This window comes from Phocoena phocoena, chromosome 1, assembly GCF_963924675.1.
Source record: "Phocoena phocoena chromosome 1, mPhoPho1.1, whole genome shotgun sequence".
Classification (NCBI taxonomy): domain Eukaryota; kingdom Metazoa; phylum Chordata; class Mammalia; order Artiodactyla; family Phocoenidae; genus Phocoena; species Phocoena phocoena.
This window is the reverse complement of record NC_089219.1, coordinates 21526893-21597093: the sequence shown is the minus strand read 5'-3', so window position 1 is coordinate 21597093 and position 70201 is coordinate 21526893. Positions and strand designations below refer to the sequence as shown.

General features: G+C 48.4%; 4 protein-coding genes across 6 annotated transcripts in view; 3 read left to right on the top strand and 1 right to left on the bottom strand.

The window, feature by feature from the left end:
* Positions 1-3908, bottom strand: part of FAM76A (family with sequence similarity 76 member A) — a 25230-nt gene extending 21322 nt beyond the window's left edge. For both annotated transcript variants that reach the window (XM_065877351.1, XM_065877360.1), the window contains exons 1-2: positions 3828-3908; positions 2472-2536 (exon numbers count right to left, since the gene is read on the bottom strand). In XM_065877351.1, coding sequence (XP_065733423.1) covers positions 2472-2536; positions 3828-3908 — 146 coding nt within the window. The remainder of the gene's footprint in view (positions 1-2471; positions 2537-3827) is intronic.
* Positions 3909-30229: 26321 nt separating this feature from the next.
* On the top strand, positions 30230-31826 carry IFI6 (interferon alpha inducible protein 6). Its single transcript, XM_065893272.1, has 4 exons — positions 30230-30331; positions 30672-30714; positions 30795-30944; positions 31720-31826. Exons 1-4 carry the CDS (start codon positions 30230-30232, stop codon positions 31824-31826), a joined length of 402 nt encoding a protein of 133 aa, XP_065749344.1.
* An 8218-nt stretch (positions 31827-40044) lies between these two features.
* LOC136134041 (large ribosomal subunit protein eL31-like) lies at positions 40045-40992 on the top strand. Its single transcript, XM_065891483.1, is given in 2 exon segments — positions 40045-40053; positions 40576-40992. A coding segment is annotated over 1 exon segment (378 nt). The 5' UTR covers positions 40045-40053; positions 40576-40614.
* Positions 40993-54635: 13643 nt separating this feature from the next.
* On the top strand, positions 54636-68879 carry FGR (FGR proto-oncogene, Src family tyrosine kinase). Of its 2 annotated transcripts, none has more exons than XM_065884904.1 (13): positions 54636-54674; positions 58576-58638; positions 59599-59825; positions 60298-60400; positions 61219-61317; positions 64367-64470; positions 64715-64864; positions 65575-65730; positions 65827-66006; positions 66585-66661; positions 66899-67052; positions 67828-67959; positions 68068-68615. In XM_065884904.1, exons 3-13 carry the CDS (start codon positions 59609-59611, stop codon positions 68274-68276), a joined length of 1581 nt encoding a protein of 526 aa, XP_065740976.1. In that variant the 5' UTR covers positions 54636-54674; positions 58576-58638; positions 59599-59608; the 3' UTR covers positions 68277-68615. The 2 variants fall into 2 exon arrangements, with proteins under 2 accessions (XP_065740976.1, XP_065740985.1); XM_065884913.1 differs by lacking the exon at positions 54636-54674 and adding an exon at positions 57843-57953 and having other exon boundaries at positions 59596-59825; positions 68068-68879.
* The last annotated feature ends 1322 nt before the right edge of the window (positions 68880-70201 follow it).

Sequence of the window (70201 nt, the reverse complement as noted above, 5' to 3'; positions counted from 1 at the left end):
AAGTATTTGTGTTTGGGATATAAGCTCAGAGACTCTATCCATGTTGACCTTACTCTGTCTATGTTCTCCTCTATAAGTAAAAGTATATGAAAATCCCTGATGTGGGGAAATAGATGCTAACACCAAATATTTTTTCAATATTTCCAATTTCTCTAAGAGCTAAGCACTGACAAAAATAAACACGCCCTTTCCCTTGTGAAGATCCAAGTCATAATATTACCTACATGCCTAAACTGATAAACTGCCCTGGGGAAAAAATATTATCTTCAAATAAAGTCTAACCCTTCACAAAGGGAGGTACAAACAAATGCTTCATGTTTAACAACAGTTTAAACAATATTTGGAGGCTAAAAACAAAATCACATAAAAATCCAGTATATTGCTACTTTGTGATTTTTTTCCCATACAATTCCTATCAAAGTGACTACAAACTTGAAAGACAAAAGAAAAACCTCAAAGTAAAAATCATTAAATTAAAATGAGATATTCAAACAAAATATTTCCCAGGGCAATTTTCTGCCATTTTAAAAAGGCAGTTCAGGGACTTCCCTGGTGGTCCAGTGGGGTCTAGTGGTTAGGTCTCAGCACTTCCACTGCCGTGGCCCGGGTTCAATTCCTAGTGGGGAACTAAGATCCAGCAAGCCACAGGGTGGCCAAAAAGAAAAAAAAAAGGCAGTTCAGGAAGTGAAGTACATTGAAAGAGACCTCTAGAAAGAGGATTAGCATCAGTGTTTCTGTGATGTTGAACATTTGGGTTTATTTTAGATTTATTACTCAAGGGGTGGGACATATGTATCGATATATACAAATGCTCTTGACATTTTAGAAAAAAAATGCAAAAAACCTATTTCTATAATCCATCTTGAATTAATTTTTATGTATGGTGTGAATTAAGGGTTAAACTTCAAATCTCACCCTACACACAGAAATAAATTTGAAAGGGATCATAGGCCTAAATGTAAAAGCTAAAATATAAACCTTCCAGAGTATATTCTGTGTGTCTCCATTTACATGAAGTTCTAGAACAGGTAAAACTAATCTATGGTGGAAAGGAAAATCAGAACAGTAGTTGCTTGGAAAAAGCAAGGAGGGTGAGGACTGACTGGGTTGGGGTTAGAATCTCTGGGGTGATAGTAATGTTTTATATTTTGATGGGGTTTAGGGTTACACAGATATATACTGTTTGTAAAACTCATCGAATGATGCACTTAAGATTTGAGCATTTCAATGTGTGCAAATTTTACCTCTAAAAAAATTTAAAAACCATAAACAAATATGAACTCTAAGTTAATGATATGCATGCCGAAGTGTTTAGGGTCAAGTACACTGATGTCCCCAACTTTAAACTGCATCACAAATAAGATGGATTAATACACTGATGGATAGAGAGATGGATAGATGCAAAGGTAGTAAGTGTAAATTGTAGAATCCAAGTAGTGGGTAGATGAGTGTTTACTATCTAGTTTTTTTAGCTTTTTTTTCTTTGAAAATATACATAACGAAATGTCAGGGAAAATATTCCTAGAATTGAAATGAAGCTGACCAAAATTAGGCTTCTGGGTCCATGTGTGAACTGGCAAACAGACCCCATCCTGCTTAAGGCAATATTACCTACAGCCACGGTTCCCCAAAACTTTAACTTACTATACCAATAAACCACTTTGCTGGCTATTAAAAAGACCCCCAAAGATGTGTGTTCATGCACACCTAAATATTTTTCACACTTTTCAAAATGAGATTCACACAAGGCAAGTGTAAAGGCAAGTGAGTTTTTTCAAATGTAACTAGGGCTAACAAACTCTTTATCAGATTGTCACATTTTCAAAAGTATCTTCTTTTGGCTTATAAATTCTTCAAACTCTGCATATAAATATACTAGCGCACAAGGCTCATGTTTTACTGTTGTGGGATTGGTTTCTTAGTGTCAAAAATGTCAAAACCATAATATAGGGCTTCCCTGGGACACGGGTTTGATCCCTGGTCCGGGAAGATCCAACATGCCGCGGAGCAACTAAGCCCATGGGCCACAACTACTGAGCCTGCGCTCTAGAGCCTGCGAGCCCCAACTACTGAAGCCAGCGAGCCCCAACTACTGAAGCCCGCGTGCCCAGAGACCGTGCTCCACAACAAGAGAAGCCACCACAATATGAAGCCCGCACACAGCAACGAAGACCCGATGCAGCCAAAAATAAATAAATAAATTTATTTATTTATTTTAAAAACCCCACAATATAAAATTATCAAGGATGTGAAAAATAAGTAACTAATAATTTAAGCAATTAATGAATAACTAGGGAACAATATGTGTATTTTACTTCCATTGTGTTATAACAGGAAATGGCAGAATCTGTGTATAATGCATTTGTTTACAGATCTATATATTACAATGCAACTGATTACAAATCTGTATATTGAAATGCAATCGATTACAGATTTTAAACGGAAAAGCTCATGGTCAACGAAAACTGTACCTCTCCTGCTGGTACTCAGTCCTACAGTAGGTACACTTCACAACAGGGTGTGCAATCCGACATTCCTGAAATGAAATGAGGATATAATTTTAAAAGGCAGTCAGAAATGGAAAGTCTTCAGTAGGAGGCAGAAGACCTGGGTACTATTCCAAGCATAGCCACTGTGCTTGAGTGAGTCACTTAAACTTTCTGGGACTAATTTTTTTTGTCTGTAAAACTGGCACCACCACCCTGCATTGATGTGGGAGTTAAGTAAGAATTTATATGGAACTAGTCATAAATTGTAAAACAAAGGTATGAATAAGCCTCAGACCTAGGGAATAAGAAGCCCTGGATTCTAGTCCAGTTCTGCCTCCGCCACTGTGACTTTTGAGCAGGTTCACTTGTGAAACCAAAGTACTGAATTAAAATCATTATTGCTTACATATATAAAACTCCCTTAAAATCAATAAATATATACATATACAAACATATAATCAAATATGTATTTTTTTAAGGCCAAAAAGGCATTCAGACATTTGACTTTTTGAGTTCTCTCATACCTAGTAAACAAAAGAGACAAAGTCATGGCCACTGAAAGCATTGATGACACACAATTACGAGTTAGCCATACCAGAGATACAAACTCTGGATTATCTGGAGATATCTCAACATCACTCTCCAGCCGGCTTGGTGACTTTTAACTGTCGCTTCACAGCACCTCTATTCATTTAAATAGGCAAAGCAAGATGAAGCAACTTAAAAGAAAAAAAGAGAACTTGGACCTTCAGGGGTAAAAACTGATCAGCAGCTGGTTACGGCGAGGACAGAAGGTCACTAACTAGAAGCTGAAATATCATCCTTTTGCTTCGTGCGTTTGACTGTGGGGCTTTATTATAAAGCCTGGCTACCTCCGACTCTAGGACTGGCTGAAAAGTGCCCGTGAAGCGCCCAGTTCGACACGCTCGTCCCAGACAGCACCCAACTCTGGAGTTCTGTCCCAGGCGGGGCAGGAGGTCCCTAAGCTTGAAACCCGGCAGACCCCGCCGCGGGAGGAAGCCAGCCCAAAAGGGATCTCCGCCGCGGCTGGTCTAGGGCGAGCGGGGGACCAGCTGTCCCCTCCCCCGACCTCACGGGGTCCGAGAACAATCCCTCGCTGTTGCTAAGCACCCGGACACGCCGGCCGCTGGGGCCTGGACACGGCCCGGGTCTCCCCCACGTGCCCCGCCAGCCCCCGGCGGAGCGGGTGCGGTTCCGCAGCTAGGCGGGCCTGCCACGCCCTGCCCGGGGGACCCCGCCGGGCGTCCCCACAGAACCGGGAGCTCCGGGCCGCGCCTCCAGCGTCCCAGTTCCCGGCTGCCGCCCCAGCCCGCGCACCTTGCACAGCTGCTGCCCCTGAGACAGCGCCTCGAAGGGGAAGCGCTGGTGGCACTTGGTGCAGGCGTAGAGCGCCGCCATGTCCGGCCCGGGCCGTGCTCACAACCCTACCGGCCCGGCCCGCTGCTTTATCTGACAGTCTGAAGCACAACCTGGCGGCGGCAGGCTGCGGGCTGCGGCAGGCGGGCGGGTTCTCGTGCGGGCGGACCAGGGCTGGCGCGGCGGCGCTGGACGCCCGTTCACTGGTTCATTTTGACGTCTATCAAGGAGGAAGGGGCGGAACACGGAGCTTCTTACGACTCTGATTCGGTCTGGACTGCAGTACGCCACTTATGACGCGCGCGGCCTCGATTATGTAAAGCGCAGTCACGAGGGGGCGCCGCTGGGAGGGAAGATCTCCCGCGGGGGACTCTGAAGTGCCTAGGCTCCTCCCACTTCGCTCTCTGTTCCCGCCCTCGCTCCTCCTCTCTCAGCAGCTGGAGCCACCGTGCTTCTCGCGATATCTCCACGGAGTTGTGATGTTTTGGTTTCCATGGAGTTGCCCTCTCGCAGCTGGTTGAGCCGAGCGCGGTGCATTGTTGAACTAGAACTCGGCCGCCACCCCGAGCCTGAAGAAGATGGGGGCTTCTGAGAAAACGCCTCCAACGTCGGGGTAGGAGGGGCCCGCACAGCCCTCTCTCTCGAGGGAGGAGAGGAAACGTGAGAGGCAACTTAGAGGGATGCCTTCTGTCTGAGATCCCTAAAAAAGAGGGACCTCCAGGGTCCCTGACTTCCAGAGAGAAAGAAGCCCCAGAGAGAGCACCTCTATTTTGTGGAAGAGGGGTGCTAGAGTGATGACAGCTTCTCCCGGAAGGAGAAGACGGGTACTAAGGCGAGGTCCACCCCTGAGAGTACTCGTGCCCAGGAGGCCCACTCTGAGTGGGATGCAATTGGCCTGAGGACTGCTTCCTACTGTGCCTAATCCAGTTGCACCCTCAGCTTCTCTGTCGAACAACTCCCTGGCATTTCCTGGTTAGGTCCGGCCACAGGAAGGCAAGCCACACCCTCCCAGCTACTCTGCTTCTTTTCAGGTCCCAGCGTGGTGCATCTAGGGGCTGTCCAAGGAATTACAAACTTCTTGTTGAGGCTTTGGCAAAGCTTTCCGGCAGTGCTGACCTTTCCAGGTCTCTGCCCTATAGCCGCTCTTACTTTTTTTTTTTTTTTTTTTTTTTGCGGTACGTGGACCTCTCACCGTTGTGACCTCTCTTGTTGCGGAGCACAGGCTCCGGACGCGCAGGCTCAGCGGCCCGCGCGGCTCGCGGGCACAGCCGCTCCGCGGCATGTGGGATACTCCCAGACCGGGGCACGAACCCGTGTCCCCTGCATCAGCAGGCGGACTCTCAACCACTGCGCCACCAGGGAAGACCCTGCTCTTACTTTTGACTCTGCTCGCCTGAGCGATGCTAATTGCAGTTTTACCTAAACGTGCGTTTTTTAACAACCGAGGGCGCATTTATGGCTTATAAATCCGTGCACCACCCCCCCAATTTACTCTCTTTGATACCCAAATCCAGCCCCCTACTTGTGACTTTGCCCAAAGACCTGTATTAATCAAAGATTTAGACTCTGGGGTCAGAAAACAAAGGTTCAAAAATCACTTCTCCACTTCTGCTAGCTAGGTAACCTTGAACTTCTGAACTTCTCACTATAGCTGAATTTCTCAGAGCCTCTTTCCTCAATTGTACAATTGGGTCATTGTGGGGATCAAAAACAGTACATGGAGGGTAATGGGAAACTGCTTCCTGGATAAGGGGTTTTACTTTGGAATGATGGAAAGGTTTTGGAACTAGATAGATGGTTGCACAGCATTGTGAATGTACTAACTGCCACTGAATTGTTCACTTTAAAATGATGAATTTTATATTATATGCATTTCACCCCAAATTATTTTTTTAAAAAAAAGGATGCAGGGAATTCCCTGGCAGTCCAGTGGTTTGGATTCTGCACTGCCACTGCAGGGGGGCCTGGGTTCGATCCCTGGTTGGGGAGCTAAGATCCTACAAGCCGCCACGTGGCTCAGCCAAAATAAATAAATAAACAATTTAATTTTAAAAAGATGCAGGTTTGGGAGCCAGACTGCCTGGCTTTGAATCCCAATTCTATCACTTAGAAGTTATATGATTTGGGGCATATTAAAAACAAACAAACAAGAAACAGTTCATGGAACTTGGTACACTAAATAAATGCTATTAGGAGAAACTGAATTTCTTCTAGGGAGATGCTGGTGCCATCGATCATGGAAACACAGCCTCCTCTCTGCTCACATGCATACTCCACACTGGGGTATGGGCCCCTCTATGTTTCTGCTGCCTCCAGTCCTGGTCTCTATTATTTACCAGTTTTGCAATTACCTATCCACTTCTTTTTCATCCATCACATTATGGCATTATGGAACAGAAAGACCATATCTGGGTCCTCTGTATCCTATTCACCCAGTGCAGGGCTAATTAACCCATTCATTCAACAAATATTTACATATTTACTATGTGCCAGGGTCTGGCTTAGGCACTGGGGATACGCTGGTGTGTAAAACAGATGTGATCCCTGCCCTTGTGAAGCCAACAGTCTAGTGGCAAAGACAGTTAAATAGCAAAGACTATGAACGAATAAACATGCTGCAGGGATAAACAACAAAGTTGGGATAGGGAGAAGGTAGGGGGAGTCACTTGGGTAGAGAGAAGGCCAGGGGATGCCAAGGCCTGAAGGTTGAGAAGGACTTAGACATATGACTTAGACAAGAATGTTCTGAGCAGAGGGAAAGGTGATGACCTTGAGGTGGAATATTTCTTGGCATCTTCAAGAAATGGAGGAGAGGCCAGTATAGCTGGGGCTTAGTTGGACAGAGGGCGAGTGGAGAGGTTGGCAGGAGTCAGCAGGGGCCAGATGTGCAAAGCCTGTAGACCCTGATGCGCATATGATTTTTTTTTCAAAGTACAGCGTATGAAGAATAATGGGAAAGAAGCCATAGGCAGTTTTTAAGCAGTCAAGTGACAGATATAAATTTTTTTAACAATTTACTTGGCTGCTACGAGGAGAATAGACTGTAGGGGGCCAGCATAAATGCACAGAGGTCAGTGAGGAGGCTATTGCAGTCATCCAGGTGAGAGGTGATGATGACAAGTTTGCAGTGGAGAGAAGTGGAAAGAGTCAGGATATATTTTGAAGATAGAGTCAACAGGACTTAGGGGTGGAGTGGATTTAGGGGGTGGTGAGGGAAAGAAAGAAATTATGGTCTATGTGCCCAGCTGTGTGCAGATGATTTCCAGCAAAAGGGAAGACTAGAAGGACGGGTTTCAGAGACAAAACCAAGAGTTTTATTTCTTTGCTTTTTTTTTTTGGCCACGCCACGTGGCTTCTTGGATCTTAGTTCTCTGATCAGGGATCAAACCTGGGACCCTGGCAGTGGAAGCATGAAGTCCTAACCACTGGACAACCAGGGAATTCCCAAGAGTTTTATTTTTGACATAGTAAGTTCTAAATGCCTATGGGACCTCCAGAGGGAGACATTATGTAGGTGGCGGCTCTAGTCTGTATATCTCTTAAAGGAGAGGTCTGGGATGAAGAGAGTTTTGGGGGAAATGATCAGCATATATGCCCTGAGACTGGACGATATTACCTTGGAAGCCTAGAGAGAGAAGATAGCAGTGCCCCTTCCTGAGTCAAGAGAAAGTCCATCCAACAGAGATCTTGTCATGAGGAGATGCCTGCAAAGGAGCCATGAGCAAGAGAGTTCAGAGAGGAGAGTAGTTTCACAGAAGCCACGAGAAGAGCAGGAGACATCAGTCAACAGTGGCATCAGCTACTGGGAGACTAAAGTGATGACAGTGACTGATGTTTCCTGAACTGATCTGAACACACACCTGTTTGCTGAATCTCTAGCCTGTCAAACCTTATCCCTCCTTCCCTTTATCAAGTTTCCTTCCATGTGCCTTTGGCAACAGCAGTTGGGTGTGTCCCTGCGGGAACAGTAGGAAAAAAGGGTATTTCTAGCAGGATTGTTCATGGTAGCAAAAGAAAAGGGGGACAAAAAGGGAATAACCATGGACAGAATAATGGATGACTGAATTGTGCTGTGCTTAGAGTATCGTGGAAGTACACAGAGGGGACACTTAGCTTCAACGGGGTCAGCTCTTCCAGAGTGTCACTGCTTGCCTCCTGTTCACAATCTCCAGAAAAATCTTCATGCTAAGGAGGATGGTATAGGTCCAGGGTGGAAGGGGGGAGTTGATAAAAATCGAAACTGCCTTCTATTGGCAAGTGTAAATTCTTGATCTGCAAACTCAGAAATAAAACTTTAAAAAACTGAATTCAGACAGTCCTGCAGCCTGTGAAACAAAAACCACAGTCACAGAAAGATAGACAAGATCAAAAGGCAGAGGGCTATGTACCAGATGAAGGAACAAGATAAAAACCCCAGAAAAACAACTAAATGAAGTGGAGATAGGCAACCTTACAGAAAAATAATTCAGAATAATGATAGTGAAGATGATCCAGGACCTCGGAAAAAGAATGGGGGCAAAGATCGAGAAAATGCCAGAAGTGTTTAACAAAGACCTAGAAGAATTAAAGAACAAACAAACAGAGATGAACAATACAATAACTGAAATGAAAACTACACTAGAAGGAATCAATAGCAGAATAACTGAGGAGGAGAACGGATAAGTGACCTGGAAGTCAGAATGGTGGAATTCACTGCTGTGGAACAGAATAAAGAAAAAAGAATGAAAAGAAATGAAGACAGCCTAAGAGACCTCTGGGACAGCATTAAACGCAACATCATTCACATTATAGGGGTCCCAGAAGGAGAAGAGAGAGAGAAAGGACCAGAGAAAATATTTGAAGACATTATACTGAAAAACTTCCCTAACATGGAAAAGGGAGTAGCCACCCAAATCCAGGAAGCACAGCGAGTCTCATACAGGATAAACCCAAGGAGAAACACGCCAAGACACATAGTAATCAAACTGGCAAAAATTAAAGACTAAGAAAAATTATTGAAAGCAGAAAAGGAAAAATGAAAAATAACGTATAAGGAAACTCCCATAAGGTTAACAGCTGATTTCTCAGCAGAAACTCGACAAGCCAGAAGGGAGTGGCATGATATACTTAAAGTGATGAAAGGGAAGAACTTACACCCAAGATTACTCTACCCGGCAAGGATCTCATTCAGATTTGATGGAGAAATCAAAAGCTTTACAGACAAGCAAAAGCTAAGAGAATTCAGCACCACCAAACCAGCTCTATAACAAATGCTAAAGGAACTTCTCTAAGTGGGAAACACAAGAGAAGAAAAGAATCTACAAAAACAAACCCAAAACAATTAAGAAAATGGTTATAGGAACATACATATCGATAATTACCTTAAACGTGAATGGATTAAATGCTCCAACCAAAAGACACAGGCTTGCTGAATGGATACAAAAACAAGACCCATATATATTCGGTCTACAAGAGACCCACTTCAGACCTAGGGACACATACAGACTGAAAGTGAGGGGATGGAAAAAGATATTCCATGCAAATGGAAATCAAAAGAAAGCTGGAGTAGCAATACTCATATTAGATAAAATAGACTTTAAAATAAAGAATGTTACAAGAGACAAGGAAGGACACTACATAATCATCAAGGGATCAATCAAAGAAGAAGATATAACAATTATAAATCTATATGCACCCAACATAAGAGCACCTCAATACATAAGGCAACTGCTAACAGCTAAAAAGGAGGAAATCGACAGTAACACAATAATAGTGGGGGATTTAACACCTCACTTACACCAATGGACAGATCATCCAAAATGAAAATAAATAAGGAAACACAAATTTTAAATAACACAATACACCAGGTAGGTTTAATTGATATTTATAGGACATTCCATCCAAAAACAGCAGATTACACTTTCTTCTCAAGTGCGCATGGAACATTCTCCAGGATAGATCACATCTTGGGTCACAAATCAAGCCTCAGTAAATTTAAGAATATTGAAATCATATCAAGCATCTTTTCTGACCACAACGCTATGAAATCAGAAATGAATTACAGGGAAATAAACGTAAAAAACACAAACACATGGAGGCTAAACAATACGTTACAAAACAACCAAGAGATCACTGAAGAAATCAAACAGGAAATCAAAAAATACCTAGAGACAAATGACAATGAAAACACGATGATCCAAAACCTATGGGATGCAGCAAAAGCAGTTCTAAGAGGGAAGTTTATAGCTCTACAAACCTACCTCAAGAAACAAGAAAAATCTCAAGTAAACAATCTAACCCTACACCTAAAGGAACTAGAGAAAGAAGAACAAACGAAACCCAAAGTTAGCAGAAGGAAAGAAATCATCAAGATCAGAGCAGAAATAAATGAAATAGAAACAAAGAAAACAATCACAAAGATCAATAAAACTAAAAGCTGGTTCTTTGAGAAGATAAACACAATTGATAAACCATTAGCCAGACTCATCAAGAAAAAGAAGGAGAGGACTCAAATAAATAAAATTAGAAATGAAAAAGGAGAAGTTACAACGGACACCGCAGAAATATAAAGCATCCTAAGAGACTACTACAAGCAACTCTATGCCAATAAAATGGACAACCTGGAAGAAATGGACAAATTCTTAGAAAGGTATAACCTTCCAAGACTGAACCAGGAAGAAATAGAAAATATGAACAGATCAATCACAAGTAATGAAATTGAAACTGTGATTAAAAATCTTCCAACAAACAAAAGTCCAGGACCAGGTGGCTTCACAGGTGAATTCTATCAAACATTTAGAGAAGAGCTGACACCCATCCTTCTCAAACTCTACCAAAAAATTGCAGAGGAAGGAACACTCCCAAACTCATTCTATGAGGCTACCATCAACCTGATACCAAAACCAGACAAAGATACTACAAAAAAAGAAAATTACAGACCAATATCACTCATGAATAGAGATGCAAAAATCCTCAACAAAATACTAGCAAACAGAATCCAACAACACATTAAAAGGATCATACACCATGATCAAGTGGGATTTATCCCAGGGATGGAAGGATTCTTCAATATATGCAAATCAATCAATGTGATACACCATATTAACAAATTGAAGAATAAAAAACATATGATCATCTCAATAGATGCAGAAAAAGCTTTTGACAAAATTCAACACCCATTTATAATTAAAAACTCTCCAGAAAGTGGGCGTAGGGGGAACCTACCTCAACATAATAAAAGGCCATATATGACAAACCCACAGCAAACATCATTCTCAATGGTGAAAAACTGAAAGAATTTCCTCTAAGATCAGGAACAAGACAAGGATGTCCACTCTCACCACTACTATTCAACATAGTTTTGGAAGTCCTAGCCATGGCAATCTGAGAAGAAAAAGGAATACAAATTACAAAAGAAGAAGTAAAACTGTCACTGTTTGCAGATGACATGATACTATATAGAGAGAATCCTAAAGATGCCACCAGAAAACTACTAGAGCTAATCAATGAATTTGGTAAAGTTGCAGGATACAAAATTAATGCACAGAAATCTCTTGCATTCCTATACACTAATGATGAAAAATCGGAAAGAGAACTTACGGAAACACTCCCATTTACCATTGCAACAAAAAGAATAATATACCTAAGAATAAACCTGTCTAGGGAGACAAAAGACCTGTATGCAGAAAACTATAAGACACTGATGAAAGAAATTAAAGATGATACCAACAGATGAAGAGATATTCCATGTTCTTGGATTGGAAGAATCAATATTGTGAAAATGATTATACTACCCAAAGCAATCTACAGATTCACTGCAATCCCTATCAACTTACCAATGGCATTTTTTATGGGACTAGAACAAATCATCTTAAAATTTGTATGGAGACACAAAAGACCCTGAATAGCCAAAGCAGTCTTGAGGGAAAAAAATGGAGCTGGAGGAATCAGACTCCCTAACTTCAGACTATACTACAAAGCTACCGTAATCAAGACAATATGGCACTGGCACAAAAACAGAAACATAGATCAATGGAACAAGAAAGCCCAGAGATAAACCCACACACCTATGGTCAACTAATCTATGACAAAGGAGACAAAGATATACAATGGAGAAAAGACACTCTCTTCAATAAGTGGTGCTGGGAAAACTGGACAGCTACATGTAAAAGAATGAAATTAGAACACTCCCTAACACTGTACACAAAAATAAACTTAAAATGGATTCAAGACCTAAATGTAAGACCGGACACTATAAAACTCTTAGAGGAAAACATAGGAAGAACACTCTTTGATATAAATCACAGCAAGATCTTTTTTGATCCACCTCCTAGAGTAATGGAAATAAAAACAAAAATAAACAAATGCGACCTAATGAAACTTCAGAGCTTTTGCACAGCAAAGGAAACTACAAACAAGACGAAAAGACAACCCTCAGAATGGGAGAAAATATTTGCAAACGAATCAATGGACAAAGAATTAATTTCCAAAACATATAAACAGCTCATACAGCTCAATATTAAAGAAATAAACAACCCAATCCAAAAATGGGCAGAAGACCTAAATAGTCATTTCTCCAAAGATGACATATAGATGGCCAAGAAGCACATGAAAAGCTGCTCAACATCACTAATTATTAGAGAAATGCAAATCGAAACTACAATGAGGTATCACCTCACACCAGTTAGAATGGGCATCATCAGAAATCTACAAACCACAAATGCTGGAGAGGGTGTGGAGATAAGGGAACTCTCTTGCACTGTTGGTGGGAATGTAAATGGATACAGCCACTATGGAGAACAATACAGAGGTTCCTTAAAAAACTAAAAATAGAATTACCATATGATCCAGCAATCCCACTACTGGGCATATACCCAGAGAAAACCATAATTCAAAAAGACACATGCACCCCAATGTTCACTGAGCACTGTTTACAATAGCCAGGTCATGGAAGCAACCTAAATGCCCTTCGACAGACGAATGGATAAAGAAGATGTGGTATATATATACAATGGAATATTACTCAGCCCTAAAAGGAACAAAATTGAGTCATTTGTTGAGACATGGATGGATCTAGAGACTGTGATACAGAGTGAAGTAAGTCAGAAAGAGAAAAACAAATATCGTGTATTAACGCATGTATGTGGAACCTAGAAAAATGGTACAGATGAACCGATTTGCAGGGCAGAAGTTGAGACACAGATGTAGGGAACAAACATATGGACACCAAGGGGGGATAACCGCAGTGGGGTGGGGATGGTGGTGTGCTGAATTGGGTGATTGGGGTTGACATGTACACACTGATGTGTATAAAATTGATGACTAATAAGAACCTGCAGTATAAAAAAACAAACAAACAAAAAACATACTAAACTTTCCTTGGGTTATTTGTATGGAAATACGTTAATATAAATGTTTCAGACATTACATGAAATTTCTAAAAATCTTATATGGTCTGATATAATGTTATAAGTCATAATTCTAGTTATTACTTTAAAATGTATCTCTCAGAAATAACTAAATTTCCTTGTCAATTGCATTATTATGAACTTTCATCAAATCTTTAACGTGGTCATTTTAAAGTCTTTTGTCATTTACAGACAGTTCTGGGTGTACTCTGATGCTTTTGTAAAAATGTTCCTATAAAAGCGTTTCATCTTCAAGGAATTCATGGAAAAGACTCTGACAAGTACAGGTTTCTGGTAACTGACTATACTGCTGAACTGAATGAATAAGCATTTTCCGAACTCTAATGGAAAACTGATGAATTCATAAAAGTGCTAACAAAAGATCAAGATAAAAAAAATTAATTACATGGGTCTGAGCAAACTGATGAGGATGATTATAATTTTTGTGACTTTCTTTTTGAATAAAAGAAAAATCCCACAAGGGCTCAGAGGCAAAAAAATATTCAAATCAATTTTCACTGCAAAGTAAAGGACCTGTTACAGTGGAGGATTACTGGAGTGAATGTCAATATTATGACATAGTATGAGTGTGTTTCGTGTTTGGTAATTGCAATCATTGTTGCTTTTGTTGTGGTCATCCATTTACAATGCTTGGTGTCAGTTTATTTATCTCTTGTAAAAATAAAGTACAGTGTGTGTGTGAAAACAAATACCAACACACTTAAAAAAAAAACTTAATTCAATTTCTTTTTAAAAAAGTTAATTATTGGACTTCCCTGGTGGTGCAGTGGTTAAGAATTCACCTGCCAATGCAGGGGACACGGGTTCGAGCCCCAGCCCGGGAAGATCTCACACGCTGCAGAGCAACTAAGCCCATGCACCACATCTACTGAGCCTGCACTCTAGAGCCCGTGAGCCACAACTACTGAGCCTGCGTGCCACAACTACTGAAGCCCACACACCTAGAGCCCGTGCTCCACAACAAGAGAAGCCACCACAATGAGAAGCCCGCGCACCTCAACAAAGAGTAGCTCCCACTCAGCGCAACTAGGGAAAGCCCGCGTGCAGCATTGAAGACACAATGCAGCCAAAAATAAATTAATTAATTTTTTTAAGTTAATTATTTCCACAGCTTTATTGAGATATAATTGACATATAACTGAATTTAATTTCTATGTTATTTATCCAGTAAACATGAATTGCACATCTAGTATCTAGTGCTGGGCCTTGGAAGGACAGCAATGAATATGACAAAGTCCCTGCTCTCGTGAAGCTTCCATTCCAGAGAGGGGAGAGACAGGCGATAATACGAGTAAACAAACGTATAACATAATTTCAAGTGATGCTAAGTGCTCTGATAAAAAATAAAGTGGGGGCAATAATAAAATAAAATAAAGTGGGAGAAAGGGACAGAGAATGATGGGAAAGGCTCTATTTTAGATAGAATGGTCAAGAAGGCTTCCCTGAGGAGGTGGCACATGAGCAGACACCTAAGTGAAGTGAAGGTGTCAAGCATGTGAAAATCTGGGGGAAAGAATTCCAGCGGAAGGGGACAGTAAGTGCAAAGGGCCTGAGGCTAGGAGCGCTGGGCATGTCCGAGTAACAATAAGACCAGTGAAAGGGAGAATGGTAGGAGATAGGTTAGAGAGGCAGCCAGCAGCCATATCCTCCAGGGTTTATGGGCCATGATAAGGAGTTTGGATGTAGTTCGAGGGTTATGCTAAGTCATTGGAAGGTTTTGAACTGCAGAGTGTGCGATCTGATTTACATTTTAAAAGATCACTCTGGCTGATCTGAGATGAGAATGGCAGCAGGGAGACCAGTTAGATGACCAGAGGTGATGATGCCTGGGACTCAGGAGAAAAAGGTAGAGATGGTGAAAGGTGGCCAGATTTGGGATAAGTTTTTTTTCTTTCATTGTGGTAAAATATGTATAATTTGCCAGTTTAACCAGTTTTAGATCTATAATTCAGTGGCATTAAATATATTCACAGTGTTATGCAACTATCACTATTTATATCCACCCATCTATATATTTATATCCAGAACATCTTCATCATCCCAAACAGAAACTCTGTACCTGTTAAGCAATAACTCCCCAATTCCCCCTCCCTCCAGCCCCGGTAACCTTTATTCTAACCCCTGTCTGCATGAATTTGCCTATTCAAGATATCTCAAATAAGTGAAATCATACAAATTTGTCCCTTTGTGTCTGGCTTATTTTCAAGGTTCATCCATATTGAAGAATGTATCAGAACCTCATTCCTTTCAATGGCTGAATAATATTCCATTGTATGTATATATCACATTTTGTTTATCCTTTCATCTATTGTTGGACATTTGGGTTTTGTCCACCTTTTGGCTACTGTGAATAATGCTGCTATGAATATCGATGTTCAAGTATTTGTTCGAGTCCTTGCTTTCAATTATTTGCGATACATACCTAGGAGTGGAATTGCTGGATCATATGGCAATTCTATGTTTAACTTTTTGAGGAACCTCCAAATTGTTTCCCACAATAGCTACACCATTGTACATTCCCACTAGCAATGAATAAGGGTTCCAGCTTCTCCACATCCTTGCCAACACTTATTTCCTGTTATTTTTCTTAATAGTCGTTCTAGTGGGTCTGAAGAGGTCTTCTCATTGTGGTTTTGATTTGTATTTCCCTAATGATTAATGATGGGTATCTTTGCATGTGCTTATTGGTCATTTGTACATCTTCTTTGGAGAAATGTCTGTTCAAATCCTTTGCCCAATTTTAAATTGGATTGTTTGTTTTTTGTTGTTAACGTGTAGTAGTTCTTTTTTTTAAAATTTATTTATTTACTTATTTTTTGGCTGCGTTGGGTCTTCATTTCTGTGTGAGGGCTTTCTCTACTTGCGGCAAGCGGGGGCCACTCTTCATCGCGGTACGCGGGCCTCTCACTATCGCAGCCTCCCTTGTTGTGGAGCACAGGTTCCAGACGCGCAGGCTCAGTAGTTGTGGCTCACGGGCCCAGCTGCTCCGTGGCATGTGGGATCTTCCCAGACCAGGGCTCGAACCCGTGTCCCCTGCATTGGCAGGCAGATTCTCAACCACTGTGCCACCAGGGAAGCCCTGTAGTAGTTTTTTATATATTCTGTATATTAATCCCTTATTGGATGTATATATATATATTTTTTTTTTTTTTTTTTGATGGTGCACGGGCCTCTCACCGCTGTGACCTCTCCCGTTGCGGCTTTTTTTCTCACTCTCTGGATAGTGTCTTTTTAAAACATTTTTAAAAATCGAAGTATTGTTAATTTACAATATTGTGTTAGTTTCAAGTGTACAGCAAAGTGATCCAGTTATATATATATATATATATATATAATATATATGTATATTCTTTTTCAGATTCTTTTCCATTATAAGTTATTACAAGATATTGAGTATAGTCCCCTGTGCTATACAGTAAGTCATTGTTTATTTAATATACAGTAGTGTGTATATGTTAATCCAAAACTCCTGATTTATCCCTCCCCCCATTTCCCCTTTGGTAACCATAAGTTTGTTTGCTGTGTCTGTGAGTCTACTTCTGTTTTGTAAACAAGTCCATTTGTATCATTTTTTTAGATTCTACATATAAGTGATATCATATGATATTTGCCTTTGTCTGACTTACTTCACTTAATATGGTAATCTCTAGGTCCATCTATGTTGCTGCAAATGGCATTATTTCATTCTTTTTTATGGCTGAGTAATAAGATAATGTCTTTTGATGCATAAAAGTTTTTAATTTTTGTGCAATCCAATTTGTCTATTTTTTCCTTTTGTTGCCCGTGCTTTTGTTGTGACACTTAAGAAACTATTACCAAATCCAAGATCATGAAGATGGGATAAGTTTCGAGACTAGAACTTAAATGGCCAGCCAAGGAATTGGACATTGGTGTGAACAATAGAGAGGAATGAAGGATGTGTGTCCTATGATTTTGGCTTGAGCAACTGGGTAAAAAGTGATGGCATTTACTGAGATGGGAAGAGTCGTGGAGGTGCTAATTTGGAAGGGAAAATCAAAGCTTCCATTTTGGCCATGATAATTTTGAGATGATTATAAGATGAATAGGCAGTTAGAGATACAGACCTGTGGTGCAGAGTATCAGCGAGGGCTGCAAGTGTAACTTGGAAGTCATGAACATGTAGATGGCTTCAAAAGCCGTGAGATCATCTGGGAAGAGTGAAGAAAGAATTCCAAAGACAGGCCCGGAGCTCCAAACAATAGATTGGGAACTGAGGATGGGATGAAGGAAGGAGAGAGTGGTAATAAGCAAATGAGACTGAGAAGGTACAACCAGTTAGGAAGAAAGAAAACCAGGAGAGTTGTTTTATATTGGTTTTTTGGTGTGTGGTACGCGGGCCTCTTACTGTTGTGGCCCTCCCGTTGCGGGGCACAGGCTCCGGACGCGCAGGCTCAGCGGCCATGGCTCACAGGCCCAGCCGCTCCGCGGCATGTGGGAACTTCTCGGACCGGGGCATGAACCCGTGTCCCCTACATCGGCAGGCGGACTCTCAACCACTGCGCCACCAGGAAAGCCCCATAAACCAGGAGAGTTTTGAATCTCAGAAGCCAAGTGAAGAAATGGCTTCAAGAAAGAAGTGATCACCTGTGGTAAAGGGTGTTTGGTGAGCCTGACATGACCAGTTTCACTGGGTTGGCAGGAAGAAAAGCCTGCTTGGGATGGGTTAAAGACAGAATGGGGGGAGAAGAGGAGAAAGAGAGAGAATGAGAGGTGAAACAGTGGAGTCAGGGACTATAGAGAAGCATTTAGAAAAAGTGGAAAACAAAAACAGGATAATAATTGAAGGGGGGCCTGGGGGTCAAGGGAAGTTTGACCTCTTTCTCTCAAATAGGGGTTATGACAGTAAAGGGGAAATTAGTGATACAGGAGAAGGAGGAGAAATTTGCAGGAACAAAGTCTTTGAGTAGGTGAGTGGGGATGGGATCCAGTGTATAAGTTGAAAGTTGCCTATAGGCATAGCAGGAGGAATAATTTAGTTTTCCCCACACACTTCCCAGGGCCTGCATCTAAGTTCTAGGAGTCTTTTGAACCACAAACACAGGTGGAATGGAGCAGGGTAAGGAATACCTAGTCTTGGTCATCTGTCCTTACTGACATCTTCCTTCCTACCTGGTGTGAAGTCATCTGCCCACGTGGCTTGCTGCTGTGTCCTCCTCTTCATGCCTGCCAGCCACATGTGCCACACCTACTTTGCTCAAGGCCACTGGAGAAAATGTTCCACTGCTCCCGGTGCCACCCTCAAACATGAGGAGTCACATTCTCCAACTATCCCTTTTCTACTGCTCCTGGACTGGGTTGGGTGTGAGGACCTAAGGCTAGGCTGCTGTTGCAAAGAGAATGAACAATCCCTCAGTGGCTTGAACAAAATAGAAGTTTCTTTTTCTCTTGTATAATTGCAGTGGACTGAATATGTCCTCCCAAAATTCATATGTTGAAACCTAATCCTGAGTGTGATAGTATTTGGAGGTGGAGCCTTTGAGAGGTGATTAGGTCAAGAGGACTAAGCCCTCACAAATGGGATTAGTGCCCTTACAAAAGAGGCCCTAGAGAGCTCCCTTTCTCCCTCCACCATGTGAGGACACAGAAGACAGGAACCAGGAAACAGGTGTCTTCATCAGACACTGAATCTGCCAGCACCGTGCTCTTGGACTTCACAGCCTAGAGAACTGTAAGAAATAAATTTCTGTTGTTGATGACCCAGTCTGTGGTCTTCTGCTATAGCAGCCTGAGCTGACAATCACGGGCTAAGGACTAACATTCGAGTCATCTGGTGGCTGTGCTCTCTGTTGTCATCCAGGCACCCAGATTCCTTCCACTGTCTGCATGATTGAGGCTAGTTCATGTAGAGTTGAACTGGCAGAAAAAGTCCTGGAGTCCTCCCCCTTTCTGTTAACAACAGTTCCATTTTTCCAGTTGTTTGGGCCAAAAATCTTGGTGTCATCCTTTACTCCTCTCTTTCTCTCATATCTCACATCTGGACAGTCAGTAAAGGCTACGTATCCCTCACTAGTTGAACTCCTGTTATCCAAACTCAGAAACCAAAAAGACACAGATAACTATTTTGAAAAGTCCTTCAGTATCTGAGCCCTTACTACTACAACCAGCCTTCCACCTAGGCCCTGTGTTTTAGGGGACCCTGCATATCACAAACACACATCAAATAAAGAACACACAAGAGCCTCTGACTCCCAGGATCCGAAGCCCAGCACTGGCACAGCACAGCTCGTAATCATAAACATCCGCTCTAGGACTAGCACCATTCAGGCCCTGGGGAATGCTTCTAAAATCTCTTGCCCTATGTCCTCAAAACAAAAGTTGACTGTGTTGATTGCTGTAAAAGTTTACAGGTTGCGTTGCTGCCAACATCAGGGACAGACACGGCTACAGTGTCTGGGGAAGATTGAGAGATAGAAGAGCTTAGGTAAGAGAAACAACAAACTGGTTGACCTGCCAAATCCTTCCTCTCCGATAGCATGAATGTAGTTATAAATCCTTGCATGAAAAAGTGCCCAATGTCCATTTTCTTGCTTCTCTTCCAGTTTCAATTCCAAATGAGACGTACTCATAAATTACCTCAACATTCACAACAGCTGCACATGGCAGCAATGGGATGTTTTCCAATTAAACAATTATTACTCACCTGGGTATGTATAGCTCTAGATTATATGTGAAGCATAGTACAAATTCTTTCTATTAGCATTTAGATAGATATTGAATACTAAAATGGTAGAAAGTTTTATTTAAAAAAAATAAGATTTCATAAAATTTACCAAAACAAAATATATCAGCTTCAAATTTTGATTTAAAGTGTTATTTTAGGGGCTTCCCTGGTGGCGCAGTGGTTGAGAGTCCGCCTGCCAACGTAGGGGACACGGGTTCGTGCCCCGGTCTGGGAGGATCCCACATGCCGCGGAGCGGCTGGGCCAGTGAGTCATGGCCGCTGAGCCTGCACTTCCGGAGCCTGTGCTCCGCAACGGGAGAGGCCACAACAGTAAGAGGCCCACGTACCACAAAAAAAAAAAATAATAATAAGTTATGTTAATATGTATAGCTTGCTTTTTTATTTGTAATATATGATTTAAATCTTTTGGAGTAATTTTTTTTAATTTTAAAATATATAATAAAATTTTAATTTTTAGTTAATCTTTTGATGAAAATATATTCAAATTTTGTGTATTATGAAAACAATTACATTTTAATTTTAATTCTTTAAATCAGAGGTTGGTACACTTTTCTGTAAAGGGAGAAATACTAAATATTTTAGGCTTTGTTGGTCATTGCATTCTCTGTCATAACTACTCTGCCATTGTAGCATGAAAGCAGCCATAGACAATACATAAATGAATTAATATGGCTGTGTTCCAATAAAACTTTATTTACAAAAACAGGCAAAAGGAAAAAAAAAAAAAAAAAACAGGCAAAAGGCCTGATTTGGCCCACAGGTTATAGTTTTCCAGGGCTGTCAAGAGAACACAAATTATGTGAAATTTTTAATTATGAAAACATATTAGTAATTTTGCTGAAACAAAATCAAGAAAAATACATTGTAGGTGTGTCAGTATCATTCAGCCAAAGACCAGCAGAAACACACCTGTAGTTAAATGAATTGGATTTATAACTCCCAGCAGTGAGGGAGAATACACATCACTGGGAATCATAGGATGTCTCAGAGGGTGTTAGGAAGAGCCTATTATAGGATCTGGGCTAGGGTTGAGTGACTTGGGGGAAGGTCTAAGAAAGTGAGGGATTGCTCTAGATTGGATGTCAGAAAGCAAGGGCAGGGACTTTCCTGGTGGTCCAGTGGCTAGGATGCTGCACTCCCAGTGCAGGGGGCCCAGGTTCCATCCCTGGTCAGGGAACTAGATCCTGCATACCACAACTAAGGGTTCACAAGCCACAACTAAAGATTCCACATGCCACAACTAAGATCCCACATGCTGCAACTAAGAACTGGCGCAGGGCTTCCCTGGTGGCGCAGTGGTTGAGAGTCCGCCTGCCGATGAGGGGACAAGGGTTCATGCCCCGGTCCGGGAAGTTCCCACATGCCGCAGAGCGGCTAGGCCCATGAGCCATGGCCACTGAGCCTGTGCCTCCAGAGCCTGTGCTCCGCGACGGGAGAGGCCACAACAGTGAGAGGCCCGCGTACAGAAAAACAAAAACAAAAACAAAATAAGAACTGGCGCAGCCAAATAAATAAGTATTTAAAAAAAGAAAAAAAGATAGAAAGCAAGTACAGTGCTATGATTGGGGATGTAAGTTTGATCTATAGAAGGAAGAGACTAGCCCAAGGTTAAAACTAATTGGTAAGAAGTAGCAGTCACTCATTTTAGCTAAGGTGGGGTTGTTTGATATTTTGACTTGTTGTCCATGCTTAGACAAAATATAAAGTGGCCTTGTTTTGTCTCATTTTATCATGGTGTCAGAGTAATCTTGTCTGAGACTGGTATTCTGTGTGGTCATTTATGTTCAATATCATGACCTAGCTCTGAGTGCCAGGCCAGCCTCCTTTTTTTTTTCTTTCTTATATGGAATAAATACATAATTTATTAATTGTGTACATATTTTCTTGCTCCTGATCCAAGTATTTCCAGTCCACCAATAGAACACCCAGGTATGTACTAATATTCAGTCATTTTAACAGACTTTCAGTCATATAAAAAACATAGGTTTCTATACATATTTTCCATTTTGTTGTTATGAAACTATATTTGTTAAGGTATGAAGATAGAATATACCTTAAATAATAGGTTTTTGTCTTGATTTAGAGTTTTTAAATACTTAGACATCTGGTAGGTGAGCATCCATTTATACCATTGTCCCAGGCCCTGTAGAAGTGAGTGGTGGGCCTGTTTGCTTCTCCCTCATCAAACTCAAGGTGACATGACCACTCTCACATCAGAGCTCACCATCCAAGCTCAGAAACCACATAGATTCAGATAGTGAGGGATAGTCAGGATACTTCCAGAATTCAAGCACTTCTTACACCCCTGTTGCCAATACTCTGGTCCAAGCCATTTCAATTTCTCATCTGGTGTGGTGGGCTTTGTATTATGTCAACTCAACCAAGCTGCAACTATGTTTCCCAGAGTTCCTTTTCTTGTATAGTTTTGGATGAGAATTGGCCACAGAGGGAGATTTAGGCAGGATTTAGGAGGTGGAAGTGAAGCTGTAGACATGCTTACGCTTCGAAGGCTAGTACAGGGTCAAGTGCTGCTGTAGTTCCTACATGTTTTCACTGATCTGTTGGCTCCCCTTGTCGGTGTAAGGCAGCAGCTGGGCCGTAGCTCCTCCAGCACCCCCTCCCCACCCCAATCTCTGCCTTCAGCTTCTCCAGCTCCAGAGTAGATGTGTGTTGATGAAAGGCACCAGATTCTCTTGCCGGTCATCATCAAAATTGGAAGCTTAGAGGTAGGGAGAGAGAAATGCGGGGGTGTAGGTCTAGTTTGTCCTCATAGATTCCAGTTCATCTTCATGGGTGCCAGCTTGACCTTGTCCTCCACCACTTCTTGTCCATCTTTCAGAACACCCATCATTTAGGACTTCCCTGCTGACTCCTAACCCAACAGCAGAAGTACAAACAACAGCTGTACATAAACTGTGTAACCAACACCCATAATTGCATATAATCAAATATGTATAATAAATCCTTTATTCTTACCACTCTTAATGGTTCTGCTTCTCTGATGGAACCCTGATGGATACATCTGGATTATTGCAACAGACTCCTAACTGGTCCCCTTGCTTCTGTCCCTGCCTTCCTAGGAAGCCAGAGTGATCCTGTGAAAGCTTTTCAGACATGTCACTCCTCTGCTCAAATCTCTCCAATAGCTTCCCATCTCATCCTAAGTAAATGCCAAAGTCTTTCCTTTAATTGTACCAGATTCAGTTTAGATGTCTCTCAGCTGTCAACATCCTTCCCTCGTTGCCGAACGTTACTGGCTGCCTCAGCATCGTCAGGAGGCAAGAGCTAGTCTTTGGCATGAACTCAGTTAAGCCTGCTACAGTAGGAACACCAGAAGCTTTGGCACTCATGTCTGACCCAACTGGGCTTATGAAGGCTCTGGCTTCCCCAGCAACAGCGCAGTGGAAGGAGTTAACACGGTTCCAAAGGGCAGACTGTTAAGACCCTGTTGGCAACCATGAGACTAGACAATGAAAAATTGATGACAGATAAATTCCTCACTCGTCTGCCTTACTATGGACTATTTCAAGACATAGTGGTTCCGTGTGACCTCTTTGAAGAGATCCCATGTGACTGAGCAGCTGGCCTTGGTTTTTGTGGGGCTCTGGCCAGCTAAGTAATGTAAGAGCTTATATTTCTTTCCTTCTTTTTCTGTTTCACTTCTGTTCTCCCCCTCACTTTTGCTTCCTTGGGATTGAAACACCCAAGAAAGCATCAGTGTACAACCTTTGATTCAGGCTCCATTTTCTAAGGAACATGGGTTGACATTTAGTACCAGAAGAGGTCCTAGAAAACAGACCTCCGGGGTGTGATTTTGTAGTTGAATTTCTCACCCGTGTGAAAGCAATAGGGATCTCACTGTTGGTAGTAGATGGAGTGATAATAACTTTGCCCTTCAGCTGGCATCACAATTAGTAAAGCTTTCACTTGTGGTGAAGGGAAGGCTATGTAGAAAAAAAACATCACAGCCAATCACATTATAAGTGGCAGATTGGCAAAGGTCTCTAAATGTACAGTGTCAGTAGATCTCCTATGTCATAGTCAAGGCCCTGATAGGGAAAGAGTAGGATCCTGAGACCTGGGCTAGGGACATCAGGGTAGACAAACCTAAGAATCTTTATCTCATAAGTTCTCCTGGGTGGCAGAAGCAGCCCCTGCCCTCTTGCTAAGGAATAACGGTTTCTCACTTCCTTGAGATTATACAATAATCTCACATGAAGCACGTCCTTCATAAGGTATTTGTTCTCCTTAATACAAATGTCACTCCCAAAACACACTCAAAGAACTGGGATCAGTTCCTAGCAAATCCTAAGGGGGGAGATTTAAGTCCTGACCCAGGAAAAATAAGCTACACATCAAAGGAATCAAAAGGCCTGGCTAATATATGTGGGAGTGATCTTGGGAGTTTTAGACATGGCAGTGATCTTGGGAGTTTTAGACATGGCAGTGAGGGGGCAGGCATGGCAGAATATAAGACTGGCTAATGGGGAATACATTATCGTGGACCACCCTTGAGTAAGTCAGGCTTTAATATGCTTGCAAGGATGCCTGAGCTGGTCTCTGGTAGTTTCCAAAGAGGGTCACCATCAATTCCTTCTCTCCCTCTATGTACATGCCACTCCTCACATCAGAAGATGGAGTCTATTTTCCTCCTTTCCTTGAACTTGGACTGGCCTACGACTTGCCATAACCAACAGAATATGGTAGAAGTGACACTGTTCCAGTTCCAGACCTGGCCTTTGAGAAGACTGGCGGCTTCCATTTCCTCCCTCTTGGATGCCAGCCACCATGTAAGAAATCCAACCACACGGACACCCTTACACTGTGAAGAGACACCATGCTGAGAAAGAGAGATGCCTGACCAGCCCCAGATGTTCCGTCCATCCCAGCTGAGCTGCCATTTATGTAAGTGAAAAGGACATCCTGGACATTGTGCCTCCTGCAACACCTACAAACAATACATGAAGTGTACGAACACCCAGCTGAGCCTAACCCAGGCTGCAAAATTGTGAGAAATAATAAATTGCTGTTGTTAAGCCTTTAAGTTTTGGGTGGTCGGTTATTCAGCAATAGATGATTGAAATATGATCTTAATAGTTTACAAGGATGGTTCCTTAAAGCAGGATGATGACCTACAATAAATGAGGTCAAGATGCTAGAACTTCCTTGGTAGAGTATTAAGAAGAGGTCAGAAAGTTCACGGAGGTGGGAATGTAAGATCTAAGAACTCAGCACCCATGTTCTCTAGGAGGGCCCACATGACACCCTCTGCACTAAGTCAAAAAGGAACTCACTGATAAAGGGGACACCAGCACTTCTGAGTAGCTCAGTGGTGACTGTTTGGGGCACCCTGGGATTAAGAGTAATGGATGCTGCCATGGAATTGGGATCCCTAATATCAATACTAATGTTGGGATTCCAGAATGCCAGAGGTGGCATCCAAGACCAGGTGAATATAATTACTGTCAAGGGCAGTGAGGCCAGAGTGACAATGAGTGTGCCTCGATCTGCAGGAATCTATGGCAAGTTGTTATGGGGATGGAATGGATGGACAGCTGACTGGGTGATCCTCTATTTTCATATTTTTTAAAAAATCAGCAGCTGGTAAGCAGACGACTGACATCAGCTGCTACAATGGATAACCACAGTCCCTCATCTAGATTCTAGATCTAAGTTCACAGAGCCAGAACCCCGTGACTACAGCAGAGGCCATCCCCCTAAAGAAACAACTCTCCAGTGATACCATAATTATATATAGTAAGTATTCCTCCAATCCTTCCCCAAAGGAATCTGCTGTCATTTACCAGGATAACCGTGCATTGGAAAAAGGACAATATTCAGAATATTGAAAGACTGTTAAAGAAATGGAGTCTGAATTGACACAAAACAGAGTTCTCTGGCTAGAGCAGGGAGTAAAGGAGCGCAGTTGATATAGATGGAGTTTACTCTAAGTCCAATGGGTCCCAAAGAAGCTGACAGAATCCTTTCATTGATTCCACGATCTGCAGAGTAAAGGCTATAATGATAGGAAAAGCCAAGCAGAAGCTCCTGAAACTCCCTGTATTAGTCAGAGTTCTCCAAAGAAACAGAACCAATAGGATGTGTACATATATAGTAAGGGAGTGATTTATTTTAAGGAATTAGCTCATGCAATTGTGGAGGCCGGCAAGTGCACAGTCTGTAGGGTAGGCTGGCCACTTGGCGACCCAGGGAAGAATTGATGTTACAGCTTGAGCCCGAAGGCGGACTGCAGGCAGAATTCCCTCTTCCAAGGGGGAGTCAGGATTTTTTTGCTCTTAAGGCTTTTAACTGACTGAATGAGGCTCACCCACATTATGGAAGGTAATCTTCTTTACTCAAAGTATACTGATTTAAATATAAATCTCATGTAAAAACTACCTCACAGCAGCATCTAGAGTAGCGTTTGACCAAATATCCGGGTACTGTGGCCTAGCCAAGTTAACACATAAAATTAACCATTACACTGCCCTACAGCTGATTTGTGCAGTATTATTTCTGATCTAATGCTTTGGCTGAGCTTGGATTCCCCATCGTATCCCCATTCAATTCACCTGTCTGGCCTCCAGGAAAAAGGAAATGGTAAGCACCGTATTTGCTAGAGAGTGGAAGATAAATTGCATGAAGATTCATGGTCCTGCCACACTGGGAATATTTTTAGGGGTTCAGTGGTTTGGGGCATGCCAGGACAAGTTATCTCACCTCACATATCTCTTAGAAAAATGCACAGTTTTTGGTGGGCCTCTTTAGATTTTGGAGACAGAATAGACACGCTTAGAACTACTTCTCCAACCCTTTATTAGGTGACCTGGAAAGCTGCCAATTCTGAGTGGTGCCCAGACCAACAGAGGACTGTATAGCAGGTTCAGATCATAAAACAGGCAATGCGGCCACTTTGGATTATATGATCCTGCAGATACAATGTTGCTTGAGGAATCTGTGGTGGATAAAGTTTCTGTGGGGAGTCTCTGAAAGCTCAAATAGGAGAGTTGCAGTGAGGACCCCTAGGATTCTGGAGTAAGGCCATAATTACCATGGTCCATTTGAACAAAAAGGTTCCGATGTGTCACTGGGCCCCAGTAGTGACTGAGCATGTGACCACCAGATGTCAGGTGGCTGTATGTCTAAAGCTAGATGTTATCAGACGGGCACAGCAGCAATCCAATATGATGGAAGTGGTACATTCAGGGCTGGGCTCAAAGAGTTCAGGGGCATGAGTAAATCAATTGAACAGGCAGCTCAGACTCCCATGGCATCTAACTGTTGATCTGACACCTCTGCCTTAATTCATACCTATGGCCTCATGGAGGGTTCCCTATAGCAAATTGATAAAGGAGGAAGGGAGTAGAAGCCAATTTACACACAAGTCAGTATAGGCACAAGCTGGAAATGCACCACTCTATTACAACCCCAAGTCGGGGTAGCCCTGAAGGACGGTGGTAAATTCCCTGGGGGCAAAACTCCAGGCAATATACTTTGTCCTTCCTTTTGTATGGAGGAAGATATGACTGAAGCACAGATATACACTAATTCCTAATAAATGGCAAATGGCTTGGCTAGTTGGTCAAGGGCATGGAAAGAGAAAGAGCAGAATTTCAGAGACAAGCAGGTCTGGGTAAGGGGCACATAAATGAACTTATCGGAGTGTGTGCAAAGTATGCAGATCTTGTGTCTCACATTAATGCTCACCAGAGACCATCGAGGCTCTCCAGCCAGATGGCCAAATGTCCCATCTTATGGATGTCAGCCAGCCTCTAAAGTTAGCCACCCTGTTGCTTTGCAAAAGAAAAGGGTGGCCATAGTGGCAAGGATGGAGGCTATGAATGGACCCAACAACTTGGGCTCCCTTTCATCGAGGCTGATCTGACAACGGCCAACAATTATTCAACCAGCCAGCAGCAGGCAGCAGCATAGAAACATTGGTCAGGGAGGGCAGCCAGCCCCCCGTGGGCAGGTCAATTATATCAACCCCCTTCCACCTTGCAGAAAGCAATGGTTCATCCTTACTGGAATTATGTACTCCAAATATGGTTTGCATTTCTAGTTCTGCAAGCATCGCCATGCAAAAGTTGAAAGAATGCTCAATCCATTACCCAGAGCCAGAAGACTCATTTTATGGCAAAGGATATGTGACAATGGCCTCATGAACATGGGCTTCACTGGGCTTACCATATGCCCATCACCCAGAAGCAGCCAGCCTGAGAGAACAATGGAATGGAGTGATTTCATTTCCGCAAGTTTTAATCTCCTCTTCTGCAAAATGGGATTATAAACAGTTCTAGTACTTCACGAGACTGTTGTGGGATTGAGTCTCTTTCTTGGCCCTTGTATGCTGCAAGTGCTCGATAAGTGGTAGGCATCATTATTAACTGAATTAAACTGTGAAAGACCTTCTGCCCCAGGAGGAGCTGGTGATCGGGCTTCACTAAGCCCAGTAGGGCAGTGGATCTCACTCTAGTTTGACCTGCTTTGAATACTCTTAGCTATTCGGAAAGTCTCTGACTTGAATTACACTTTTTGGCCAGTAGGCAGCTCAGCAGAGATGTTGTCACTGAGCAGAGCTGGAGGGGAAGAGAAAAGATTCCGCAGAGCTCGGGAAACCAAAACTAGAAACTCTGACAGGGATTGGCCACCTGGGGCAATCGGAAAGGGCTATAAAAAACGAGCCTATAAAAAATGAGCCTAAAAAAAAAAAAAAAAAAAAAAAGTGAGCCTAAGAGCTGTTACCTCACTGCTGTTCCTGTCTATCAGCAGGCTGCAGGCAGGAAGCTTCCTTCTCTGCTCTCCTCCAAGGTAAACCCAGAAGCTATGAGATGTGGGTGTCAAGCTGCCAACCTCTGCCAGGCTGCCTGCCCTTGAGGCTCATGCCATGAGAGCCGGGATGCCCATTCTTCAGGGAGTCTACACCCCTGAGTGCCCTGGACTCAGAGTGGTCTGAGGGGATGTGTTGGTGGGCTTTTAGGGGGGTTGGGTTGCAAAACCCCAAGAGTCATGAAACTTAGCTTATAGGTGCCATGTCAGCAGTCTCTGGCCTTAACCCTGCCACTTCACCTCCTTGGGCTTTAGTTCCTCATCTGTAAAATGAGAATCAAGCTACTTTACCTGTCCAAAGGACCGGACGATTTCTGAAACCCCTTTATTGCAGAAAATAATGTGACAGTGAGTTTATCTTTGAGGACAGATGAAGTGATCTGAAGTAGATATTCGAAGTGTGGGTTTGGGCATTAGTCGATTGTGCCTTTAAATCCTGACTGCTACTCCCTAGTTTAGCAGGCTTGGGATTATTACTTTTCTGAGTTTCAGTTTCCTTATCTATAACGTGTGGTTTAGAACAATGATACCTACTTTATGGGGTTGCTATGGGTATAAATAACCTTGTACCATAAGGTGCTGAGGAAGTGCTCAGTAGAGGGGAAGTTGTTTGGGTTTTTTGTTTGTTTTCAATTCAAGGAAAATGCTTTGAGCGGACAAAGTTCACATTAGGGGTGAGTTGTGGTGGGGGAAGGGAAGTGTGTTTCTATTTTGCTGTGTAATGGAACGAGCATAGGTGTTGGATTCTGCAGTCTTGAGTTTGTGTCTAGGCTGTACAATTTCTTGTGTGACCCTGGGCAAGCTCCTTTACCCCTCTCTGCTTTCTTTGTGAGAAAGGAAGTTGATGTGAAGCCAGTGTTTGGGGCCTGTAAATATTCAATGCATTGGGAGAATAAATCTATCAACAACTATCGTTTAGATCATTCTGTGTGACAGGCACTGTTCTAATTGCTAGGGATATAGTGGTGAACGGTTGCAAAACTCACAGCCACCCTCCGAAATAGGCTTTATTAATAGGCCCACCTTAAGGATAAGGAAACAGGCTCAAAGAAGCCCCAGGTATCCTGCTTAAGACAAAACCAGACAAAGCCAGAAACAGAAACCACAGTAATGATACTAGCTGACTTCCGCTGAGCGCGCAGTGCATGCCAGGCACTGTACCAGAGAGGATTCCATCCTGTAATTCTCATAACCACCGGTGTGGCAGGAACATCAGCCCGCTGGTGCCGTGAGGAAACGGAAAGCCTGCGGCTCCTTAGAGGGGTCCTGGGCTCAGTCCAGAGCATCTTGCTGCTTTTTGTGGACTCATCCTCGAATCGAAAGGGAATACAATAGAGCGGGAGTGGCTCCAATAGGGCTCTGGGGACCGTCTCTTCCCTCTCTCCCATCCCAAGTACGGCGACAAAGCCTTGCGCTGTGCCACCATGCGGCAGAAGGCGGTATCGCTCGTCTTGTGCTACCTGCTACTCAACACCTGCGGCTGCGAGGAGACAGGTAAGGATCCTGGGGCACCTGGGGACTCCGGGATAAAGAAGCGGAGAGTTTCAGGATCCCTGGTTTCGAGACCCAGGCGTGCCTCTGAACGAGAGAAGCTATTCCAATGGACAGCGCGGCGCGGGGTCCCTGTAGCTAGAGTCCCAGATTCGAACCCCTGCTCTGTCGATTCTTCCATTCTCCCTAAATGAGTTCATGCCAGTTCTGTACCAGGCAGAGCGCCCTGGGAAAAGTCCCTTCCCTTCATTGAGGCTCTCCGAAATGGGAGGATGGTGACCCCACCTCCGGGGGTGGTCCGGAGCATCAGGCACAGAGTATGGGGACCCTGCTCCCCATTGGACATTGTCCACTCTCCTTCCAGAAGAAAGTGACTCCGGGTTCTGGGGCACGCTGATCTACATGGCCGTCGGAGGAGGTGGGTCTGGAGGGCGGGGAGCCCCGAAAGGTGGGGCGGGCCCAGCGGCTGGCGTCCCTCACTGCTTCCTCTTCCTCCAGGGCTCATGGCCACGGCGCTGCCCGCGCTGGGCTTCACGAGCACAGGCATCGCCGCCAACTCGGTGGCTGCCTCGCTGATGAGCTGGTCGGCCGTGGCGAACGGGGGCGGAGTGCCCGCCGGGGGGCTGGTGGCCATGCTGCAGAGCCTGGGTGAGTGTGGGCCGGCCCAGGTGGCCCTCTTTTCTGTCCTGAGCCCTTTTCACAGGCTAACTCAGCTCTACTAGGTGGGGCTTCTTCTAATCCCCACCACTCAATGGGGAAACGGAGGCACCCGGGGATTAAGGAATTTACTCAAATTCCCCCATATAGTTAACACCACGGCCAGGATTCAAACCCAGTCAGTCTGCCTTCTGGTTTTCAGACTCTAAGGCCAGAGCCTTCACTAATGCTTTGGCCAAGTCACAAGTCTCTCAGTTTCCTCATGCGTTAACCAGGATAAACATCCTCAATTTAACATTTTATAAATCTCCTCAATCTCAGAGAACCAGAGTGGCAAAGAAATGTGGTGAAGCGACCCAATTCAATCTCATACTAACCCTGGTCTTGCATTTCTTGAACATCATGAAGGGGATGGATACAGAGCACAGAATGGTGCTTCTAAAAAACGTGATTTCACCTCTCTCTCTCTCTCTCTCTCTTTCATCCAGCCCTTTCTTCTTTTTTTTCTCTCCCCCCCTGAGGCGTCCAAAATCCTACAGAAAAACCACCCCTGACAAACTGCCCCTCTGCCTTTCTGAACCCTCCATCTTCCCTCAATTCTGGATGGCAAAAGCCCAAAGAACCACAGCCCTTCTCAGAGGGGGCAGAGAGGAAGACACAGACCAGGCTGCACCCCAGCAGTGAGAGGTGAAGGGTGTGGGCAAGGCTAGAAACAGTCCTGTGCTATAAGATGGTTGTTCTCTCACCAACTGTATTTGCTTTACAGGGGCTAACGGTGGCAGTGCCCTCATGGCCAAGATTGGGGCCCTTCTGGGCTATACTGTCCACAAGCAAATCGAAAGCAGAGGGAAGGAGAGAGCGGATGAGGAGTAGCTAGCAGCTCCCTGGATCCCCCTCCTTCCTCCTTGTCTTCCTTTTCCAGCTGCAGTCCAGAGGTTCCTCTTTCACACTTGGCAATGACCTAGGTAAAAAAACAGAATAAACGTCTCTCAGAAAACACTCTGTCCTGCTGTGAGTCGTGCTGGCTATGAGAAGCCCAACAAGATCTGGCTCTGGGCTGCCTCATCCACACACCCCACCCGCATTTCCCCCAAAGGCCATCACAGCTCCTGGAGCAAAACAAGCTGATTTTGCCTCTGAGCCTTGGCGTATTCTGTTCTCTCTGCCTAGAATGTCCTTCTGAAGCTCATAACCCAGCTCAGACATCTCCTCCTCCGGGACTCCTTCCCAGCAGAGCGGCTACTCCTGTCACAGCCTGAATGCTCAGGCTCTATTTCTCAGGGTTCCTGGGGAGGCAGATTCTTTCTGTTTTCGGTGAGAGAAGTTTCCAACTACTTCCCTGATTGGGCAGAGATGGAGAAGCCAGATCTCCATTCTCCAAAGAAGTGCTAGAGTGGTCTCCCTCAGGCGGAGGATAGAAGGCCAGACATTTGTCTTGGGGAAACGGTGTAACAGCAGCTTCTGGGGGGTCAACAAGTCCTCCCTTCCCTCAGAAAACTCTGGGGACAGGGTAGGCAGTTTTCATGTGGAGCCTACATGCCTCCTGAGGGGGAAGGGAAGGCCAAGCCCTTGGGAGGATCTGAGGTTTGGGAGGCCTGTTCAGTGAACCAGAGTGCCAGGACCTAGGCAGGGGGAGGGCAAAAAGGCCCTGGAAATTGTTTGGTAGTAAAGCTAGGGCTGGCTCTAGCACCAATCGTGCTGTGGTTCTGGTCTGAGTGGGTGTACCAGCCTCGATACCAGACCAGCCTTCTAGAGAGATCTGCACCCCTGGGAAGTGGCCATGTGTGATCTACAAAAGCTGGTCACTAAAGGGCCAAGCCAGCTGTCCTCAGGCCTCCCCCACCCAGCCCCACTTCTAATCCAGAATTTCTTCTTCGATTACAAATGTATGGAGGTGGGTAAGAGGCTCCTTCATGCTTGCTCCCATCCCCAGGTCCAGCGCCACCCCTGCAGGTGGCAATGGTTTGCCTCAGCTGGCTTTCCCCAGGCCCCCAGAGAAGCAGTGTTTGTGGAAGAGGGGACACAGGTGGTGGAGGCACCATCTGCGCCTCAGACACTGTCTCCACAGCTTGTGTCCAAGAGTGGAAGCTGAGCGGAGTCCCCTGCCCTGACAACCACCGCTGGGCCTCAGCTGAGTCCTGCCTTGGTTCGGGCCATTCACTGAGGGGCAGATGGAGTGGACCTCTGCCCAGGAGGGGATGGGGTCTCAAGCATCACACTCTCCCAGGCCTGGTAACTGCACCCCAGTCTGTCTGTAGAGTTGATAACCCAGAGACAGAAACGTGTATCCCTCAGACCCTTCACGGCGGGCACTGCATCTAATTCATCTCTCCTCCCCAGTGCCTGGCACACAGTAGGTGCTCAATATATGTGGGTAGAATTGAACCTGAGGTTAGTCTCTGCCCATCAACCTGTCCCTTTACCTTTCCCAGCTTTCATGGGAAGGAGGGACTGGACCACTTGTTCTTTCCCTGGGGAGCCCTTGATAATACCCGCTGTCACTGCCATGCAGGCCTCGGAGAGGGGACCTCAACCCCCTTTAACACTGTGGTCAAGTAAACACAGGTCCCTAACCTTTTATTCAATATTCTCTAGCACAGATGAGGCTGGGTTTTCAATAAGGCAGTGGAGCAGAGTGGTTAGGGATGTTCCTCTGGAGTCCCACAGACCTGGGTTCAAACCTGCCCTGCCATCTCCTACCTGCATGCCCTGGCACAAGTTCCTTCACTTCTCTGTGCCTCAGTTTCCTCCCCTGTAAACTGAGAATGATAATAGCATCTACCTCGTGGGGTTTTTGTTATGAGATTAGATGAAATAATGAACAGAAAGAGTTTAACATGACACTGGCACATAGTAAGCACTCAGTCAACGTCTGTTATTATTATGATTAAGGACCTGCATAAAGCAAAGAGGAAAGAGCCAAACAACAGCCAAGAATGAGATGATCTAACTTTGGAGTCAGGGTTTACTTTCTGGGGCTCACAGCCCCTGTTCTTCCTTCCTCCTAAGGGCGGGCAGCCTGCCCCAGGGGCAAACACCCTCCTTAGACATCATATTGCCTTGAACAGCGTCAAGGCCAGAGAGAAATGGACAGCTCTGCCCCCAGATTTTAGATCTGAGGCCTCAGCAATTCTCAAGCTGAATGACACTGGCAATGACTCGTCTTTAAGGAGATCCTCTGCCTACCACAGGCTCCCTTTGGGCCTGTGCAGGATAAATCTTTGCTTTCATTCTGCAGAGGTTTGCTGGGCACTCACTCTGTCAGGCACTGTGCCAAGTGTCAAGGACACTGCAGTGGAAGAGACCCAGTTCCTACATACTTGGAGACCATAGCGTACAAACTAGGAGCCCCCCAAAGCATCCATGACTCCCTTTCTCCCTCCCTGTCACCACCTCCTCGCCCCCATCTCCTTTCACCCATCCTGGCCCTTGTCAACTTTCACGGACCACAATTGTCTTGTCTACAAAGTATGAGACAGAACGATGAATACAAAGCAGAATTCACTAGTGCAACAAGTCAGGACATGCTAATCACCTTTGGACTTCTCCTTGACAATGGCCTTCAGAAAGACACAATGCTGAGTCCCGGCCCAGCTCCGGGGGGGGCACTCAGGCAGGTTACTTGCCCTCTCTGAGTCTCAGCTTCCTCATTTTCAAAACCAGGGGGGCTGGACATCAGAGTCTCCGAGCGCTTCCTGCTCTAAAACGGCTGAGCCTGAAGCACAGACTTCTGAATCCCCTGGGTCCTGTCAGGTCCCAGTCCTCTAAGATTTTATTTTTGGAAGCTACCAAAAGCCACCTTGAGGTGCCAACTTTGGTGACTAAGGTGGGTGATGGTGCTGAGAGATGCCTGTTTGGTCACAAATGAGGGTGGCTAGAAACTAGCAGGGCAGTTCCTCACTCTGGGACCGCACCCTAACACAAGCCCAAAAATAGATCCCATCTGTGTGGCTTACTTGATGGAAAACAGCATTGAGGTCCTCTGACATCATCATTTCTCTCTGGACCTCAGTGTCCTAGTCTATAAAACAGAGGAAGGGAAGTGTTGGACTCTCCTCTAGACCTAGAATGTCTTTCCAAAGTGCTCAAGTTAGAGGTGTCTTGCTCTTTGATAAAAATCCCTTTATCTAGAGATTTCTTTTATTCTTTAAGGGCCTCCCTGGCCCCCAGACCCTTGAAAGTCCACTCACTCCCTCTCCAGGCAAGCCTCCCACAATTCCATTGCTCTATGCATGGATGTGGCCACCAGGTGGCAATACAGTCCCAGCCTGGAATCCTCAGCCTGAATCATCCTCCAGCAGCTCCACCAAGATCAACAGCCCTCCCTGGGGCCAGGCCCCCCATAGATGTTAGAGACCAAAAAGATTCAGGCCCTGCGCCTGCTCTGCAGCAGGAGCTCCTGAAGCTCACAGGAGTGGTCAACCCTCAGGATCCCTGCAGGGCCTGCCTCTTCCTCTCCTTCCAGACCCTCAGTCCTGCAATGCTGGGATCTCCTGAGCACAGCATTCAGGACCCTCTGCAATCAGGTCTCACTTCCAGCCTGTGTTTCTAGACCTGAGCCACAGGGATTTAAAGGCAATGAGAGGAGCACTCCACACAAACATTTCTTGTCTGGGCAGCAGGTGGTGATGCCAGGAAGAGGGCATCCCTGGACCCAGACTTGAAGGGGACCTGGGCCAGCAGAGGGCCTGGGTCAGCAGTAGCCAGAGGGAGCTGAGGCAGAGGAGGCCTGTGGCTTCCTGTGAAGAACTGAAGAGCCACTTCCTTTAAGCAGATGGCTGTGAGGGAGGGGCAGAAGATTAGAGAGCACGGGCTTCCTGGCTCAGAGGGAGAGGAAGGCCCTAGGAAGACCCTAGGAAGTGGCCCAGGGCAGCCTTCTATTTCCTTTCCCTCTGGGATCTCCATGAAGCAGACAGTGCAGACAGGCAGGGTCACACCTTTCCCATGTGCTGTGAAGCCACAGAGAGGAGAGTCAGGTTAGGGGCAGTTCATTTGTACAAGACCAGTAAAAAATGGCACCTTGGTTACTCAAAGAAGTAGGCCCAAAGGCACCTCCAGGCATGCAGGAACCGAGGCTAGACAAAGGCCTTCCCCATGACTTTCCAATGACAGTTCCTTCTTCACTCTGGGGTCTCCGCTCAAATGTCACCTACTCGGAGAAGCCCTCCCTGACCACTACTTTAAAGCAGCCTCCTTGTTCTCTCTACCAGAGTGGTTCCCAAACTTATCCGCTGCTGGGAATTACCTGGAGGCCTCAAAACATACAGATACCTGTGTCTCACCCACAGAGATTGTGATTTAACTGGTCTGGGGTGTAGCCTTGGGCTTTGGAAGTTAAAAAAAAAAAATCTCTGGGTGATTCTAATGTGCAGACAGGCAAGTGTGGGAACCACTGTGCTAGCATATCATCCTGTTTCAATTTTCTATATAAGGCCAGTAAAGAAATGGGGCTTGGTTACTTCAAGGAGCAGGCCCAAGCCCTCAGCCCCAAATACTCAAGTCCAAGTACTCAGCTTCAGAACCCAGTCCCAAACACCCAGATCCAAGGTTTTACATATATCGACTCATTTAATCCTTACCACAATCTTCTTTTTTTTTTTTTTTCTTTTTTTTTTTAATATTTATTTGTTTATTTAGGCTGTGCCAGGTCTTAGTTGCAGCACGCGGGATCTTCGTTGCAGCGTGCGAACTCTTAGTTGCGGCATGCATGTGGGACTTAGTTCCCCGACTAGGGATTGAACCGGGGCCGCCTGCATTGGGAGCGCAGAGTCTTACCCACTGGACCACCAGGGAAGTCCCTTTACCACAATCTTCTTAGGTGTTATTAGGATCCTCATTTTACAGAAAAGAAATCAAGGCAGAGAGAGGTCAAATCACTTCCCCGAGGTAAACAGCTGGCAAGTGACAGGCCAGGATTCAAACCCGGTCAGCCTCACCAGGACGGTGCCTGGCACCCAGAGGGGACTCTATAAGTGACTGTCCAATCAAGGAACTTAATTTTAATCTCCTTCTGCCTCACCCATCCAACCCCATTCAACAGAGCAACCAGGCAGCCTGGAGATTCTATTTTCTAATTATTTCTTTAGTCTGTTCACGTGTCTCCACCCACATGGCCCCCCTCTCAGCATCTAGCTCACTACCCTCAGGCCTGGAGGGCAACTACAAGGTCCTTCTAATGGGTCTCCCTGTGTCCACTCTTGCCCCCCTGTGTTCACTCTTGTCTATTCTCCACATAGAGTCAGGAAGATCTGAAAACAAAGTAGATCAAGTGACATCCACCCCAACCCCCTCAAAACCAACGGTGGCTGCCTACCACACTTAGCATAAAATTCTACTTCCTGGGCTTTCCTGGTGGCACAGTGGTAAAGAATCTGCCTGCCAGTGCAGGGGACACGGGTTCGAGCCCTGGCCCGGGAAGATCCCACATGCCGCGGAGCAAATAAGCCCGTGTGTCACAACTACTGAGTGTGCTCTAGAGCCCGCGAGCCACAGCTGCTGAAGCCCGCGTGCCACAACTGCTGAAGCCTGCGTGCCTAGAGCCCGTACTCCGCAACAAGAGAAGTCATCGCAATGAGAAACCCACGCACCACAACGAAGAGTAGCCCCCGCTCGCCGCAACTAAAAGAAAGCCCACGCGCAGCAACGAGGACCCAACAGAGCCAAAAATAAAATAAATAAATAAATTTATTTTTTAAAAAAATTCTACTTCCTTACTTTGGCTTTCAAGGTCTTTAATAACCTGCTTCCCTAAATCTCCAGAGTCTTATCTCACCTTCCTTCCCCTCCCCCAACTCTTTTCCAGCCATACTGGCCTCTTTTCCCTTCCCAGAACCCTCCAAGAGCCTGCCAAGTTCAGTGCCTGTCCACAAGCTCTTTCCTCTGCTTGGAACACTCTTGTTGCTTCAGGAGTCAGCTGGAATGTAACTTCTCCAGAGACCTGAGCCCCCAGTCTAAATTAAACACTCCGTTATTCCAGCAGCCTGTACCTTATGTTCCTAGAATTGATCACGGTTGTAATAACAGCACGATTGGTATAAGCATTTTGTTACTGTCAGACCTGCTCACTAGACTTGAGCTCTCTGAACACAAGCACAGGACTCATCGTTATTTACCGCCAGCACCCAGCTCAGCGCCTGGCACACAAGAGGCGTTCAATAGCTTTGGTTGAGTGGGTGGACAGATAGGTGGACAGCTGGATGGACAGACGGATGGGTGGACGAGTGACTGAGTGAACAAATATATTTTAAAACTTATAAAACTATTCACCTGCCTGTATTTCTCAGGTCAGCTATAAAGTGCGCGATTCACAGAGGTGTTATTTTCATCCTTCTAGAGGCCCCACCCACCAGCCCTTCAAGGCCTTTCTCAGGCCAGGCCACTGGGCGGGGCTTCCGGGGGGCCGGATGATTGACGTCACGGGAGGCGTGCCCGGAGTCAGCCTCTGCTCCCTGATTGGCGGGCGCCACGACAGGCAGCACTCACAGCCACTGCTGTCGGAGTAGATGCAGTGGGACCCAAGGCGAGGGAACGCAGCAAGGCGTGCCCGTGGACCTCGGCGAGGCCGTCCGCAACCGCGCCAGCCTCAGCTCATCGGAGTACCCTGAGGTCGCGTTCACGTAGCGCCGAGCGTTTGGCCAGGTTCTCGCCATCCTGCAGGGAGATGTGACAGCGGAAGGGGCCCGCGCTGTGGCTGGACGGCTGCCCGCAGCGGGCGGGGCAGAGAGCCAGTGACCAAACCTCGACGCGCTCACTGAAGCGCGGCTATTTCGGGCCGCTGACCTCAGCGAGGAAAGTCCCAGAAACACAGCCCCACACTCCCCCCTCACACCTCTGGACACGCTTCACCTCTTCCCCCCACCCCAAACTCAGACCCCAAAGAGCTGGACAAGGAGTAGCACTGGACTCCTACCTCCTTCAGACCCCATGCCAGCCCCGCAGGAGATGCTGTTCCCATTTTACAGAGGCACAAACTGGGGTTTCTGGATGGATGCTCTTTACCTAAGGTCACATGTGAGATAGTGGCCAAGCCAGGGCAAACTTCAAAGCCCAACCTCTTTCTTCTACCCCTCAGCTTGGTGTCTCTTGTTTACCTGCCCTGCTACCAGGCCCATCCTGCCGGAAGCATCATAAAGTCCTGACAGTCCCATGGCTCCTGTTCCACACAGCTGGATCCCACCCCCACTGGGGCCTCAGCAGCTGTGTCTGGGCAGCACATGGGGGTCACAGATCCTGGGTTGGGCAGGCACCAGGTGGGAGACAGCATAGCTTCCCCAGGTATCCAGGTGGCCTCTCTGCCTTCACTCAGGTGTCTCCACCTCATCCAAGGGCCTTCCCTTGCTGCCCATCTAAATACTACTTCCTACTTGCCTTCTGTCCTTTTATCTGCTTTATTATTTTTTTCTTGGCACTACCAAACGACAGGTAATTATTTGCTTGGTCTCCATCTCTGCTGAGGAGCTGGATCTCATCACCTCTGCTCCCTCTACTATCTGTGGCCTTTGCAGAGCCATTCCCCAAGGGACCCTGCCTCTCCTGCCTCCTCCTATTGTCCTCTCTCCCTTCTTCCTCCCACAAATGTTTATCCATGCCTACTCTGTGTCACTGAATAAGCGCAGTGCTGGTCCTTGCAAAGGGAGAGACTGACAAGGAAACCACGTTATAATTCATTCACCCATCCCCAATCCTATTGCCTTCCCCTGTTCTGCCCTCAGCGGTGCAGTCTGCTCTCCACACTGCAGCTTGAGCCAGCCTGATAAAAGGGAGGTCAGAACATGTCACTCTTATGCTCAACCCCCTCCCATGGCTCCCTAGCCCAGAGGAAAAACCAGTGTCCTTGCTGTGACCTGCAAGGCCTGCATGAGCTACCTCACCGCCTCCCACTCTCCCCTCTGAGAGCTCTATTCTGGCTGCACGGGCTGCCTTGCTGTTTTTCAACCTGCCAAGCATGCTTCTGCCTCAAGCCTTTGCATTTGCCCTTGGTGCTGCTAGGAATGTCTTCCCCAGGTATCCAGGTGGCCTCCCTCTCTTCACTCAGATGTCTCCACCTCATCCAAGGGCTTCCCTCACTGCCCATCTAAATACTACTTCCTACTTGCCTTCTGTCTTTTTATCTGCTTTATTATCTTTTTCTTGGCCCTGCCAAATGACAGGTATTGCTTATTGTGTGTTCCCCTACAGGAGTATAAGTCCCATGAAATCTCCTACAGTTCCCCACCCCTCAGGAGAAAAAAAAAAGGGGGGGGGAAGAGAAAAGAATATCAGGAAACTATGAAGAAAGAAAAGACACCATTAACCATACTACTATAGATAATTATATTTAAAGCCTCAATAATTAAAACAACTTGCTTTGGTTGCAGGAAGAGACAAAGGAATGGGCTGGACTAGAATGTCCAGAAATAGACACAACTGCACAGGAGGATTCAGTGTTCGATAAAGGTGTCATCTCAAAGTGGAGAATGGACTCTCTAGTAAATTGTTCTAGGACAACTAGGTAGCCTACTGGGGGGAAAATGAGATCTCTACCTCACGTGGAACATTAGGATAAGCTCCAAAGATTTAAATGTTAAAAAATATTAAAATAAAATAAAAGCACTGGGACTTCCCTGGCGGCACAGTGGTTAAGAATCCACCTGCCGTTCCTTTCTAACCCCGGCTAGGCAAGATGGCTCCCGCAAAGAAGGGTGGCGGGAAGAAGAAGGGCCGGTCCGCCATCAACGAGGTGGTGACCAGAGAATACACCATCAACATTCACAAGCGCATCCACGGAGTGGGTTTCAAGAAGCGTGCCCCTCGGGCACTCAAAGAAATACCGAAGTTTGCCATGAAGGAGATGGGAACTCCAGATGTACGCATTGACACCAGGCTCAACAGAGCTTTCTGAGCCAAAGGAATAAGGAATGTCCCATAACGTATCCGTGTGCGGTTGTCCAGAAAACGGAATGAAGATGAAGATTCACCAAACAAGCTCTATACGTTGGTTACTTATGTACCTGTCACCACTTTCAAAAATCTACAGACAGTTAATGTGGATGAGAACTAACTGCTGATTCTCCAACAAAGTTACAGAGCTGCCTTCGCAAAAAAAAAGGATCCGCCTGCCAATGCAGGGGACGTGAGTTCGGGTTCGAGCCCTGGTTCGGGAAGATCCCACATGTCGCGGAGCAACTAAGCCTGTGTGCCACTTTGTTGTCATAAATAAATAAATTTAAAATAAAAGCACTAAAGGAAAACGGGAGAGAATCTGTAATCTCATAGTGGGAAAAGTCTAACCATGACTCAAAAAGAGTCATTAGAAAAGATTGATAGGGACTTCCCTGGTGGCGCCGTGGTTAAGAATCTGCCTGCCAATGCAGGGGACATGGGTTTGAGCCCTGGTCAGAGAAGATCCCACATGCTGCGGAGCGACTACGCCCTAGCGCCACAACTACTGAGCCTGCACTCTAGAGCCCACGCGCCACAGCTGCTGAGCCCACACGCCACAAGTACTGAAGCCCGCGCACCTAGAGCCCATGCTCCGCGACAAGAGAAGCCACCACTACGAGAAGCCTGCGCACCGCAACGAAGAGCAGGCCCCGCTCGCCGCAACTAGAGAAAGCCCACGCGCAGCAACGAATACCCAACGCAGCCAAAAAAAAGAAAAAAGAAAGAAAACCTAAATACATAAATAAATAAAAAAGAAAAGATTGATAAAGTCAACTATATAAAATTGAAAACTGTTTCATGGAAAACTCATATAAATCAAGTCATAGGATGAATGACAGACTAAAGGAAAATATTTGCATCTCAGATCACAGATAAAGGGTCATCTCTCTAATTTATAAAGAATTCCCAGAAGTCCATTAAAAGGGCCAACGAGGGCTTCCCTGGTGGCGCAGTGGTTGGGAGTCCGCCTGCCGATGCAGGGGATGAGGGTTCGCGCCCCGGTGTGGGAAGATCCCACATGCCGTGGAGCGGCTGGGCCCGTGAGCCATGGCTGCTGAGCCTGCGCATCCGGAGCCTGTGCTCCGCAACGGGAGAGGCCACAACAGTGAGAGGCCTGCGTACCGCAAAAAAAAAAAAAAAAAAAAAAAAAAAGGGCCAACGATCTGTAGAAATAGGCATAAGATATGAACTGACAGTTTGCAGAAAAGTAAATACAAATGGCTTTTAAAGATATAGAAAGAAGATCAAACTCACTCGAAAGAAATGAAAATCAGGAAAACCACACTAGGATACCATTTCTTATCAGTCTGGCAAAAAATCCAAAAATTTAATAAGATACTCTGTGGGCATTTCTGTAAGGAAACCGTACTCTCACACCTGCAAATATAAATTGGTACAGGTCCCCAAAAGGACATTTTGGCAAAATCTATCAAAATTACAAATGAGTCCAGGTATTCTACATCTGGGAATTTATCCTTTGGATATACTTGCACAAGTGAACAGTCTATCCGTAAAATGGGATACTATGCAACTAAGAAAGAGAATAAGGGAGATCTGTGTGTCCAGATTGGGAAAGGATATCTGGAAGGGATATTAAGTTTAAAAAACAAAGTGCAGAGCAACATATATGATATCCCACCTTTCGTAGGAAAAGGGGGGAGAATTATATACACAGTTGACCCTTGAACAATGCAGGGGTTAGGGGCTCTGAATCCCTGCACAGTGGAAAAAACCCATGTACTGCTCTCTCTGCCTCATAAACAAAGGACTTGTTAAATGACTCACACGAGGGCAGGAACGGAAACAGTTTGGAGAGAATCAGGATTCAGACTCTAACTCTTTTGATTCCATAGATTGTGATCGCTAATCAAACACAAACTTTTCCCCACACAATTAAAGATCTGTAAAATGAAAATCCAGGTACTATATTGGGGAAAAAAAAATCCCTGTATAAGTGGAACCACCTGTGTCGTTCAAGGGCCAACTATATATTCAAATTCCTGCTGAGGAGCAGGGCAACCAGTGATTAAGAGCCCAGGCTCAGAAACCAGACTGCCTGAGTACAAATGCACATTCTAGTACCGTACTGGGTTCAGTAGTGTCCCACCAAATGTCCACCTGGAACCTGTGAATGTGACCTTATTTGGAAATAGGTCTTTGCAGATGTAATCAGGGTAAGATGAGGTCATCCCTGATTAGGGTGGGCCCTACATCCAGTATGACTGGTGTCCTTTTAAGAAGAAGAAAATTTGGACACAGCGACAGACACACACATATGAAGACAGAGGCAGAGATTAGAGTGATGCATCTACAAGTCGAGGAATGACAAGGATTGCTGGCGACCACCTGAAAGTAGGAAAGAGGCACGGAAATTCTCCCTATAGCCACCGGAAGGAATGAGCCTTTTTGACACCTCAATTTTGGACTTTTAGCCTCCGGAACTGTGAGAGAATAAATTTCTGTTGTTTTAAGCTACCCAGTTTGTGATAATTTCTTATAGCAGCCCTAGAAGCTGTAGTAGTAATACAGCTACTTAGAAGCTGTGTAATCTTGGAAAAGTTATTTAGCCTCTCTGTGCTCCAGTTTTCTCATTGGTCCTGGAACCAATCCTCCACAGATACCAAGGAACAACTATCAATGAATCACTATATTCTTGGACAAGTAACTCAGCCTCCCTGGGCCTCAGTTTCCCCATCTGTAAAATAAGGACAGTGAGATTGACCTTACTGTGCATTTAGGGTGCTCAGTGACACAATACAATGGGCACCTCATGCCTCGTCTCAGTTCATCACATTACAGATTTTATTAATATAGCCATTTTACAGATGAGGAGACAGGCTTAAGGAGTTTAAGCAGCTTGTTCAAGGTTACCCAGTCAGTAAATGGAGTAGTCAGGATTTGTCTAGAGGCCAATGTCAAGGTTATGGGGAGAAAGCAGTGTTAATCGGTTCAAGCAGACCCTGGGCCAAACCCCAGTTTTTCACTTATTCACTAGTTGTGTGACCTTGGGTGAGTCTCTGGAACTCTCTGGCCTCTATCCCTATTAACAGGAAGAATGACTCTACTTCACAGGGAGATAATGCAGGTAGAATGTCTAGAACAAGACCTGGCATAGAGTAGGTGCTCAGTAAAGGGTGTTCCCTCCTCCCTTCCTTATCTCCCTGCTCTGGTAGGGATTTCAGGCCTGCGGGCTGACCTAGCTGTCTTAGAGACAATATTTGTGTTCCCTCCTCCCATACTGAAAAGGCCTGGGGGACTGCTGAGAGCACCCCTCACTCCCAGGGTCACTCCATTCGCAGGGAGCCTCTGCCTGCTGGGGTCTAGGGGATAGTCGCCAGGCTGATGGAGAGCAGCCCAGTCGGAGAAGGGATATTCCGGCCCCAGGCCTGACACAGAAACCACAGCATTGTGTCACCTCATTGCGCAGTGTGTGTGTGGCTAGCGTGTGCACACAGGAGGTAGAAGGGCTGGTGCTCTGCAGGGGCGTGGCTGGCGCTCTGTCCTGTGTTGAGTGAGCTGCCGGGCTACTACCTGCTGGAAGGTGAACACATTGTGTGGACGGCAGCTGGAGAAGTTGGCACAGTCCAGCTGCTGCTTGTCCAAGTGACAGCCCAGTGCGTCGCTAACGCTATGCATGGTGGAACAAATAGGAATTGTACCCTGAGGGCCTGAGCCACCCAAACTGGCCCACTTTCTTCCGCCCACCACCTACTGACACCCTCTCACTGAGCGCCCTGGCCCCCAAGGGCCTCAGGTCTCACAGGCTATGAAGCAGAGTAGCTCCTCCACCCCAACAGGGCTCCTATACTCTGGAAATAAGCAAGCCCTCCATAAAGCAGGAAGGACTGCAGGTAGACTGCAGAGACACCCTTGGAAGAAGGGTCTGTGCCCAGCAATGCTCCCCACTTCAACTGGGAGTCCCATTCTTGAGAAAGGGCTGCTGAGGAAAGGAAAGGAGTCCTGCCCAAAGGCAGAGGGATGGCCAAGTTAACCTGACCCTTATCTGGAAGCCCCAGAGCTCAGACGGGATGCTGCATAAGGACTGGCTTCTCCTTGGTGCCACTGACTTGGAGGCCACAGCGGATGTTGGCCCCCCCAGGCCATGGTCACGAGCATCACCTTGTAGCCCATACTGAAGGGCTGCTTATGGCTGAACTGGAGGCTGATGACCTGCCCTGCGGGGCAGGAGAGAGCATGGGACTTCCAGGGACCCCAGAATCCTTGGACTGCAGACTCGGGGCTGAACGGTGCTCTCTGGGCAGCCTCCAAGACCATATACCATCTCCACCACTATTCTCACTCACCTCTGAAATATCCCAGCCCACTCAGTGAAAGACTCCAGCCCCCTCTGAAGTACTCCTGTTGCCTCTGAAATAATCCAGCCTCCCCCAGAAGACTTCAACCTTCTCTACAACATTCCAGCTTCTCTCTGAAATACTCTAGATCCTCCTCACTCCCCATAATATTCTAGCACTTTCTGAAACAACCCAGCCCTCAGTGAAATTCTGTAGTCCCTCACTATACAATATTCCAATCGTCTCTGAAGTACTCCAGCCCCGGCTTTGAAACAGCACTCCACCGTTAGGTTGCACCTCAACTTTATTTTTTAATTTTATTTATTTATTTAGGCCGCACCACACAGCATGCAGAACTTCCCCAACCAGGGATCGAACCCGTGCCCCCTGGAGTGGAAGCGCGGAGTCTTAACCACTGGACCGCCAGGGAAGTCCTGCAGCTCAACTTTAAATGTGTGCTCCAAGTTCAATACTCCAGTCCCCCTGAAATATGCCAACACGCGTAATACTCCTCACCCCACTATAATACTCTAGTCCTCACTCCCATTATAGTCTCCACCCCCAGTGAAAATCCTCCAGCCCCTTCAGTAACACTCCAGTCTCACTCTGATAGCCCCAAACCTCTGTAATGCTCTGTCTGTCCACAAAGATGGACCCCCAGGCCTGCCTAGAACATACTGAGAGGTAGTACTTGCTCTGGCTCCTGCTGGTTCAGACGTCCTCCTGGACCTCAAATGGCTCCTAGACATCAGCATAGGGCAGCATCAACACCCCTGCTGGGGGGAGGCTGTGAGATGACCCCACCAGCTTCTTCACAGTCCTCCAGCCAAACAGAGTCCCCTTCTAGAAATCTTCCCCCCACCCCCACCCAGGTTAAGGGCCCCACTAACAAAACAAGATAGTAGTCCCCAAAGGTTGGCGGCGCCCAGGCCCTGTGGGACAGCACACCACTGACTTGCCAGGTCAACTTGTCAGGAACCCCCTGGCTGGGTCAGCTGCCCAGAGTAATCCCGCAGGCTCAGTCAGCTCCAGCACCCGGCCGGTTTCCCCCTTGTGCTGCTCTGAGACACCTGTCCTGTGGCTCCATGGATCTAAGATAAAAGGGCAGTTAGGCCAAGGCCAAGCTGTCTGTGTTCAAGGAACACAGTGACCCAGTAGGGCTTCTGAGTCACCAGGGAGAGGAGCTGGGCCCCTGGGGAGGGTTTGGGGGGCTACCTGCCCTTTTATGTGCTTATTCAAGTGCCACCCACTGGGTCACCCTTATGTGAGGGTGAGTGTAGCCAGAACCTAGCAAGTCCCTGACCATGAGGTGGCTGCATGGAAGGTGATATTAATTATGGGTTAGCAAGTGGAAGGAGCTAGGTTCCAAGGCCAGCTCTGTTGTGTTACTTTAGGCCAATCACTTTTCCCCTCTGAGCTGCAGTCGCTTTACCTTTGAAACAGATAATAATACTTTTCTTGCCCCTTACCAGTTTGCTTCAAAGCTCCAGTGAACTAGCAGTTAGAGAATGAATCTTGCATTTAACAAGTATTTATTGAGTGCCTACTATGTGCCAGGTCTGCATCAGACATAGACATAAAGTATTTATTATTTCTCCCTGCATCCATCAGCTTATGTGTGTGCAGGGACTGGGGTATACAGTGATGGTGGGAGAGATTCTAAAACTCCTGATCAGACATCCCTCCCTGGCTCCTGACAGCCTTTTGTACACCTACTATGTACGAGGTACTTTCAAAGGCATCATATCCTTTACTCCTCATCCTGGGAGATAAATATTAAGTTCTGGTTTTACTGATGTGGAAATGAAAGCTTAGCGTTGTTAAGTCACGGCCCAAGAAAACATAGCTAGTAACTTATGGGGCTTAAATTTGGTCCATCCTACCTTTGACAAGGAAGAAGTCAGAGCAGCACCACACCCTGATGCCCTCCACGAGCCAGGTCTGTTCCTGGGGGTCCTGGCAGTGGGGCCGGAGCCAGTGCCATCTCTGTCCTCCAAGAGACCCCAGTCCCGTAGAGGACAAGAGGACTAGACTCCAAGCCAGACATCTGGAGGTTGAATAGGCCTCATAGGGCATCCTGTCCCACCCTGCGCTTGTTCAGATCAGGAAACAGAGGTCCAGAGGTGGGCAGACCCTTATTCAAGGTCACACAGCCCCACACAGCCATAAGAAAAGAAAGAAAGAGGGCTTCCCTGGTGGCGCAGTGGTTGAGAGTCCGCCTGCCGATGCAGGGGACACGGGTTCGTGCCTCAGTCCGGGAAGATCCCACATGCCGCGGAGCGACTGGGCCCGTGAGCCATGGCCGCTGAGCCTGTGTGTCCGGAGCCTGTGCTCCGCAACAGGAGGCCACAACAGTGAGGGGCCCACGTATTGTGAAAGAAAGAAAGAGAGGAAAGAAAGAAAGAAAGAAAGAGAAAGAAGGTACACCAGAGAGTTCCTTCTGTCTCTGCCATGTGAGCGCACATTGAGAAGGCGGCCATCTGCAAGCCAGGAAGAGAGCTCCCACAAGAAACCCACCCTGCCAGACCTTGATCTGGGACTGCTAACTTCCAGAACTGCAAGAAGTAAATGTTTGTTGTTTGAGCCACCCAGTCTATGGCTTTTGGTATGGCAGCCCAAGTGACTAACACATCATTGACAATTCTTGCCTCAATTGATTATCTTCTACTTGAGGCTGCAAAATGGAGTTTTTCTAGTTCTCACATTCCCTCTAGTATATTAGCTGGCATTCTTCTACAAAGAAAAGCTTTCCTTCATCGAGTAGGAATGAACTGCAGCTCCTCCTAAAAAGACAGGATAAATGTTAAATTCTCTAAGGGAAGGTTTTTGGGTTTTTTTCTTTTTAATGGGAAATTCTAGAACCTGTTTGTATGCTGAGAGGATAATTCTTTGGAGAGGGAAAGACATGGTGCAGGAGAGGAGGTTACAGAAGGCGTGAAGTCCTAAAAAGGTGGGAGGATGTAGAGTGCAATTGGGGAAGGGGGAAGAAGGGTGGGAAAAGGGAGGGCAGAAGAAAGGGTGTGAACTGGTCATCTGGGCAGACATACAGGGCCAGCTTACTAAGAAATGCACCGGAGGGTTGCTGGGCCTGGTTAGCGTCCTTTGAATCTGGGAGCTGTAACTCTTGGCTGTCTGGCAGGTGGCTTTCTCCTCCTTACCCAGAGAAGGTGAATGGTTGGATTGCTGCAGGCCTGGGGCTTTCCAGGCAAGCACACGGGAGGGCGGCAAGGCAGGGCAGGGGCTTGGCAAAGGGGCACCATAACGACTGACCACAGAATCCAAGATAGTTGAAAACAGAAGTGAGAGCGGGAGAGTGATGGCTGGATGAGAAATGGATGGGAGGTCTCAGCAGCTTGCTGGGCCTTGATTTTTGGTTTTGGTATCAGTTTTCAGAACTGATTTAAAGGAACACACGAGCGAGCGCAGGAGCTATGAGCACTAAGGATAGTGGGGGAGGCCCCTCCTGTGGCCTCTTTGCCCTGTGCCCATTGTCTCCTGTGTCATATGGGGGGCACGTGCCACATGGAGGGCAAGGACTGGACCTGACTCCTATTTGAGCCTCCACCACCCAGCCTGCCACAGACTAGTGACAGGGAAGGTTGAGTATGATTGAACGAATGAATGAATGATAGTGAACACTTATATGGCACTTACTATGTACCAAGCACTGGTCTAACAGCTCATCGATTTCTCTCAAGACTTCTGTAAGGTAGAGACTCCCCATTTTACAGATGAAGAAACGGAAGCATGGAAAGGTAAAATAATTTGTCCAAAGTCACAGAGCTAGGAAGAGGCAGAGTTGGACTGCAAACCAGGCAGTCTGCGCCCAGAGTCTGTGCTCCTAACCACCAGGTTATTCTGAATGGATGAATGAGAGTCATAGACTCGGCCCATCTCTGTCCTGGGTGAAGCCAGGTATATCTTGAGGTCAGAGCCCCGATCTGGTCAAGAGAGACCCCGAGACGATCAACAATGAACTGAGGAATACTCAGTTCTAGATTGTGACAACCGCCATGAAGGAGACAAACTGGGTGCCGAGGGCAAGAGTAAAGGGACCTCCTTAGATGAGGTGGTCAGGGAAGGCTTCTCGGAAGAGGCCGCACTTCAGGTTAAGGATAGAAAGGAGCCAGTACTGTGAAAAGCCAAGGAAAGAGTGTCTTAGGAAGAGGGAACTGCATGTGAGAAGCTCCTGAGGCAAAAAGTCAATGTAGTCTGGGAACCGAAAAGGATTTCAGTGCGGCTGAAAAGGAGGATGGCCCAAATGGACCTGAAGAGGTGGGCATGGGCCAGGTACGCAAGGCTTGGGAGGTCATGGCAAGGCATTTGGATTTTATTATTCTTCCCTATTATTGAATTGTATTTTTGTTATTCCAAGCAAAATGGGAGGTAAGCCGTGAGAGAGTTTTAAGCAAGGAACTTATGTGGTCTGACTCGTATCTTAAAAGCAGAAGCAGGGCTTCCCTGGTGGCGCAGTGGTTGAGAGTCCGCTTGTCGATGCAGGGGACATGGGTTCGTGCCCCGCTCATGGGTTCGTGGCCGCTGAGTCTGAGCGTCCGGAGCCTGTGCTCCGCAACGGGAGAGGCCACAGCAGTGAGAGGCCCGCGTACCGCAAAAAAAAAGCAGAAGCAGTTCTGTTCTGTTCATTTGCTTATTCATTGATTCTTGAATATTTTCATTCATTCGTTAATTCTTACATTCAGTCGTTTATTTCTTCATCGGGCTTTCATTTGTTTACCTATTAATTCCTTTGCTCCTTGATTGATCCATGCACTCCTGTACCCAGAGAACCTGCCTCTCTGTGCCAGACCCTGCCTAGGCTCCAGGGGCATGGCCAAGAGCCAGGTCTAGTCCTTGGCCTTGAGGAAAACATATCCCACACCGCACACCCCAGGAAAATGATGCTGAGTGCTCAGCTGGGGATAAGAAGCCAGCCCTTGAAGGATGACAGAGCCTGATAGATTGGGGGATCCCCAGGGATGGGACCAGTCTCTTTCATGTCTGTGCTCCCGAAGCCTGACACCCGACAGGCAATGATAAATGTTTGTTTGTTAACTGAACAGGTGGGACAATAGGCAGCCAGGGAGTGCTTGATGGTGGAGGTGATGATGTCCAGCCAGGGTGACGCCACCCTTCCCAAGTCCCTGCACCTCCACCTCCTCCCCTGTGTCTGCCTCCCCCCATCCTTCCTCCCATTATCCTAAGAGAAAGCCATTCTTACCTGCACCCCACTGTTCTCTGCCACCCCGCAAGCATATTGAGACACACGTGAGCCCATGCGTGTGCACAGACACACACAGGCATTCAGACGCATCCCTGCACATGTGCCTGCATAATGTGTCCCAGTTGTTGATTCCAAAATTGCAGTCATCACGTTCATTGTCTCCAATCACACACTCACACACACACACACACACACACACCTGTTCTTACACACGCTCCCTGCCTCCCCACTATATCCCAACACACATACTTCTCCACCAAACAGCCCTCCCACACACATCTCTTCCTCCGCAGACAGGAGGGATTCTTCTGGTCCTGGCTGAAGGCTGAAGAAGTAATAGTGGTGGTGGGGGGGGGGCGGATTGAACCCCAGGTTGAGGGGAGGTCAGGGTCCTCCCTGACCTTGGAAAGGCTGGAACTGTGATAGAAGATGCTACTCAGTTTTTCTAAAACTTGGGTGTCGGGGGAGGCTTGACACCTCCCTGCTTCCTCAGTGTAGCCCAGTGACTGATCCTCTGAAAAGCAGTTTCCTAAGAGAAGGGTCTTCTGCTGCTCCCCACTGTCCTAGATCCCTGCCTCCACGGCGCTCAGTCCCCAAGGATGGCAAGGTGTGGTGACTGGTGACAGCAGTCTGAGGTCAACTGACTGTGAGAATTTGGGTTAAGGTCTGTCCGCATCTTGTCCTCAGTTTTCTCAGCTGCAGAAGGGGGGTGGGGCAGTGATAGAGAAAAGCCCCTCTTAACCTCAAATGCCATGATTTTAAAAGAGCAGGTGCTTCTGGGTGTTAGGAACCTGCCCCTTTGGAGGGGGTCTTGGGAAGGTTGTGCTGGGGGTTCAGGTCTGGGGACAGGAGCCAGGGTGCAGGGGGAGGCCTGGGAAAGCCGAGCCGCGGTAACCCGGGGGAAGGTGGGAAATGGGGGCGGGAGGGCCTGGGATTTGAGGGCCCCTCCCCGCTGCGGGCAGCTGGCTTGGGGCTGGGGCGTGACTGCAAGTTCTCCCCATCGCCACCGCCACCGCGCCGCTGCGGCTGCAATAAGAGAAGTCCGAGGCTGCTTCCTCCTCTCTGCCCAGAGGGGGCGGCGGTCAGAGGCGGGCAGCACCCCAGTTTTCTCGCCCCCACCCCCGTCGGTACTTGTGGCTGCTGGGAGCCCCGGCTGGCTAGCCCCGGGGTCGGTCAGAAGCGGTGTCCCCTGGGACCAGGTAGGTGCAGTCAGGTGGGGCTGGAGGGGCAGGCGGTGCCCCGCCCCCAGCCCGCCCTAGGCCCCAGGGTCCGGGTTGCTGGGGAGTGGGGGGACGTGAACTTGGGGAGGATTGCTGAGGGAGTTGAAGGCCAAAGCGACCCCGCTCTGAAAAGAGCCTGAAAAGGAAAACTGAGGAGACCTGGAGAGTGAAACTGGTAAAATTTGGGGAGGGGGATGAGGGAATATGGGGAAAGTAAACTAAAAGGACGCCCAAAAATGGTCTGGTGGGGAAAACGGAGGGAACCTGTAGAGATAGAATTTGGGAAAGGGGCTGAGTCGGGGGAGGGAAACTGAGGGGACCCCCACAAGGGCCTGGGAACCTTGAAAGCGAGAATTTGGGGAGAAGCTGAGGGGTCTGGAAGAGAGGAACTGCTAGTTGGGGGGCCTGGGAGAATCAGGTGAGGGAGTTTGCCAGAAAGGGGCCAAGGAGAACCATTTCTGGAGGGGGCGCGTTTCCGGTGGTCCAGAAAGTCCCCCTATCCGGAATCGGCAGAAGTTGGGGGCGAAGTCTGTAGCTGGGAAGGGAGGGGAGGCTGCCACGCTGCAGCCCCCTAGACTCTCCCGCCCAGCACAGGTGGGCGGGTCCCGGTTGGCTAGGGGACTCCTTCAACTTGCTGGAGGCGTGGGTTCCCGTTTCCTGGGGAAGTCCCCGCCCTCGGCAGGGATGGGCCTCTCTGGGTGCCCCCTCCTGGCCCGCGGTGGCGGTCTCGGTCCACGTTCCTCTCGGGATCCGGGAATTGCTGGCCGCCCCGACGGAAATCCTGCCTTTGACCGCGATTGCAGGGAGGGGCTGTCTCCATGGCAACAAGAGGGCGGAGAGACCGAGCCCAGCGCTTGGCTGCAGCAGGACTCAACGCCCGCGGTGCCCGCTTTGGTCCCCTCCCCTCCCCCCCCATTTTGGGTCCTCAGTCGGGGGCGGCCTGCGGGACGGAGGAGTAAGGCAATGATACTCAGTGTTCAGGGATCCTGAGGTGGGGAATCTGCCTTCTCAGGGACTTAGCCAGACTGGGACCTTGATTGCTGTGTGACTTTAGGCAAGTTATGGGGCTTCTCTGGGCCTCATTTTCCTCATTTGAATTACGTAGGACATTATCTCTGCCCCTACCCAGCTCCCATCCCCCACCATATCCCCAGTCATGAGAACCAGGTGCAAAAAGCAGTTTTTGCCTAGTGTGCTGGAGGGGTTAAGACTTATCACGCCTTCACTTTCCCAAAAGCATGGAGCGGGACCAAAAAGCCTGACAGGGCCTCCAGGAACCAGCACACAGCTGACTTCTAGTGAAATAAATGTTTGTGGGTCTGTTGAGGCCCCATACTGGGAAAGTCAGCAGGTTTGAGATATGTCCCCCACACCCCTGCCCCCCCCCTTTTTTTGCTATTTTTTGTGTTTATGTTCATGGTATAAGCACTGGTTTGTCAGCAAGTTTCGCCGTTCTCAATTCCAAATAATACAAAGTTCAATATGAGTTTTATGGAAACTTCATTTTATTGAAACCAGTGATCCCTGAGTCCTTTGGCATCCTTCCATCTGTGTGTGGTGGTGGGAGAGCAGGGCTCTGTTCCCACTTCTAAGATGGGAAGATGGAGGTTTGGGAGTGAAGGACTGACAGGCTAGCAGTAGGGACCCAGAGTCCAGGGCATCCCGTCCCTGATGTGGTGAAGGAAGTAGCCAGAGATGAGGCCGGCGTTCCCCCCGAACCCTACCTAATCCCACGTAGCCCTCTGGAGGGGGGAGCGGGTGAGGAGGGGCGTGATGGAAGAAGGTATGGGGTTCCTGGGCTTCATGGCTGGCACCTGCTCCCCAGTGGGTGTGAAGTGGTGAGTGAGGGTGGAGAGTGTCTGTGGGTGTGCTTTGGGCTTTGAGTGAATGAGCATGGTCATGTGAGCATATGTGTGGGTGTTTGGGTGTTCTCTGCAGCCACCTGGGGCTGACGTGGCAAAGGAAGTGGCCAGACTTTCGGGAGGATGGGTAGGGAGACCCCAGAACTGGGGAAGGAGGAGCCAGGGCCCTTCCTGCACAGAGCAGACCAGGCTGGGCTACCATGGGACCCCGGGGAAGTCTGGCCACACAGTGGAATCTAGGCTCCTGTTCCCTCAGCTCCCCCTGGACCACCCATGGCTCCCATCCCCCAAGAATCTCCATTCCCTCAGGACTCCTATTTTAGAGGCTAATGGGTAGGTTTTCAGCAACAGATGAGAAACCGCCTTTACCCACAAGAAATGGAGAAAATTCAGCTGACGCCCTCAGGGCCATGTGGAGGGGAAAGTGAGTGTGGCCCCTCTCCCCGATGTAGGCACCTGGCCCTACCGGGGTGGCAGAGTCAGACTCTGGTATGGCCTCTTAGCCCCTGGGTGTTCAGGGCTGGGGGTGGTAAGGCCTCAAGCAGGAATGGTGCGAGATGGTTGGAGGTCCTATGAGAGGCGAGGGCCTCAGTGAGGGAGATGGGGGGCTCAGTAAGGGCACTAGAGCCAGTGAGGGGTGGAGGGTCCCAGTGAGGGGTGGAAGCATTCATCAGGGGTGTCAGGCCTTGGCGAGGGACGGGGTGTGGCGGGGCTGAGACTTGGGCCTGCTCCTGGCCAGCCCAGAGCCCTGAGGAGGAGCCGGAACTCTTGCTGGATGGTGGTTTCCTGCTGCTGTTCAGTCCCAGTTCCCTTATGGTGAAATCCCCCAGGCAGCTGGGTCAGCTCAGCCCTCCCGCCGCACCCAGAGCACTTCTCTTTCTTCTCAGCCTTGCCACTCCTCCTCCTTCAGCCTCGGAGGGGGCTTCCTCAAGGGAAGGGAACAGAAGTGAAAGTTCACTGAGCAGCTACTGAGTGCCCTGTGCTTTCAGGGGCTTGCCTACAGTTGATACGCAGAAGCAACCCCATGAGGTAGAGATTTAGATTCCTATTTTCTAGGCGAAGGAACTGCAGCTCAGAGAGAAGTGAACTGACTTGCCCAATGTCTCAAGTTACTTGTCAGGCAGGGTAGAGTTTGAGGCGAAATCTGTCTTCAGATCCCACAGGACGTCCTGGGTCTACATCAAAGCCCTGATGTGGCATTGGCAAGTATGGACCTCAAGAAAGATGGGTGAGCCTGGGGCTCCTATGTCCAGGAGTAGGGGTGGGAGGGAGGCAGGTTCCCTGCTGGGTGGCCAGCTGCCGTATGGCAGGGGTGGTGTGATCAGTTGGCCAGGAGCTGGGTAGGAAATATGATATTCACCAGTCAGGGACAGCATGACCTCCTGCTCAGGCTTTGGAGAGCATAGCCGGGAACAGAACTCTGGACCCAAATTAATAATCCTGGCTTTGAATCCCCTGTCTGGCTGTTTGACCTCCAGCAAGTGACTTCCCCCCTACACACAAGAGGGAGGTAGACTGATAAATGGTCCCTGGGGTCATTCTAGCATATGGTTCTCAGCCTCACTCAGCCACACTGGGCAAGAGCCTTCCCAATAACTGCACAGAAGGTACAGATGCAAAAACTGAGGCTCAGAGAGCTCACATTATTCACCCAAGGCCCCAGAGCTGGGTAGGACCACACAGAGGGAGATGCTGAAGGTGGGAACAACATGGTCCAGGAATGGACCTCAGCTCTGACATCCACAACCTGATTTTGATCCAGATCAGACTTTGGAAACCAACTCCTGTCAACCAGATGTTCAAGAGGCATGTTTATTAACAGACTCAACTCCCTGCAGTGACCAGAACACTTGTAGCCGTTCTCTGAGCTAGTGCCTTTCTGGTGTTAGCAGGCAGCCTAGATCAGCGCTGAGAAAAGAGAGACCTGGATTCAGATTCTAAGAGCTATGAAAATCAGTGATTGCCTGAGAGACCCTGGGCAGGTCACTTCCCCTCGCTGGGCTGTAATGAGAATTCAGGGCATGTAGCACAGGGCCTGGCACACTGTAGGTGCTCATTAAGGTACATACGTTATTGCTTTCACAAGGACTTCAAAATACAACATCGCTTATGACGGGCTTTGGAGCCAAATAGATTGGGGTTGCATTTTAGCTTCCCCTTACTTGCTATGTAGCTAATCTTAGGGAAGTTATTTAACACATTTGTGACTCAGCTTCTTTATCTGTAAAATAGGGGTAAAAATAAAACCTACCTCATAGGGTCACTAAATGAGATCAATCATGGGAATTGCTTGGCACAATGTCAGGCACTGAGTAGGTGTTTAATAAATTAGCATTTTAAAACTAATAGTCATTGCCCCCCCACCCCAGACTTTTAGGAAGTCAAATTACCCTCCTAGGAATTGGTGGCTGGTAGTTGAGATCAGAGCTAGGTGAGGACAGAGTCCTGGGGGGCTATTTTCATGCAGATGCCAAGCAGAGAGGACCCTACCTGCTCCCTTTCTCTTTTTCCTATCTTTAGCTCTTTAGTTCTCTGTCTCTGCCTCTCTCTTTCTCCGTCTCTGTCCCTCTCTGTCTCTCTACCTCTCATTTCCGTTTGTCTCTTCTCTTTGTTTCTTTCTGGCAGTGATATGCTGGAGCTAGCTAGCTGGTACTGGCTCTTGGGAGCTGATTCTGCGAATCTCTTTCCAGCCCAGCGTTCAGGAAGTCACTTCAGTAACTTGAAGTCAGCCATGGTGGGAATATTTACACCATGGAAATCAGCAACTGCTACAAATCAGGGCCTTTTCCCCCCCTTTTCTTTTAAGTCAGTATACCAGGATACCCTCACCCCTGCCCCCGCTGCCTTGCCAGGGCTCTCCCTAAGCCCATAGAGCCTTCCGCCTCCTTCTCGGAAGCTGACAGTTTCTGAACCCACGTTCCACTCCAGGCATGCAGAATTCTGGGCTCCCCTTAGGCTGATTTGAAAACATTGTGGTAACAGGTACCTGTGCATTGTTGGAAGTGGCCACATTGTATCTAAGTGGGGACCCAAGAGGTTGTATAAGTTTGTATCTCTTACAGAGGGGAGCTCTGTGTGGGTCTGTGACTCAGGGATGGGGGAGCTACATATATCTCTGGGTTTCCCTCTGGGGGCTCTGTGCACCTGTGCATGCTTGCAGGAATGGCTGTCATCATCTGTGTCTGTGACCAGGCAATGGAGAGAAGTGGTTCAGATCCTGGAACCAAACGCCAGGATACATCATCTGTGTGACCTTGGGCAAGTTTCTAAACCTCTCTGTGCCTCAGTTGCCTTATCAATAATTATAATACTTACCTCGTAGAGTTGTCGTGAGAATAAAATGAGGTAATATATATATAAAGCGTTGAATGCAGTGGCTGGCACAGAGGGAGTGCTATAAATCCTCCATATGCTATTCTTTGGGAGAGGCTGTGTGTGTGTGCATGTGTGTGTGTGCGTGTGTGTGTAGATGGGTGAGGGCTGAAGGTGTGTGTGTATTCACAGATGTCTGCATCTGTGAATCTGTACAGAGGAGCTCAGAGTCTCTGTGTGAGGCGCTGCGTGTAGCTGAGGTGACGTGTGTGCGTCTGAGAAGGTGTCGGGAGGGCCGTGTGGACCTGCGTGTAGGGCTCTGTGTTGTTTGAGATGTGCAATGTGTCTTCCTGTGAGAAGACCTCCATTCTCACCCTATAACCTTTGTTTTCATCTTACCCCCATCTGTTTCCTCAGTGCCTGAAATCCCCTCCCTTAGCTCTAGATGCCCCCCACCTCCACGTCTATTCTCTCCCTGAGTCTAACCAGCCCTGTAGCCCTTCAGACAGTGGCTTCACCCCAGGGGAGGGGTCCTGAGGTGAAGATCTCGGCAATGGCTTGGTGAACAGGGCCTATTTTGGGGCTCAAACCACAGCCTGCTTCACAGCTCACCACATGGGTGTCACCCCCCCCCACACACACACGGGAGAATGTTTACGGTGGAGCATGAGACAGGCTGGTGGGTCTAGAGTGGGAGTCAGGGCACTGATGTGACAGAGCCATCAGCTAAGCAGCTGGATCCAGTGGATCCAGGAAGGCTTCCTGGAAGAGGTGAGTAGTGCTGGGTAGGAGGGGCAGGACCCATAGAGAAGAGGGGGGAGGCTATCCATAAAGGGAACTGGACTTGGGAGTTGAGAAAAGCAAGACCGGGCACCTGTCCCAAGGATCCTTGGGCCCCTCTGGGAGAAATCAGGGTTCACTGGGTTGGTGAACCCTCTCATATCTCATATCTGAGGAAACCGAGCCCTCTCCCCAGCAGTTCCTCTCTGAGTGTTGCAGTGGCAGAGTTTCTGGAGGGGCGTGGAGAGCCCTTGCTCAATGACCTGCCTGCCGTGTCGCTCAGAGGACACAAAGGCTTGGCTCACTTAGGGGTTCCCCAAGGGACCCTGGTGGCTCTGGCTTCTGACCTGGGCCTTCCCCTGATGTGGGGATAAGAACAAGCTCTGGAGGTAGATGTCCACCTACACTCAGCTACCAGATATAGTCCTGGGGTTGCCGGGGTTTACCCAGCCCAGGGTGGGAACAGAGGCAGCGCCCGGAGGCTGGGCTTGTTTTTAGGAGACAGTGACCAGAGGCCTGTAGTGAACTGAGCAGGGCTTGACAGAAATCCTATTAGAGACATGAGTCTAACCCAAAGATACGAGTGTGTGAGTGTATGAGTCTGTTAGCCTGAGAGGCAGCCTGTGGCGTGTGTGTGCCTGTGTGTGCTACCATGCATCAGAGCCTGGGCTCGTGTGAGAGTCAGTTGTGTTGGTGTGTGGCAGTGCTGGGGAGAACACTCATGCAAGTGTGCGCTGTGGGTACTGGTGTGTGACCGTGTGCTACCATGGGTGCTACTCTATGTGTTGGTGTGTCAGGTGGATATGAGTGCGAGAGGGCTGGTGTGGTGGCGTGTCCTGTCTGGGAGTGGATGTATAAGTGAGCCGGGGCTGTGGGAAGGAAAATGCAGGCAGAAGGCACGCTAGGGCCGAGCCCGGGCCCCCTGGCTTCCCGGAGAGGACAGGCGCCGGCATCTGGCTGCAGGAACACTGGCAGAGACTTCACCTTCCGTGTCCTCTGTCTCACCTTCAGGTCTCTGGCCCCTCCCAAGGACCATGCCGCAGCCCCACTGACCCAGGAGTAGGGGCCTGAGGGGTGAGTGGGAGGAATGGGGACTGAGGGCTCTCAGGGTCAGGAAATGGGGTAGGGGTGGCCTTTCTGGGCCCCACAATTCCTCACAGCCCCCTCCTCCTACAAGGACCCTGTTGCTAGGTAACAGATGGGGGAGCCGGAATGAGGCAGCTTGAAAGGCCAGAGGCTGGACCCACGACAGGAAATGGCCTTGATCCCCCTCTGCAGGGAAGCTCCAGGTGCAGGCACACAGCCCTCACACACACTTACACACGAACACACATTGATACATAGACATGCACACACACACAGAGACACACACATAACCCACAGAGACATGCACACCTACTTACACAGACCTACACACACAGATACACACACGCAGACAGGCACAAATACTCCCACTCAGGGCTATGCACACAGACGTGACACACAGATACAGAGGGACCCACTCACACACACACACCTGCATGCACAGTCACACACACACACACACAGGCACACACATGCACGCTCGCACAGAAACACACGCATACGTAATACTCATACAGACATGAACACACAGAGTCATCACATGCCATAAACACACACACTCATACACACACTCACATACACACACACACACACACACACCAGCAAATTCACAAATACTCAGAGATACACACACAAGCACTCTGACGGAGTCACGGAAACCCAACACATGGAAGCACTAGGAGGCAAAAGTACGTAAACGGACACAGCAACGTCGTGAAGCAGAACACCAGCCCCGTGGAGGAGACGCATACTCTCTCCACACACACTAAGACGCGACGGTGGCCCTGCCCCACCTTTATCCCTCACTAGGGAGGACACCCCCTACTCCAGGCCTGAGAGAGGAAGCTGCATGCCTGCGTGAGTGTGTGTGTGCAAGCGTGCGTGCATGTGTGCCTAGGGTGGCATATCTGGCAGGGGCCCCAAGTGAAGCATGCCCCCGTTCTGTAGCAGGGCACGTGGAATGGGCTGTGTGTTCTGCAAGAAGTTGGAGCCGGGGCCCAAGGAGGATGGTGGCCTGGAAGAGGACTTCAGGGGCTACGGGGCTGCAGACTGCTGTGGCCCTGCCCCTACTCAGGGCTGGCCTGCGTCCTCCTTCGCCCATATCCCCAACTACAACTTCTCCCCTCAGCCCGCCAGCCCCGCCTTCCTCAATGGGGGCACCGTCAGGGCCATCTCAGGTGAGTCCAATGGGCTGGAGTCAGGCACTGACCGGACCCTGGCAGGACCTAGGGGACGGAGACACTTGGACTTGCCCTTAGGAGCCTCCATTATGATTTGGGAGACACGGCCCTGCTTTTAGCGCACAGTCTGAGGGAGTATGTACAGCCCTACCCTCAGAAACCCCAGTCTGAGGGGGAGACATAGTTCTGTTCCCAGTCTGAGAGAAGGACTCTGATGACAGATGCCGGTGGGAAGTCTGCTTGGTGGGAGAGAGCAGAAGCGACTCCCCAGGGAGCCCCCAAGCGGGGAGGGATGGGCTTGAAGGTGTGTGTCCTGAATCCATGTCCAAAGCAGAAATCCACTGGATTCCAAAGACCTTTGCGATCCAGTGCACTGCAGCAGTGGGGAGGCATAGTACCTGGCTATGGAACAGGACTCTGGGGGTGCAGCCCCTGTGGTGCCCCCTGATGAGTAGCCCTGACTCTGCAGGGACTGGGGTGACCCTGTTCATCGCCCTTTATGACTATGAGGCCCGAACAGAGGATGACCTCACCTTCGCCAAGGGCGAGAAGTTCCACATCCTGAACAACATGTAAGTGATCAGGCCACCAGCTCAGGACACGGCCTAGACTGGGAGCAGGACCCAGAGAGGAATCCTACCTGGTCCTTGTCCTCAGAAAGCTCTAGCCTAGTTGGGGAGGGATACTTGACAACCACAAGCCGGGGTGGTTGCTACTATGTAGGGGAAGCCTGAGGAGCTATGGGCACAGAAAGAACACCAGCCATGGTCTCCAGGGTAGTAGTGATCAGGGCAGGCTTTCTGGAAGTGATTTCTAAGCTGAGACTAGAAAAATGAACAGACATTGAAAGAAGGGGTGAGAAAAAAGGAAGAGAGAGCGAGAGAGAATGAAACTAGAGAGAACGAAACTAAATGATGACTTCTGGAAACCACCAAGTGGTTCGGTATAGGTGGGCCATAAAGTATGAAGTGCAGAAAAGAGAGAGCAGATCCTGGAGAGGTGGGTGGGAGCAGATTCTGCAGGGCTTTTTAAGCCATCTTTAGGAGTCTGGATTTTATCAAGAAGGAAATATAGCCATTGGAGGGGTTTTTAATGGAGAAGTGACCTAGTTAGCTGTCCACTGCCCGCCCAAACCCCAGCCCAGCTGAAGTGCCAGAAAAGAAAGCCAGGAGGCCCAGATGTCCCCAAACATATTCCTTCAGCAGGGAGAAGCTCCCGGGGCAGCTGCAGTGGCTGGGGGCAGAACAGACGAAAGCCTTGGGGAGGGTGTGTACCCAAGGTGAGGGGTTGGCAGGGCCAGTGTCCACCTGATCCTCGGTGTGACCCTGCCTGGCCCCATGGTGCCCCAGGGGCTGGGTTGCCAACGCCGCCGCCTGTTCTGTGCCTTCAGCGAGGGTGACTGGTGGGAGGCTCGGTCCCTCAGCTCTGGACAAACTGGCTACATTCCCAGCAACTACGTGGCCCCTGTGGACTCCATCCAGGCTGAAGAGTAAGTAGGGGTTGGGGGGAGGCCCAGCCTTACAGACAGGACCCTGGAGTCCAGACTCAAGGCCACCTCTTGGGCAAGTCACAGCTCCACTCTGAGCCTGTCTCCTTACCTGTAATTCTGTAAGATCTTTGTGAGGATAAAAAGATAATAATGATGGCACTAAGAGTAAGTAAATATTATCTAGCATGTACTATGTTCTGGACACTATTCAAAGTGCTCCCTGTGCATTAACAAAGTTAGAAACTAATAGAATCCTATTTTACAAATGAGGAAACTGAGGTACAGAGAAATTAAATATCCTGCCCAGTTCACATGGCTAGTAAGTAGGTGGAGCTGGTATTTGAACCCAGATAGTCTGGCTACATTTGCTAAGCGTTATATATATATAGCCTCACGGAGATAACAGCAGTGTATGAACTTTAAAAAAAAATTGTAAAGTGCTAAACAGATGGAAGGGGGCAGTACTTAGAATTAATTCTATTAGGAATCAGGCAAGTATCATTTATGGAGTATCTTGATGTAATTGAGATACTATGGCAGATACTTTACCTATCTAGATTCATTTAATTCTCACAGTAACACTATGGATGTTATTATTGTCCCATTTTACAGATGAGGAAACTGAGGCTCATAAAAACTCTTTATCTAGCCTCACGTATACATACATATATGGGAAAAGTAAAGATTGGAGAGACGGCAGAATGGGAGTCACCAGGACTTGGTGACTGATTTGCCATTGGGCTATGGGGAGTGGGAGGAATCCAGGGTGACCCAAAACCTTCTTGAGGAACTGAGTGGGTGCCATTTGCTAAAGTGGGGAACACAGGAGCAGGTACAGATACATGAGCGAGCTTGTTAGGTTGAATTCGTGGAGAGGAACACCCACATGGAAGAGACGGCCAGCAATTAGATTAGGTTGTGCTTTGTATGCGAGGTGCCCAGCCCATGCGAAGCCATGCCCCTGAATTAGCCCAGAGGAAGGGGCATCTTATTCTCATTGGAACTAAGCCTCCTTAGTTCGTTTGCTGTGGCTCCTGCAGAGGGCACACCTGGGCTGGGGTGGCAGGACTCTTCAGAGTGGAGATGATAAATAGAGCTGCACAGGGGAGTGAAGGAAGAGGGAGAAGAGTGAGAAAGAGATTGGCCCTAGGACCCAACTTTGGAAAGAGCTGTTGGAAAACCAGGCCAGGCTAAGTCAGAACAGCCAAGAGGGTGGAGGGGAGGTTTCAGGAAACAAGAGAGGGAGTGTCAGAGGCTGCCACTGGATTTGGCAGTGGGGGTGACCTTGGTGAGAGATCTCTCCATGTGAAGTGGGGGTGGAGGCCAGACAGCAGAGCCTGGGAGGGAGTGGGAGGTGAGGAAGTAGAGACCCAAGTGTGAAGTGCTTTTTCAAGTGAAGGAAGGTGAGAGATATAGCAGAATGTTGATGGCAGGATGGAGCTTAGAACGGTTTCCTTTGGGGAAGGAAGAAATGTGGGCATATGTAGAGGCTGGTGGTGGGATGGAGAGGCTGCAGATGGGGGCTGGTCGGTGGGGGAGAGGTGTCCTTGAGCAGATGGGAGTGAACGGGGTCCTGAGCTCAAATGGGATGAGGCCTTCATCTGGAGAGGGTGGCAGGAGGCATGGAGGAGAGGAGAGGTGATGAGGCAGAAGACGAGAGGTTTGGGGCAGTGTTGTGAAGTTCAGAGGGGCACTCCATGCAGTGTCATGGTTAAGAACAGTGTCGTGGTCAAGAGCGCGTGCCCTAGAGCAGACAGCTTAAGAGTCGAGTGGCTGTGGGTAAGTTGCTTTACCACTAGGCATTTCAATGTTCTCGTCTGTCTAACGGGGGTTAATAATAGTACCTACTTCACAGTGTTGTTATAAGAATTAAATGAATACATATATGTATGACAGCAGAGCCTGACACAAAATAAGTGCTGTTATGCTTATGTCAATTATTAAGGAAGTAGCTAATGTCATGGGTGTGAGTGGGGGCAGAGCATTGATAAAACTTGGGAATGTGTTCTGTCTGCGTAGTTCTTCAACAGTTTCTCCTTTCCCACCCTGCCTGCCCTCCTGGACACGCTATTCGCCAATGCCTTCCCCTCTTCCCCAAACTGTGCGTAGTACCCAGGTATGGATTGACAGTCCCAGAGTTCACTGAGACTGCCACCTCCCTTGATTTGAAAATTATGCTCCTTTTAATTCAGCCCAAGATGGTCACAGGCCAATTTAGTGATCAAACGACATCTGAGTCTTCTATGACACCTACGGTCACCTCGACTCTCCCAGTGTACTCTCACAGTTGGTTTCAGGCTACAGTTCAGTCCCAGAAAGAATATCCAAGAGACAGCAGGGATGCTTGAGGTCTGAGGTTGAAGTAGAGACTTAGAACAGCATCCAGATTTAAGAGAGTGGAGGAAAAGCAGCAGTCAGGGCTGGGCAGCAGCCGTCAAAAAGAGGGAAGAGGGAGTTCCCTGTCAGTCCAGTGGTTGGGGCTCGGCGCTTTCGCTGTCGTGGCCCGGGTTCAATCTCTGGTCAGGGAATTAAGATCCCACAAGCCACGAGGTGCAGCCGAGGGGGAAAAAAAGGAGGGGAAGAGAAGCAGGAAGGGGTGTCGTTCTGGACGACAAATGAGGAAAGGGTTTGAGATGTGTGCAGGGAGAGGAATCTGAGCGACTGCCTGCGATGGTGGGAAAAGAAGTAGGGTGGGTGGCAAAGGATTTCAGGTGGAGCTCATCAGCCAGCCCTGTGGGCAGGTCGGTTCCCCTCTCTGTGCCTCAAGTTCCTCATCTGTAAATGAGCCTATGGAAGGAGCGGTAGTGAGATGGACCCTGATGAGGTCTCTGATGACCAGGGTTCTAGCAATTTAAATTCAAGAGAAACCCAGAGAGTGGAGAGAAGTCTAACCTTTATTGGGCACCTTCTGTGTACCAGGTATTCTGCATTCGCCTTCTCTGTGATCCTCCGAATCAGGCTGAATCTTGGCTACTGAGGTGACTTTTCCCAGGAGGCTGAGTTGGGGGTTGAACTGGGTGTATCTGACTCTTGCCTGCCCTCCCAACAGGTGGTACTTTGGAAAGATCGGGAGGAAGGACTCAGAGAGGCAGCTGCTCTCCCCAGGGAACCCCCGGGGGGCCTTTCTCATTCGAGAGAGCGAGACCACCAAAGGTGGGGCTGTGCCACTGACCATACAACAGGGAAGCCTAGCCATTTGGGGGAGGCTAGGAGCAGTGGGGTGGGGCTTGGGACAGGGCCACGACTGGGACAGGGTTGGAGGGGCAGAGGTAAAACTGGGACTGGGTTCAGGGGATGTGGCCATCCAACCTCAGAGTCCCCAGCCCTTTGGGCCTCTCTGGGCTCCCAGACTGGGGATGACGAGGAAAGCTGGCCCAAAGGTGACCCTTGCCCACAGGCGCCTACTCCCTGTCCATCCGGGATTGGGACCAGGCCAGAGGCGATCACGTGAAGCATTACAAGATCCGCAAGCTGGACACAGGTGGCTACTACATCACCACGAGGGCTCAGTTCGACTCGGTACAGGAGCTGGTGCAGCACTACCTTGGTGAGGGCAGCCCTCAAGGCTGGCGTGTGCTTCAGATTCCTGAACCAGTCCGCTGAGACTGAGGCCCAGAGAAGGGGCTCCCAAAGCAGTGGTGGCTGGACCAGAACTAGAACCCAAATATCCGGGCTCCCAGCCCAAGATCCTGCTCTGTAGGTTTCCAGAGGAAACTGAGGCATGAAGCTGTCCATGGCCAAACGACGCCCTCTAGTGTCTGAGTTGGGTAGGAGACCGAGTGGGCCTGGCTTGGAGGATGGGCTGTGGTGTTGAGGGGAAGGTTAGCATCCATGCCTGGTTTCTGCTTTGGTTGGTTAGGCCAAGGATAGGTCCGTGGAAGGGTGAGGGCTTCATGTCCACACCTTTGTCTGGAATTCCCAAATCCATTTCTACCTGTCAGGCCCAGCTGGAGGCCATCTCTTATGGGAAGGCCCAGCTGGAGGCCACCTCTTATGCGAAGGCCCAGATGGAGGCCACCTCTTATGCGAAGGCCCCCAATCCTTGCAGGGATCATCTCTCCCTCTGGTGCCACCTCCTTCCCTGGGCACCAACATGTTCACCTACTCAGTGGACCAGGTTGCCTTCTGCCCTGGCCTGTGACTGCAGCTCTGTCCTAGTTCCTTATAACTGATCTTGGGGGCTGGAGTGGGGTGAGGAATGTGTGGGCCATTCTGGTCTGCCTTTGACCTCCAACCTCCCAATCCCCCACTGCCCAGAGGTGAACGATGGGCTGTGCCACCTGCTCACGGCGGCCTGCACCACCGTGAAGCCGCAGACGCTGGGCCTGGCCAAGGACGCCTGGGAGATCAGCCGCAGCTCCATCGCGCTCGAGCGGCGGCTGGGTACCGGCTGCTTCGGGGATGTGTGGCTGGGTACGGAGGTCCTGGGAGCGGGGGCCGGGGCCCGAGGCAGGGGCGAGGGCTTGGGACGGCGGCGAGCCGGTCCTGACAAGCCTTTCCGCCCGACAGGCATGTGGAACGGCAGCACGAAGGTGGCGGTGAAGACGCTGAAGCCGGGCACCATGTCCCCGAAGGCCTTCCTGGAGGAGGCGCAGATCATGAAGCTGCTGCGCCATGACAAGCTGGTGCAGCTGTACGCAGTCGTGTCGGAGGAGCCCATCTACATCGTGACAGAATTCCTGTGCCACGGTGAGGGGCGGGGTCATGAGGCGGAGTCTGGAAGGGCGGGATTTGGGGCGAAGTTAAGGTGCGTGTCTCTGGGGGAGGAACTTGGGTGGCGACTTGGGATGGGGTGAGGAACAATGGGCAGGGTCCGAGTGAGGGGCCGGAATGAGTGAAAACACAGGAGCGCTGGGAGTGGGGGCGGGGCCAAGTTAGACGGGGCGGGCCCGGCCTGGGGGCGGAGCCTCGTGGGTGGTCAGCTGGTGGGTGGAGCTTGGGCGAGTGAAGGCGGGATCTGTGATGAGAAAGGATCTGGGGCAGAGTCTTAGTGGGGTTTGTCTAGGGAAGATGGAGGAAGAGAAGAAATGAGACGTGGGCAGAATCAGGGTGTCTGTGAGAGTAGGGCCTGGGCGAGATCTGTGAAGGGTTGAGGCACCTGGCAGAATCCTGAGGGGAGGCGGATCTAGGGTGAGAGGCCTGGGAGCAAGGGATGGGGTCAAACTATGTGAGAGGAGTCATGGAGAGGGGCGAGGCCAAGCGAGAGAAGGCAAGCCTGGAGCTGGGAGTAGTGTCTTGATGCTGATTTTTTGAGTTCTCCTCCCCAGGTAGCTTGCTGGAGTTCCTCAAGGACCGGGAGGGCTGGGATTTGAGGCTGCCCCAACTGGTGGACATGGCAGCCCAGGTAAACTGGGACAACAGCCTTTAACTCTCAGAGCCCCTCCTATTATTTTCCACAAATCCCTGTGTCCTCAAACGCCTAGCCTACCCCTGGAAGTGCAGCCCCAGCCCCCTGGATCATCCGTGCGACCTGAGGCAGGGCACTGCCCCTCTCTTTGAGCCCCAGTCTGGAAAGTGGGTTTTTCAAATGATCCCTCACACAAGCCATGGTGTTCCCATCTCTCTATACCTTCGCCCCCAGGTAGCTGAGGGCATGGCCTACATGGAGCGCATGAACTACATCCACCGAGACCTGAGGGCAGCCAACATCCTTGTGGGGGAGCGGCTGCTGTGCAAGATTGCTGACTTTGGGCTGGCCCGTCTCATCGAGGATGATGAATACAACCCCCATCAAGGTGCCCTGCCTCACCCCACCTTCCAAGAGCTCCCCAGTGCACCAAGGGGCTGCCATGGGGCCCCACCTTCCCGCAGACCATCCGGGACATTCCCACTCTGATGTAGTGTAAGAGGCAACTCTGGGTTCAAACCCAGCTCCTCCACTTACCAACCATGTGGACTTGGGCAAGTCACCTAACCCCTCTGGGAGCTGTCTTTTCTCACAATAAAATTCTCAGTGAAAATATTCAGACAACAATAAGTCAACAGATATTTATCAAGCACCTACTATGTGCAAGGCACTGCTATAAATCTCAAGTGAAAGACCGTAGAGTGTAATAGGGAAAATGCTGTAGCCAGAATGCCTGGGTATGAATCCTAGACACTTACAAGCTGTGTGATTTGGGCAAGTTATTAACTACTCAGTGCCACCTTTTCCTCTTCTGCACAATGGGGATAATAATAGTAATAGTAAAAAAAATAGTAATAAAACTCACAGGGTTTTCATGAAAGTTAATTGAATTAATGCACGTAAATCGCTTAAAATGGTGCCTGGCACGTGGTAAAGGTTATACAAGTGTTAGCTATCATTATGATGAGAATTATTACACTGTTTGTAAAGTGCCCGGTACTATACTAGACACAGTAACAAGTGCTGGCTAGATACCAGGTCTTTTCTGTTATGCCCAGAGACCTCTGTGCTTAGGGTCTCCAGTCCTAAAGATGCCATTCTCTTAATCCAGCTGTTCCCAGGGATTTCTGCACTAACTCTCCCTTCTCCCCCAATCTCCCCAGGGACCAAGTTCCCCATCAAGTGGACAGCCCCAGAGGCTGCCCTCTTTGGCAGATTCACCATCAAGTCAGATGTGTGGTCCTTTGGGATCCTGCTCACTGAACTCATCACCAAGGGCCGAGTCCCCTACCCAGGTTTGCTGGGAGGTGGGGAGGTGGAAGGGTGGTCATGGGAAGGGCTTCTTCCTGGTTGCCTCTTCAGGAGGGGCTAAGCCCCCTGACTGACGGATCCCCACCCTCCAGGCATGAATAAACGGGAAGTGCTGGAACAGGTGGAGCATGGCTACCACATGCCGTGCCCCACAGGCTGCCCAGCATCCCTGTACGAGGTCATGGAACAGACCTGGCGTCTGGACCCGGAGGAGAGGCCTACCTTCGAGTACCTGCAGTCCTTCCTGGAGGACTACTTCACCTCCACAGAACCCCAGTACCAGCCTGGGGATGAGACATAGCCTGTTTGGGCATCAACCACCTCTCTGGGGGTGCTCACCAGCCCTTCCAATTGCCAGGGCTCTGGTCCCAAAGCCCCGCAGGCCTAGAACCCTATAGAGTCCTAGCATGTCAGAGCAAGCAAGTTGCTTTTGGCATCATCTAGGGCAACCCATTCATTTTAAAGATGAGGCAAATCAAGGCTCAGAGATAACCCCTCACCAACTCTGGCCCCAAGCTCTATTTCTCTCCTTCCCACTTCTGCCCCTGCATGCCTCTAGTCTTCCTGTCTGCACTCCCCCCACAAAAGAAATGCTCAGATCTTGTCTAGTTATTTATAAAACTGTATATCCTTTCCCTCACTTATCTCCTGTCCCTGCTTTCCTACCCTGTCATCCCACCCTGGTCCTGGCCCCCAGAATTCACCTCCTACTCAATTCTCTCATGTCTGTAAGTTACAAAGAGAGGGAAAGACTTTGCCGGATCCCTTTCCTGCTGGGTGGATTCTGTAGTCCAGGACTGAGGTCCAAGCCCAGGGTGAAGGAGAGTGTTGCTGAGGGCTCATCCCCTCTCTGAATCATGTGTGTGTTTACTGATTTTGTAAATAAGAAAAGTGACAATATGAATCCTTGAGCCGTGAAAATCCCTTCCTGTGGGAGGGATGGTGGTCGGTGGGAGGTGAGTGGGGTTGCTTTGGCCGCTGGGAGGCAGGGGAGGTAAGAGAGCGCCCTAATGCCTACTAAGCACAGGGCACCCAAGGTGCCCTAGGACACCCCAAAGTCCTGAAGCTCATCCCCTTGTGAGTTTAGGGCGAGTTGAGAGTTGGATATAGAAGACAGGTAACTGCAGATCAAAACATCTCCTTCATTACTGATGTGGCTTTCAATCTGCATGCAGTGGTTTTGCTAATTCTTTACTTGATTTCAGCAGATCTACTGTTCATCACAGGCACCACAGAAGACCCTCAGGCCTCCCCGAGTGGGGCAGGGGGAAGACCACAGTGGACCTTCTGCAGCTCCCCAGAAGGGACAAGGGGTGGGTGGGGAGAGGCCTGAGAGTCTAGCTCATTGGATTTCATTTGGGGCAACTGTGCCCCCAGGGGCCTTCTGGAGAGGTCTGGAGGCAGTTTTGTTAGTCACAATGACTGGGGGCTCCTACTGGCATGTAGTGGACAGGGAGGGGGGTGCTTAACAGCCTGCCATGTACCCTGCAATGAAGATTTGTCGCCCCCCGCCGGCTCCCCCTTTGAGAGACTCCAGCAGCTGATGTGCCTCCGGGTGGAAACAAGACGAACAGGGAGGGCTTCCCTGGTGGCGCAGTGGTTGAGAGTCTGCCTGCGGATGCAGGGGACACGGGTTCGTGTCCCGGTCCGGGAAGATCCCACATGCCACGGAGCGGCTGGGCCCCTGAGCCATGGCCGCTGAGCCTGCGCGTCCGGAGCCTGTGCTCCGCAATGGGAGAGGCCACAACAGTGAGAGGCCAGCGTACTGCAAAAAAAAAAAAAAAAAAAAAAAAGACGAACAGGGAATAAGGATTCCCACCTCTCCCATCAGGAAGCTGTTGACCCCTGACTTATTAAGGAAATGGCCAGGGGAAAGAGTCTGGGGGTTGGGAATCACTGCTACGCTTGGCAGACAATGACTAAGCATTGACTCTGTGAAGGGCCATTTGCTAGGCAGGACCCTGGGAACACAGAAATGAACAAGACCTGTCCCTGTCCTAGAAGAGTTCACAGTCAGGCTGGGTAGAAATAATAATAACTCATTTATTAAGTGTCAGCTGAATGCCGGATGTGTTTACATCCATCTTTTCATTTAACCCATTCCTGAATCTGCTTCTATGATTAGCCCCCCTCCATTTACAGATGAGGAAACTGAGGCCCAGGGGTTACATGATGTACCAAGGTCACACAGATATACGTGACAGAGCTGGGATTTGAACCCAGGTC

What these genes read in the sequence shown, in the direction of transcription:
- IFI6 (XM_065893272.1), top strand. Translation starts at nt 30,230, where the DNA reads ATGCGGCAGAAGGCGGTATCGCTCGTCTTGTGCTACCTGCTACTCAAC. An exon ending in GGGCACCTGGGGACTCCGGG is followed by an intron (nt 30,332 to 30,671) that starts ATAAAGAAGCGG and finishes GAAGAAAGTGAC; the next exon opens with TCCGGGTTCTGGGGCACGCT. An exon ending in CTACATGGCCGTCGGAGGAG is followed by an intron (nt 30,715 to 30,794) that starts GTGGGTCTGGAG and finishes CTCTTCCTCCAG; the next exon opens with GGCTCATGGCCACGGCGCTG.
- FGR (XM_065884913.1), top strand. Translation starts at nt 59,609, where the DNA reads ATGGGCTGTGTGTTCTGCAAGAAGTTGGAGCCGGGGCCCAAGGAGGAT. An exon ending in GACTCCATCCAGGCTGAAGA is followed by an intron (nt 61,318 to 64,366) that starts GTAAGTAGGGGT and finishes CCCTCCCAACAG; the next exon opens with GTGGTACTTTGGAAAGATCG. An exon ending in AGAGAGCGAGACCACCAAAG is followed by an intron (nt 64,471 to 64,714) that starts GTGGGGCTGTGC and finishes CCTTGCCCACAG; the next exon opens with GCGCCTACTCCCTGTCCATC.